Source organism: Poecile atricapillus, chromosome 2 (assembly GCF_030490865.1).
Source record: "Poecile atricapillus isolate bPoeAtr1 chromosome 2, bPoeAtr1.hap1, whole genome shotgun sequence".
Taxonomy (NCBI): Eukaryota; Metazoa; Chordata; class Aves; order Passeriformes; family Paridae; genus Poecile; species Poecile atricapillus.
Genome location: NC_081250.1, coordinates 49,789,882 through 49,848,279, shown reverse-complemented (window position 1 = coordinate 49,848,279; position 58,398 = coordinate 49,789,882). Strand labels below are relative to the sequence as shown.

The window sequence follows — 58,398 nt, the reverse complement described above, 5'->3', positions numbered from 1 at the left end:
GGAAAACCTTTGTGAGAGCGTCCATGGATAAGTTCTGTCCTTTGGTCATGAGCCCAGCTGTGGGCTACATCCCTTCCTTTATGGCCCAAGGTGCCCAAGGTGGGCCCACTGAGCTACAAATTGTTCAGACTTATGTTGCCAATCCAGATCCACCTGAGATACTTTAGTCTTAGCAGCCTGATCCATCTGCTGGTTATTCTGATTTTCTTCAGTGACCCAACTCTTGGACACTTGAGCATCTGCATGATGTATTTTCAAACCCAGGGTCTTCACCCAGGCATCAGTATCTTGCCACAGCAGTGTCAATGCCACAATGCCAGTGCTGTCAGTTGTTCTGCTTCTATCACTGCAACCACTCCCATAGGGCATTTGCCAATATCCATGAGTCAGTGTAGAGATAAAATGCTGGCCATTTCTCTCATTCAGCAATGTCTAAAGCCAGCTGGATAGCTTTCACATCTGCAAAGCTCTTCCCTCAGCAGTTTCTGTGACTTGTCATAGGGAACTCCGTACAAGCGTTCTCCGTCTCTGATGCTACCCTACAATATGACAGGACCCATCAGCAAACAGGACATTTTGCTTCTCTCTTTCTGAAAATTTATTATGCAGTGGGGCCTCTTCAACACATGTTACTTCCTCCTCTGGTGACAAGCTATCAGATTACACTCTGTTTCTTAAACTAGACTAATAGACAAAAATAAATCAAAATCTGAATGATTAATTCTGTATTTTATATTTGGCCTTATAATATTGCATGCAAAAAAGGAGAACCTCATAAATACTTTCATGCATGAGGTCACTAAAGATTATGGACTACCATCTGAAAGTTCTGCACTTTTCCACCTTCTTAGCCCATACTTCATGTAGCCTATTCAGAATTCTCCTCGTGCTCCCTCAGAGCGTGGAAGCTGAATGCGTAGGCTTTGCACATCGCAAACTCTCGCAGTCCCTCTTTCACAAAGTGCCTCTCACAGGTCAAGAAGTTCACATCACTGTGAAGATAGAGAGGATCAATAATAAAGAACTGCTGTCATTTGACAGCTGCTCGTTGACACATGTTATGAGTATCCAAATTTATTTCAGCTTTTGCTGCCATTCTCTGTGTATAGACTCAAGGGACAACAAAACTGCTACAGAAGCTGCATCATTAAAACCCGTTTGTACAATGCTGCAGGAATGTCCGGTGCGAACAGCTTCAGATTCATGGTTTTTTGCGTGTTCTCAGAGCTGCAGCTCAATTATTTATAGTATGTACAATGTTTTCCTGAGAAACTGAATGAAAGCAGGTAAAGAGAAACTTTAGTAATCCTGGATTTCAAGCTGTAGCCAAAGGACACTGGCAGTTCAGAAGGCTTTTCTAAACTGCACAGCTGAGAAACACTTATCCCTGTGTGCCTTACCCAGCACACAGAGAATACCACATCAAAAGCACTAAATCAGCTTCATTAGACTGCATAAACAGAACACTTTGTGTTTTTATTTGCTTTCCTTCTTATTTAAAAAAAATCAAACTTAGGAAATTACAGGCAAAAATAAATAAATGAAGACCTACATTCATACACACATACAGTTACCTAGTTAAAATGTAAGAAGTCAGGAAATGCAAAAGTTAATATTCTTATGTCAGCAATGCTGCACTGAATGGAGAGAGTTTTCTCCTCTTGTTTTCCTTGTTACATTTATTCAAGATTGTGGTCCCTCTCAAACTGCAGAAACATCACAGTTTTTGAGAAAAGATAGTAACATCTAGATCAAACCAAGTAGATTGCCCACACTTGTTTGTAAAAACATGATTAAGCCTTTGCTTAATAATAAAATAAAGCTCTAATAAAATTAATGGAATACATTAATTGCTATACTTCTGCTGTTTAATATATGCTGTAAAATAAAGCAGATGTACATTGTGACCAAATTAATATTGATGTAAAAGCTTGATATTTGCATTTTGTGGTTGCTAACATCCACAAAATTGAATTAGAGAACAATTCTGTGCTGTCAGATTTGGGCTTTTTAGTTACCTTCTATTCATTAGCCCAATGTGACCAATATCCAGCAAGTTACTAACAAAGAGAGAAATTCCAGCACCTCTCTGCTGAAGGAACTTCAAAATATATATCCTTCTAAGGACTACTGAAATATCTTTATTAATTAACGTGTTCTTAATTTAAAAATGTTAGGTATTTGGCAATTTATTATCTGAACAACTTTTCAAACACAATAATGTATAAAAAATGTTTGAGACCTGAGTTAACTGGTTAACAATCTTTCTGAAGCATATTTATAATATGATTGATCACCAATATTTTACAATGCTAAGTATACAAACAATTTCAACTGGTTTAGTCCATTATTAGTATATTGTATATTTATAAGTTACTGGGGGCAGGGGTCCTCCTGGGGGGAGTGTGGTCCCTGGTTTGGTTTATATTTTAAGGGAGGAAACCTCTGAACCATTGCTATTTACTATTATCTTGAATTTGATAGTGGGTATTTAATTTGACTGAAAGGACCAATAGAAATAGCATGTACAAAAATTCCCCAATCATATTAGGATAAACACTGCTCTGCTGATCCCAAAACCTACTTACAGTCCTGTCTTCTATTTGAAATCAAGTCTGCCAAGAATCACATAATTCTGACCTGTTTAGAAGAAAAAGTCATATGTTAGAGCTGGATTTGCAACCTAGCCTGCAAATAAGCCTACCTTGAAAATGTGAATGTTTCAAATTAGCAGCTAGTCCCAAGCTTCTTGTGTAAGTCTGCTGTGAGTGCCGAGAAAAGAAAAATGCAGCTTGCAGAAGCAAGTGGAGACCTTGAGTAGCTGTTGTGTGGCCATTCAGTATTCATTGCCCATAACCAATGGCTGTGAAAGTGTTTATGAGCCCTGACCATTTCCCATGGGATTAGAAACGTCAGAATTTGTAAAAGAGCACTTTATCTTCCATTTATGCATCATACTATAGTTTCTAAAGTTTTAATTACTTGTATGTTTCAAAACATGATGTGCGTGTAAAGGAGTCAGTTCCTTTTATAATGCATGTAAGCTATGGAATACACCAATTTACCAACAACAATAATTTTTTTCTGTTTAATTTCAGAAATCCAATCTTTTTAATCTTATCTTCCCTGAGGAAGAACACCTAGAATTCACATGAATTGAAAGAAAAGAAAACTAAGACCTATACTCTTGCTACCCACAGAGTAGTAGAAGAAGGGATCAGAAGAGGATTTAGTCCCAGTTATTGAGTAGCTGAAATTTAGATCATATCATCGGTAGAGGCTGCTTTGGTGGGTTGAAAAATGTTCAGACTTAGTCCCAGTATCATACAAAATCAATAATATATATATATACAATATCAAATATGAGTGTAAAAGTGGATAGTTGGATGTAAATGAAAAATTTTAGAGGGCTCTGTTGTGACTTCTTTATGAACCGTCTGCCACATTAGACTTATGTAATATATGCAATATAGAGATAGTGTAGGCCTGCAGAAAGTAGTCTGCAGTTTTGCACAATATTTTTCCATTTTTCAGCTATATTAAAAAGCTGTTTGTCATGAGTAAAAACTGGGGAGGACAGAGAACATCTGCCCTGCAAAATTTAACTCAAGACAAATTGTGTTCAGTTGGCCTTATTTTTTTTCCCCTCTCTATATGTAAAAAAAGCATAAACAAATTATTTTTTTCCTGGTGCTGCAATCTTTTAACAGAGGCTTCAGAAAGACTTTCAAACACTTAAAATTGTAATCTTATTTTCAGAAAAGCAGCAGTTGAACTGAGTATATTTTTTTGTGAAGCAGTGCTTCCCCAGCCATCACTTAGTCATCAGTTCACTGTGCTGTGATGTTTAGTGCCCTGCTCTGGCACAAAAACCTTCCACTGCAAAGTTCTTCATCCGAGGCCATCAACACACTTGAAACACTGGGAGAATTTATATTGGGTTGGTGTTTCAAATTGCGCTGGCCATTGTGGTTTTCATCCAGCGCTGGTCTAAGTGTTAAATTCAAGTTTACACTGTCTTAAAATCACATTCCAGCTTTAAATTCATTTAACATCGCGTGTGGCACTGAGATGTGATCCTACCTCATAAGCTGCTAGTGTCCTAATTTGGGGAATAATGTCTGCCAGAGATCTAAAATGGATTAGACCAAAATGTTAACACTGGGAATCACCAAAAATAATGCATGTTTCCTATCCTTAGGGTCAATAACATTTTTTGGAAGCATGCATATCTTGTAATAAAAGGGGCAGCTTATTTCTAATTAAAGAACCAATTATTTTTAAAAAAGAAAGCAGTATATTTGTTAGTCAAAGATACCAAGACAAATTCTGGAAAGGACTGTGTACCTCCTTATTACTGGAAAACAGTAATAGATGCAGCAGTTTAGTTCAGCCTCTTACAAAATTTAATTTAATTATTGGTATCTGCCTTGCTTCAATTAAGCCATAGTGTTGTGTAAATTGAACAATCCTAATAATTTTCTGGATTGTTTCCAAATGCCTCAGTTTTTGAAGGAGACCCACCAGCTGAAATGTCAAAATTTGTAAAATGACAGCTATACTGTGTCCAATATAAAATATTTGTCTTTCTTGATATGTCACAGGAATTTTTATATTGTAAGAATATTATATTTCACTTCATCCAAGTGCTTTGTGGGTTTATTGGCTAAGTGGTTTGTGCTAATCCCTACACCTGTTTTATAAGTATTAATTAATTTAAAAATTTTGGATAGCAAGCAGTGATATCTTCCAAGTTATGAATAACAGCATTTTTAGTAGGATTTACCATTTGACAATTTTGTTTTATATACTTAATCTCTTCAAGTGCTTTTTTCACTGCCATTTCCTGGCAGGCTTATTACACCTGTGCCAATCACACACACCCTGTTTTGTACGGGAGGAACAGCATTTATCATTAATAATAAAATTTACAAAACCAGTCTGGCCTGAAACTTAGAAAGCTATGACTTTGTCAGATTGTATGATGCTCTCATGAAGTATTTAATTCAACAGTTAAAAGAGGATGACAGATACAGTTTTAGAATTACTGATGCTTTTCACTCATTTCTTATTTTATTGAATTATTGTCCTTTTTAATCATTGGTTTCCAGTTACTTCTTCCCATTTTTATTTTCTGATATGTTTTACTTAAGCTTACCCAAGCATAGATAAATCCATTCTCTCCTGCCTGAGTATCCTCACAATCAGCTCTTGAGCACTGCAGGTCAGGCTTAGCAAGACCTTCAGGACCACAATGATGTGATTATTCCATGGTCTGAAACAAGGAACCAACATCTATTACTTGTTACTATATATTGCATACGCATTCAAAATATGCAATAAAACATATCATAGACCAGAAAGGGTTGAAGATGTTTGTAGCAGAGCTGGTCAACTTTGATATTTTACAAAGTGTATAAACTTTGTAAAGATTATTTGCGGTATAAAGCACATATTTGCTGTGCAGCAGATTTAAAACAGTTGTAGCCTGTCAGATTTTGTTGGAAAATAAAATAGGTATTTGCTTTCTAAGTTACAGGATCAAGGTTGTTTGCCTCCATCCCTTTTCTTGGAGAGGCCAGCCAGTTCCTTGCTCACATGCCCAGACTTTGGGCTCCAGAGAGCTGCTGAGATCCCTGCTAGTCCCAAACTGATCAGGGGAGCACAAGACAGTTACATACTTGTAGGGGATCAGGGAACAATAACAAAACCTGGGTCTCAACGTTAGAGAGAAGTTATTTTTAGCAGAAGCCATGCTTTTGTGTACCTGTATATATCAGTGAAGAATAATAAACAGAAAAGGACACTTAGTATAGGCCCCATTTTTATAGTTACCAGATAAACTAGCAATCCGGTTTCTAAATTAGTATGAATGCAAATAAATTCTAAATAAAGTCTGTCTTTAACTGATGGAATAAAACTCTACTTAGCAGTAAATTAATTCATTTAATAAGCCATAAGACTGTTCTGAGGTAAATGTGAGGTAACACCTACTTTGGTGAGCCCACGGATAGCTGAGACATCATTTCAACTGCACGGTGTGCAAGGAAAGCCAGCTGAAGTAAGTTTTGTCTACTACAAACACACATTTATTAATTAATTATGCAGCTGGGGATTTCCAGGGTTTTGGTTTGTTTCAGCATTTTTATGTGGCTCTGGTGCTCCTCAAATAGATTGAAGTGTTAAATGTTATGCAAAGCTTTCCCTGAAATGGAGCTGCCTTGGTGCAACCAAAAAGGGGTAAGGACAAAAGAGAGAAGTAAGCAGCAGGAGGAAGGGAGGGATTTCTCTACACCCCTGTCAGGAAGTCAGTGTGGAAAAGAAGAAAGAAACACAAATATCTGACTGTAAATCAGTGAAAACCTGAGAACAGGGAGTATGCACAAAACGGGGAAGGGAAGGCATTGATATGTTATGTAGCCTGTAAATAAGCAAAAGGAGAAAGAGTTATGGAGTCAGCTAGGGTTTAAATATCAATTACAGGACGTAGTGTTTGTGGTAGCCACTGTTAGACCTGATGAGCTAGAGAATACCTTGAAGGCTTCTGTCCTAAATATAGCATCTTAGTAGCACTTCAGTCTTGGGGGATTACTTCGCGGGCTATAGCACTACTTGATATTTTTCTCTTTGCTTTTGGTCTCATTTTCTCTAGCTGATAATGTATCTGTGCTGATGGGCTTTAGGAAAACCACCAGCTTATCTACCAAGAATAAAGAAAATAAGTTCCAACAAAATAAGTTTGCTATTACCTCCTGTTCAAATTCACTCATAGAAATGTAAAGCCTACATATCCTTTTCATCTCTCACTGGTGCTCTCTTTCATTGCTGACACAACAAAGGAGGCCAATGCAAGTCAAGAGGTTTTGGGTTTATTCTTCACTTTCCCAGATGTATTTGGCTTTTGGAGCAATTCATGGTTTTAACACCTATTTCTTTATTATTTTACCAGAGAAACCAATGAGATGCAGACTTTTACAAAACACTTCATAAACCTGGGCTGGCAGAACATCAGAAATATCATTAGTTTAAAATTCAGCTGAACTATTAGCTAAAAAATTATTTTAATTTTCCAGCATGATTTCTTAATAACAAATATTTCCTACAAAAATAGCAGTAGTAGTAGTAGAAGTAGTAGTAATAGCAATGATGATGAAAATTCACAGCTCACTGCACTGAATTTTTTTCCTACTGTTATTTTTATCTTTTTTTAATGAAAGTAAAATTTAGATATATATCAGAATGTAAATGCTCAGACTGGCTTCATATAAATTTTGGTTACTGGTTTATGCAGGAAAATTAAGCAAAATAATATAATCCATTCCTTCTATACTAAATAGAATTTTTAGCATATACAGTGAGTTACTGCAAGTTATGCAGTGGTAGTAATGACAAGGGAATAAATTAATAATAGTGTTATTTTCTGGTTTGAATTCTGTTAGTGCAGGCAAAAACACAGTGTTAAAAAATTTATTGGGAAGCAGTTTCCACCTAAAAAAAAGAGAATAGTTTTCAAAAAATGCAGTTAAAACGTTTGTATTTGCAACTAAAATACTAGTTTAAGAATGCTGTATTTACATATAGATATTTAGATAATAGAAAGGATTTCAAGCATTTGTTTTCAACGTATCGGAAAAAAATGTTATTTTACTACGTGAGTTATCTCACCTCTGCCTGAATTTTGCGTGCTTGTGCTGCAGACAGAACTAAACCCTTAGCCACTTGTTAGCACTTACAGAGCTGATGGAGAGCCAGCCGGGTTTTCCTGAGACTCCCGCCTCCCGGATGAAATTACCATTGATGCTGCGGTCCCTTCCCGTGCGGCTGTGCTCGGGGGGCAGGGGGAGCCGGGCTGGGGGGCGGCTCGGGCGGGGCCGTGCTCTGCCGGGGGCTGCCCGGGCTCTGGTGCCGCCGGGTCCCGCCCGGGGCGCGGCTGAGCTCCGAGCAGGGCTGCCAAAAAAAGGCCATCCAACATCCCGGGGTCGAGGGAATCCCAGCCGGATTCTCTTCTGACCGAGAGAAAGCCCCAGCCCTTGTCTTGATGAGGAAAATCTGGCTGTGGGTTCGGGGAAACTGAGAGCCGAGAGAATCCATGTTTATCACAGTGTGTTGCATGGGAGAACGCAGTCGTGCAAAATACAACCCCCTTCATACCCAAAACTGTAGATTTTTCTACAGTTCTTGCAATTCATATCTACTTATACATTCAAATGCTAATTATAAATGTCCACTGAGACCACTCACTTAACATCTTGATTTATATTCAGGCTTAACCGTCACTTCTAATTAATATTCTGTTTAAGCCTGTATAAATAATACATGCCATGATTTAAAGTAAAATAGTTAAAACAGTAATAAAATAAACAGGTAAAATTTCCATATGATGCTTGCCTTCTACATCCACAGCACAAACTCTTGTAAGCCAATGCATTTTGTGTTTTTTATTATCTTTCCCTGCTTCCTGCAGAGAAGGAATAAATAATTTGAAATACAAGAAGAATATATACTCTAGGATCCTATTTATTTTTTATTTGACATTTGTTGTTTCATTGTTTGGGGGTTTTTATTGTCCTTTTGTTATTTTGGTGTATTTAAGAGAATATATTCTCCCTCTTTGAGTCGCTGTTTCTTGTAATTATCCTTTCTAATATCTCTGCATCCATCTGCAAAGGAAATTGAGAACTGCCTTATTTTTTGCACGCTGAATGACCCAGAGAACCTATTCTGCATTATGGCTTAGCACTGGCAGATAATTTCTGCTTTACCGTACTCAAAAAAAAGCTTAAATTAAGATTTTTTTATTATTATTTAAAAATAAATAAATTCATAAATATAAATAAATAAATAGGGAGCATTTAGACTATGAATTTGTCTCAGATACCTCTTTTAGTATAATTGGTTTGGGGTTTTGAGGAAACGTCGTGTAATACCTCTCATAAAAATAAAAAATAGGCCATAAAAGGACACTAAAGTTAAGTGACAGGCATAACTGGAAATTAAAATCCCCAAAATATGGGAAGAGCATTTTCTCTTAGCACAGATGTACCTCAGCATTCTGCCCAGCAGCAGCAGATCATACTCTATATGCCTCACTGGCTAGGAAAAATGGGAAGATTAAATTTTATGTTAGGGACATATCCAAGATAGCTGAGGTTATGTGAGTAATCTTCATATCTCCTCTGTGTTTGTTTGATACACATGGCATAGTAACATCCTTCTTGTAAAGGCTAAAGAGCTGCTGTTTTACTTACTGTGAAGCCTGTAGATGATTTTACATAAATGCTTAAATATTCATTCTGAATACAGCTCCGAACAAGACAGGGTTGTACATAATTTCAATTAATTTATTTCACAGCCAGTAGAATTGCTTTACATCCATCACAATAGTGGCAGAAATTAGAGCTTTGCTTCTCTCTAAGTGTGAATAACATTACGGTGAAATTTTTAAGCAAATAACCTCCAAAGAATAAAAGATGTTATATGAAGTAATTAGATGGGATGCCAACAGGCTGGCCTCCAGGTTAGAGTCATGAAATAATTACTTTCATTTTCATTGACTGGTTTGTTCCAGAAATTGCTTTTCTGATGAGTTGCAACCAATATGTAGATATATGAATAGTAGGAGTCATTTTAAGAACTTTTTTTTTTTTTTTTTTTTAATTGTGGAAAGGAAAATGTCCACACTCTTGAGCTGAACTGTCAGTGAATTGAGCTGATGCCAGACAGACAGAAAAGACACATGGTTTTCTGTGTTGGAGTTTCTGGGACTGGGCTCTGCTTGGTTCCCTTCTGAAAGGCATTGAATTCTTCAGGACTATTCCAGATCAGCTTCTCTTCATCATAATATTTTTGCTTAAACTTCATTGTAAGTATCACACCTACTAGCTTTGAGACATGCAATGAAATTGGCTCCATACTCATAAACTTTACCTGCAGAACAGTTTCTGTTAGCATATCTTAGTCACCACTGTGTTGCAGGAGATAAGCGTTATCATCTAATGATTTTAATTAGTTCTATTTTGCACTGGAGTTGGCTGGCTGAGGCAAAAAATTCTGGATGTCATTTTAAAAAGAAAAATAAACGAACTATTTAGTTACTGTTCATTTGTTTGCTATTCATTTATTTTTTTGACCACTGATAAAAGAGAAAGACAAATCACTGTTCCTTAAAAAAGAAAAAAAAATTCTCAAGAAAGACAGTAGCCAAAACTGGTTTCAGTTCCAGGTATTAAGGCACTTTACTCAAACACTGGTAACTGATGGCATTCCCGAGAGAAGAAAGTCAAAGCAAACCCTGCAGCTGGGCCACAGGAACGCTGAAGAGAGGCAGGGACAGAAAATTAACTCCTCGTGGGTGCTTTTTAATGAGAGCTGCGATTAACAGTGAATCTCATCTGCCTATTATTTTTTTAAGCTCATTTCTTAGCCTCTTGGTTAAAATCAAGGGCAGATTCATTGGGGAGACACAAGGGAGCTTCAGCACTCTGCATTAGGTGCTGGCTGAGCTTTGCCAGCTCACAACAGTTTCCATCCTTAGCATAGATAAAATCATGGGGCCAAAGAGGTCAGAAAACTGCAGTATATACAGTTAACCCATTTCCTTCCTAACTTCTGATTTCAAGGCCATGCTGGTGCTTTTTTTGGAGACAGATTGGTGGTGGTTGTATTTCTGGGACTGGCCACAGGTACCCCTCTGTGGGGAATTTTGGCCACTGCTGTGCTGAAGGCAAATGCCTCCACGTGCAATGAGATCACAGTGGTGCTGTGAGATTTTCCAGGGTGTAAATCTTGGGCAGTTGAAAAGGCAGCTACAGAGTGGCTGAAATCCGAGCACACATATGCCTGTAAGTCACGATTCCTGACAACCCATGTCCAAGCCACCTTGCAGCTCATCACCTCTGGCAATACTGGCTCTCTCCTCTCCACAGCCAGGTCATGAGGGTGGCCACAATCCCCTTGTCACAGGTCACAGCTCAACACTTAAACGCAGAGCATCACTGATCTCAGGTTCGATAATATTTCAGCAGCAGCTGAAAATCAGATGCAGCACCATTCAGCTAGTTCTTCTAAATCTGTCTGTAACATAAAGCTGGGTCTTGCACTGCTCCAGTGCAAGCTGCGAGGTGGAGCCCAGACTTAAAGATCTGACAGAATACAGAATGAGCAGGGACAGTATGGAAAGTGGGAGTGGGAATGCCTTCGGACACCTCCCTGCTGAAGGTCTTCTGAGTGGCATCAAAAAGAGAATTTCTTTTTCTCCCTTCATTTTTAGTCAAATATTTATAAAAATTATGTCATAATCTCCCCAACACATGTCAATAATACTTAATGTTTCTCTGTAAGACTTGCCCTATTTTGCTGAAAATTATTACACTTTTCTGCAGGAAATATGTGATGAAATTCTGTAAATGACACCATTGAAGAGAGCTGTACTGGTCTTTTTCAAATAGGCATGAATCCATGAAGAGTACTGCTTTTTAAAAGCCATAAAAATTGAATTTATCTGCTTCACTCTTTTAATTGCTGGTCCAGGTGATCTAAAAATATTACTAAAATGAATTCAAGATGACATTCTTTTTCCAAGTAGGTGTGTCTTAATATCAGCAGCTCTTTCTTTTCAGGTTATTTATTTATAACGACAACTTCTCAGTGATGTTCTTTTGAACTTGTAAAGACATTCAGCTTTGGATCTTCCCATCTGATGCTCGATTTAAAACGCTTGCTGACAAAGAGACAAGAGCGAGCTGAAATCCAGAGCAGTAAAATGGAGACATTTAGCAGCTCTAGGGCCAGGCAGTCGGTGTGAGGAAGGGTGAAGTCTGTGTGCTCAGAGTAACCCTGACATAAGCCGAGGGCAGTGTTTCCTTTGTACATTGCTGCCATCTGCTGCATTTCATCAGCAGGCTCGTGGAGCCGGGCTTTTTCCTTCATCACACGCGGAAGAGCTCGGAAAGTAGAAGGAGCCCCACAGAATCCGTCTCTCCGCGGCAGTTTCGGAGCAGCCTGTATCCTTTTTACTTCGGTAACTAAAGCTCTCTCTCGATACTCGCCCAGCTCGAACGATGTTTCCGCAGCACAGACAGGAGAGTTTACGGCTCAGTCATTTGCTTATATTTCCCATCATGCAAATTTGTTGCCAGCCAAGAATTAATTCTGCTCTCCGAACTGCCAAAGAAATGCGGGGAAGGGACAGGGACGTGGTTTAGCGGTGCTCAGGACACAAAGTATATACTGTCCTCTAATCATCTTCTTTGCTTATAACAAGGTATATAGATCATCCTACGGAGAGAAGAATAGTGATTTGAGAGACTTATATAAATATCAGTACAACAACTCCTCCGGCTGGTCCGATGGTAGTGGGTACACAGAAATTATTACTGTTAGTTAAAGTAAGCTTTCTATATTCCACCCCACTACTAACCTTGACTGGTCTTTTCTAAGCCTTTTTTTTAAGCCTTCCCCAGCTCTTCCCAGCAGGCAGGAAGCTGCTGCTCACAGATTTATCAGTCTGTAGTTATATTGAGATTGTAGCTTTTTAGGTAAATTCAGTGCTGCCAGGGTGGATTCTCACTACCTAACGTGATATTTACAGAATGCAAAATTTCATTATGTGGTAATACATTTACCCCTGCAACAAAAATAAATAATAGTTCTATGTATGGAGTAAGCAGCACCGAATTTCGAAATTTCTACGTCTTTCCAGCAGAAGTAAGTACTCCATCATTGTAGGTACTTGGGCCATAATAGCCAATAAAGGAGACTACCTAAAAGTAGAGATGATAAATCCAGCTTTGTGACCAAAGTACAATCAGGGCTATTGTACTGATTGTATTGATACTGATCTGACATTTATGTGGGTCATTTTCTTGCACAGAAGATAATTTTTTTTATACAACAGAAAAAAAAAGCTGAGTATTGGGGGAAAAAAATATTTTACTGATTAGAGATACCTGCTTCTGTAGGAACTGGCCTCTAGATTATTTGCCTGGGTTATGAGTTATCACACTAGACAAATGTTCTCTGCAGATCTCTGAGAAAAGATTTGCTTGTTTCTCAATATTTTTGTTTTCTCAGGAACATTTTGATTTTTTCCAGTGATTTTTAGCTGAAAAAATTCCTCAAACTATAAGAATGGAAGAATGGAAGAATTCCTGACATTGTTCACCAGAAGTTGAGGAGATTCAGGGACTACAATGTAAAATTAATGAAAACTTTCAATTGTCTGTATAATGAGCTGTGTATATTTAGTTAATTAACCTGGTTGTCTTCACAGCAGTTGAGTGTCAGATATAATTTGCAAAGTAGGGGGGGAAAGGAAATACGAACACATAAAGGAAAATTATTTGTGGTTAGTAGTCTAAAACATATCTGATATCTCAAAGTTTTGGGGGCTTTTTTTTTCCCTCTTGCAGCAGTGTGCAAGACAGCAGAAATCACAATCCTGAAACTCAGAAGGAGCTTCAGTTTCTCATTCTATTTAATGTAACTGATTTGGAAAGAAATAATATTTACAATACAAAAGGAAAGAAAGTCTGGAAGGAAAACCTTTGGAATAAGAATCTCTGGATAAATTGGATAAACGTTACTGTAAAAGTAAACTGAAGCCAAATGAGGCCTCCTTAGGTAATTCCTGAGTGTTGTAGCAATATAAAGATTACTTTTGCTTGAATATATGCAGTGATGTGTGTGTTTGTGCTTGCTCAATGCCATTCAGTGCCTTATTAAAGTACATTCTCGACGGTCACATAACTTTATCTTTCTCAAGGACCTTCAACAAATGCTAAATTTCCTCATTAGCCTTGACTGACTCCTTAGAATAAAAACTTTTTAAATGAAGCTTTTATTTTTAAGGGTAACATACTGATTATTATTTTTCCCCTTGATACAAAAACACCTTAGTATTTTTCAAGAACTTGAATCCTTCCTTGCTAGTGCACTGAAGTCTGTCAAAATAAACTGCTTTCATATTCCATAGTGCATTCTTGAAGTGTAGAAAGTAGCTGTTATTTAGGTTTCTACAATACCAAATGTCTTATTTTTGATGTCAACAACTTAAGCTGCAAGGTGAGATAAGAGGAAAGGAGAAATAACAGTTATTTTTGTTTTGTTTACATTACAGCCACTCAGGAAATCATTGGGACACACTTTTGCAGAGACATTTAAGTGTACAAAATTTAGGAGGGACTCCACATCTGCCTCCTAAGGACTGAATTATCCTAATTTTCTTGTGTTTCTAAGCCTTGGCCTTTCCTAACACTATGGTTCTAAGGAGGGATGCTGTGAAAACAGCAGGAGGAGGACTGGTTTACACTTGAAGCACAAATATGCAACATGCCAAAGCCTTCACAGGAAAACATCTGTAACAGAGTCTAGACAGGCAGCACAGAGGAAACATTATTAGGCCTTGATTCAGGATTGAGCTCATGCACAATATTTTCAAAACTGAAAGGAATAGCTGCATGCTTACAGTACTGCCAATATTTAAATATTTTGCTGACTTCAGCTGACACTGCTGCTAAATGAGATTTGATTAAGCAATGTTTTGCCATACACCATTGAACGGTTTGCATTCAGTCATAAACTGCCTCTACAGTAAAAGGTGGCAACTTTAATGAGAACATGTACTGCAAAAAACAGTAAACAAACAAACACAAACAATAAATAATGCAAAGAGGCATCATTATTTTTTTTTTTACTTGAGAGACAGCTGAGTGCCAAGTCCTGATAGTGAAAATTATTTGAAACATTAAGTTAAAACCATTATATACTAAGCACTTCTCAAGGACAACCCTAAACCTTTATTAGTTGGACCAGAGATATTTTGAAACACTATTTTATTAGCATCCCTGCCAATCATTTATATTTTTGTATTTAAATTCCTATTCTCACCACAACAGAGCCTTATTCCCTGATCAGGCCCACCCAAAGCAATTCAGCAGAATGTTCCAAACGGCAAATGTAATTGATTTACCAGTTTATACAGGGCATAACATCACTACTGCATTAAGATTTCAGCATCTGTCAGTTCCTGAAATAAGATGACATGACACCATAAATTAGGAAATTGCAACATCAATTTAGCTTTGGAAGAACAAGATGGATTAGAAAGATGAAGTATGGAGACTATCAAGAGACTTCTTGGTAGGCGGTTTAAACAGCAATAAAAATTTCTGAGTGGCCTTGGCCAAGGCTGTCAGAAAAAAATAGAGCAAAATGATTTTCCTATTTGAAATCGATAGAAATCAATTTTCAAGTGACATTTCCTAAAGTTTTCTGGGAAGAACCAAATAAAATTAGATTTAATCCTTGAGAAGATCATTTTCAAGTAGCTAATAATTATGAACATCACAAGCTTTTAAATATTTTGCTTGTGATCTGTTGCCTATAGAGGTAGAAAAACTTGTTGCTCCATTTAACACCCTTAATAAATTGCAACATTTAGTTTACTCATCTTTCTAAATTATGCTGCACCTTTAAAACAGAAAGAGAGAAATTAGAAAATACTTTTTCCCCATGTCAGAAAAAGCTTGAAAAGTGGTATTCAAATTTCTAATTACATAAATGCCAATTAATATGCTTTTCCCTTAGGTGAAACAGCAAAGACTCCCTTCCCCCATATCTCATCATGCCCCTGTCTGATCATTCCTTCAATGTCTGCAATATCCTGCCATTTACTACTGCATTTATAGACACATTATAAACACAAAAGCAGAACAGCAGAGCAGTTGTTCTGCTGCTACATATGGCTTCTGATGATTCTGTGCTGTTATGGTCTTACTAAAACTCCGGGCAAGAAGGAGGAAGCAGTATATGCTAGCAAAATTAAGTTATCCAGTGAAACTCTTTGTCTTCAGTGGACACTTGCAAGTCTGCAGTGAATTAAAGAGCTTATGTTACAGAGAACACAAAGAAGTTATTTCAAAGGAAATGAGTGCTCTACTGTAATATTTAGTTGATTTCGACCAGGAAGCTCAGCCATCAATGAGAAATTTGTACCACCAAACACTCCTTTTACTACTGCTTCTTGGCTACACTTGTGATGCTATTTTAAAACTTTATGAACCCAGGGACATTCAGGAAAAAACAAACAAACAAAAACACCAGCCAAAAAACCAAACCATGTTTCTCTTAGAAATTATAAGGTACAAGAGAAAAGAAATGGTTTTGGGACCTTATCTCCATCCAGTGAAACCCTACTGGCAGATTAGTTCACTCGGAAAAATCCAGAATAAATCCATCAGCAGGGTCACTTGATTCCTTTATTTTCTTTATATAGATTGGAGCTGTATGGAAATCAAGGAAGTTTTACTTCTCAGTGCTTTGAATGGGTATCCTGATTAACAAAATTATTTTCTGAGATACCAGCTGTACTACTGTTTGCTAAAATCACCAATATTCATTAAGCATTCCTTCTCAAGCATCTACTTTTATTGAGGAAAATGCTTTGACTAATATAAGTTACCTTTCCCTTTTTACAGGAAGGAGACACCTCTCATTCTTTATATTGGCAGGTGTGAAGACAATGTGAAGGTGCTCATCAAATCCTGTGTCTTCTTGCACTCCTCAAACCCTCCTAGGAATGTTGCTTACAGTGTATGTTGAAGTGTCAAATTAAGTAATATTAGGGAATGCCTGTACCCCTGTCACTAATATTAGATTTTTAACTGTAGCACACTGTACTTGAAGCACATTGTAGAATCTTTGCCACCTTCTTTTCAGTCTGTAAAAATTAATTAAAAGTGACCTTACAGAAGTACTCCTAAAGGTTCTTGTAGCAGCATTAACCCTGACTTAACATCAAGTATTTTGACTGTGTGTTAAGTCTCTAGAGACACAGCTAAACACAGAGAGAGTGGGTCACAAGACAGAAAAAAGTCAGCATTAAACAGGGCTAGTCAGAAGAGCAGCTGTTCTCAGCAAGGAAATTAACACAAGCCACCTAAAGAAATCCTCTTGAGCTCTTATCAAAAAACCCCTGTCACGGTGGGTCTCCACTCCAGATGGGCTCTTCTGGAACACGTAGCTAAGCTCCAGCCTGTATTTTCAAATGTACATTCAAAGAGGTGCTATAGAAGATGACACATACCCCAAAATTTAGCCCTGAAGCCTAGCTCATATTGTTGGCTATCTAATTAGTGTGATAAAATAATACCAAATTTGAGACCTGGGGGATGTGGCTGGAAGGAGGACAAAGGTGAAGCCCTCCAAACAACCCTGTGGGCTGATTTAAGATTACCATTTTCTGCCAGGGTTTACAAATATTTGGGGTTTTTCCATGGTAAGGGATTATTAGATTCAAAGATTTAATCCCTTGTGAATCTCTGCAATAGGTAAAAGAAGTGTCTGTGAAGGTAAGTAGGGCCCTGTTGTAAAACAATACACATGGAAAAAGGGGTATGAAAACTCAAGGAAAACACACAGTCCTTCTTAAGAAGGAGAAGAGATAACTTCCAATGATATTCACTGGCTGGACCCACTGTAACAATGGCACACAAGCACTGAAAGACAGCTGAGAGTGGCCCAATTTTCCAACTGTTTGAAGAAAATAAATTCCATGAAAAACCTACAGAGATTTTGGAGTAGTAGCAATTGAAATGGATTTCAACTGTGATAAAGTCCAAAAACTTGTTGACAGATTAGGAACTTGTTTGAAGAAGCCTGGATACAATATTACTGATGTAAAACATGTGCAAACAGGCTGAGTTGCATAAACAAATCCCTAACCAAACATATTTGCAGCATTACCAAAGTATTTGACAAAAACGAGAGGTAGCAAATAATCTCAGGAATCGTTCCAAATTGTGTGTGCAACCCTTGCACTGCATTTTAACTAATTTTCTACACTGAAATGCTCTTTTTTTTTTCTTGCCTCCCTTTATGCTCAGTAGGCTTGTGCAGCCAAAAAAAAAAAACCAAAAAAACAAACCAAAAAAAAACCCAAAAAAGAAAATTAAAAAACACAGAAAACCAACCAAACAAAAAAACCCAAACAAACAAAAAACAATTTAAATAAAACCAGCACTTGATTTTCTGATAAATCAGGAAAAGTAATGATGTCTTCAGTTTAAGGAAGAAGGCCAAAGACAAGAGATTCAGCTGTTGTTGCTGGCTGGAAACATCATTCCCATGAAAGAGACACTGCTTTGGTGCCCCTAACTAGTTTTATTTTAAGCTTTCTTAGACCCAGGTAGGACCTGCTGAGTCTTAAGCACAACAGAATGTTATACCTTCAAAAAGAACAAATTGGATGAAGTTTTTATTCTTTACTTCCTGGTTTGGTTTCAGAACATAAATATTCTGGCACTCAATAGGTATTGGAATAAAATCGCAGCACTGCTCTGAAGAAATTCATCCATAAATCACAGTCCCATCAGGATACCAGTATACTACAAAAAACAAAACAAAACAAAACAAAAAAACCACACCAACCTAAAACTTCTTTTCTGGTTCAAAACTAACACTATAAATACAGAGGCAGAATAGCCCAAATTTTGAAATTCAGACATTATTTCAAATTTCTGAAAATAACTCCATTTTCTATTCTCCTTTTGGAGCAAGGAATGACTGTGTTTTTGCTTTTTATAGCCCAAAGAAAGGCTTCTGTGATAGATCACAGACATCAAGCTGAATTGAGTCTCTGGAATATTTGAAGCCAGTCTCTCTGAAATCACTAGAAATTATGTTTACTCTCTTTAGGATTATTAAACCTACTCATGAGACGAGACAGTGAGATACTGTGCACACAGCAATTTGAAGACAATCTAAAATCAGGCTCCTGAAGATTTTCCAGGGCAATTTCTTCTTTCCTCACCTCTGGTGTGCACTCTTGGGCTGAAAATGTAACATTTGAACTGCTATTTGCCTCTGTATCATTTTCCAAGCCTAGAGAGAGGGTGGGACTGCAGGTAGGAAATCCTGAGCCAAAGGTGTGACTTCAGGACCTTAGAGGCTGCAGAGCTGCTCCAAAGGTCTCCTTTGTGGGGTGAGCAGAAAGAGGACAGTGAGAAGAACTGCAGCACAGTGAAACAGCAGTGAGTGAAATGCTGATTTTGGGAGGTGGAAGAACTTCTGTCCCAGTGCTGTGGTTTAACCCCAGGTGCCAACTAAGTACCACACAGCCACTTGCTCATTTCTCACCCTTCCACCCCTCCCCTGGCGTGGGGAGAATGGGAAAAATAAAACACATAGGTTGAGGTAAGAACCACTTAATAATTTAAATAAAGTTAATGATAAGGAAAAGAAGAGAGACAGAGTTAAAAAAGCCCAAGAGGTCATGCACATTATTGCTCACTCACCACTGATTGATGCCCAGCCCATCCCCCAGCAGTGGTCAGTGGCTTCCTGTCAACTGCTCCCAGTTTATGTACTGAGCATGACGGTCTATGGTATGGAATAGCATATGGCTATTACTGGCCAATGCTTTGGGCAGTTCAGGTCAGCTGTCCTCTCCATTCTCCCTCCCAGTCTTGTGCACCTGCTCCCTGGCAGAGCCTGGGAAACTGAAAAGTCCTTGACTTAGGGTAAGCACTGGACAGCCTCAACGAAAGCATCAGTGTGATATCAGTGTTGTTCTCACACTAAATCAAAAACTTTGCATTGTACCAGCTGCTAGGAAGAAAACCAACCCTATCCCAATCAAAACCTTTACACTGAGTGCTGCAGTGCATTGCCCTCGCAGTTGTGCTCTTTTGCACTTTAAACTGCTTGGCTGAGCTGCTCTGCACTAACCAGGACCCCCCACATATCACATGGGGTTTTTGGTTTCCAAAACTGGGACAGCTTTCTTCCAGGGTGTGAGGGTTTGCTGCAGAAGAAGTTGCTGATGGGCAGGAGGAAGGGTCTTCTTCGGGTGATTTTGTTTGCAAGGAGAGCATTTCACTGAAACTCTACCTGTTAGGTTTACTTTTTCACTGATGCCCTTTGACTCTAATATTGCCAGAAAAGAAAAAAACAAACTAACAAACCAAACCAACCAACCGAAACAAAAAACCCACCATGACCTTTTGGGGGTTTTTTTTGTGTTTATTCTTCCCCTAATAGAATAAATAAATTAAATAATAATACTAAATATAATAATAATTAAATAAATAAATATAAAATAAAAATGAATAAAAATATAAAAAATTAAATTAAAGTAAATAAAAATAAAATAAATAAAAAAATAATAATAGAAGTCCAATTTTGCAACGACAGTTTCTTAGTAGAAATTAACTCATTTGCGACACTGATGTGGTGTGGAGCAGAGAGGCAAGGCTTCGGCATCCCCTCTGGAACAAAGGTGTGCGCTGCTCGTTACGAGCTACAGCACAAACAACTGAAAGAATATGCTGGAGATACATTTGTGAGACTGCCTGTTTGTCTCTGCCCAGGCAGCAAACTCACACGGTACCCTCTGCACGCTCGGCTTGTTAAAGATTACGGGCGAGCAGCCTTTTTTCCCGTACCAGAGACCATCTGGGCTGCCGGGGGGAAGAGCAGCGGCACAGCCGCCTCCCCCGGCAGCCTCCCGCTATTGCCGCGGCTCATCTGCATAGCGCTTACCCAGCAGGCAGCGGTGCCCGGGGATGCTGCCAGGACAAGTTCCCGCATGAAATTTAACACCCTAGGGGGCTTCAGAAGAGATACAGCGTGTTGTTTCCGAAAGAGAAATCCACAAGCGTTTGGTTTTGTCGGATCAGAGTATTAGCAGCACCGTCATAACGTAACAGTGTGCCTTTCCTGGAGCTATAAATAGCTATTCTACTGCGTTCTGTTTCGGCTGGTCCGATGGCAGTGGTATTTATAATTGATCACAGTCAGTTACAGATTTCTTTGTTCTTTCTCCACACCCACTGCTGCACTTGACTAGTCTTTTCTTGCTTGTAATAATTTATTTTTATTTTTAAATACCATCTAATTTTTTAGTTGACAGTCTCTTTTGTTAACCTCTGATTTTCTGGAATAATTGAGGATCAAGTCAAGCGTATGTATTTTAATCTTAATTCCTCATGGAACAGCCAGTATTTGGTATTTATTTGATTTTTGCCACTGTTCACAACACAGGCACTGTACCTCAAAGGCAATTTGTGCAACAGCAGTTGAGAGTGTTACTCACTCTTGAGGGCAGAGGAGGAAAGCAGTCACTTACCTGAGATTCTGCTTTAATTATATGGCTTTCATTTCTAATACACAGCACGCTTTTCATGGATTAATGAAAGAGTCAAAAGCATAAATCACAAAAGCACAGGATGACTACCTAAGCCTTTCACCTAAAAGACAAGAATTTCTGCTCTAGGTGCATCAGGCAAAAATGCTATTTGATTACCAGAGACTGAACAAGGTGGAGGTCCTTGTTTTGTGCAGAAACAACTGTACTTAATTTTCAGTTGTTGTGAGCCTGAAATATTTCTTTAATGATCACTCTCACAAATGGTGGCTCAAAGCTCATTTCCTTGAGCCATTTTAGGCCCCTTCTTCTAGACAGGGGGAAACGTGCAGGGGATTTTTATAAGTTGCCTGTGAGATGTTAATTGCTGAGAGGAATATATCCTCAGCCACCACAGATTAATTTTCCTGTAGGTTCTTTAATCAGCATTTATCATCTATTTGAAATTTACATTTATTGTTTAATTATTAAATCCTTCTGGGTAAACGCTATTGTTCCTGTTGACCTTTCTCTTCCATTCCCCTTTGGGTTTTTTCCTTTCAGCTACCTCATAAATGCCTTACAGCCCCACAAACACATAGCCTGTGAACAAAAGGCTCCTTTTGTGGACTGAGCTGCAGAGGAAAAGTTGTACAGTGTGCTCCTATCACCACCTCCACAACCTGCCTCCAACCATGCCCACAGGCTGAACATGCAAAGGCGGTGACAGCTCTCTTGTGCTCACACACTGCGACTGCAGACACAGCTCTGGAAATTGAGAGCCATCTACCCCTCCATAAACCCAAATGACATGAATATGCCACTAGAAACCTGCATGCTGTCATAGATTTAAATCCTAATTTTATTTTTTTTTAATTGTTATTGTTTTATTTCCCACCTTCAGGATTTTCTTTACCAGTTCCAAGTTTCCCTGTTACAGGTACACCACTAAACACTTCTCCAAAGGCACAGAAGCTTTTTCCTAACTCAGGCTAAAGACAACCTTCCAATAACACTCCTTTGTCACTTATTTTAATTTGTCAGTAATATTTAACTTAACACTGTTAATCACTGTGGTAATAATTGTGCTCCCTTTCCTTTCAGTGGGTGTGCCAGTTGCAAACACTCAGCTCTGAATGAATCACAGAATGAGCCCTCCCATCCCTACCACAGCAACAGAACCCTTCCAAATCTCATGGAAACGCACACCAGGGATAATGCTGAGAGCTGGGTTAAATGATGAGAATCAATATGTGAGGCACCCCTCTGCCAAGCCACTTGTCACAAATTCCCGCTGGATCCCAGCAGAGAGCCTCAGTGTTCCCTCAGCGTTGAGACACCCACCTTTGCCTAACAGGTGCCCTGGATGGCGTTTTGCCAAGCAGGCACAAGTTATGAAGCTGGTTCCAAACTCAGCATAGGAGGTTTTTGGGGAGGAAGGGCTGCAAATGCCTGGGGAAAGCCCCCCTCTGCCCTCACGCCAGGCCCCTTTAGCTGCCACTGCCGGCAGCCATGGCCAATGGCCAGGCCCATGTGTGGGCAGCCGGGAGCTGATGGGCCTCTCTGGGAGGTGCAGCAAGTGTCCATCTCTTCTTTTGGCATTGCCTTTTTTTGCCATCATGCCTCCTCCCTGCTTGTGCCACCAGCCCACCTGTCCTGCTGTCAGCCCCTATTGCTCTTGGGCAGCCAGGCCTCAGTGCCATTTTCTCTTCCTTGTCTCATCCCAGTTTTCAGCTTCCTTTTTGGCCCTGGCTGGAGCCTATCCCAAGCTGAGGTGCTGCCTGACTCCTCACAGTCCTGCATGAAAGACACCTCGGTTACTCATCACTTTACCCAGACACATTTATATTTTTCTATTATTTTACATTATCTGATTCTAGTCTGCTCTGCTTTCATGAGGAGTTTTCTCTTGGTTTTCCTGCTTTGGAAACCCAGTCTTGATTATCTTTTCTAACCACTCCTTCCTACCACTTGCTGCATTCTCTAGGCAAACACAGTCACGTTTAAAGAAAACTTTTAAATAAGCAAGATGCAGCAGACTTTCTGACTTGAAGTATTTGGGAGCCCAATAGGAATGTGTCAATCAGCTCTGCTGCTACATCTCCTGGCTGGCTTTGCAGTCATTAGATCAGTAGATAAATTCCTACTAAATACAGCTCTTATCTCTAGACATTTTAAAACATTGTACCTAATGTGAGGAAGTAAAAATGACACCAAGTACTTTTGTATATATGCGATGAGTTTTTTCCTAGAAAATTCCTTGTCTTCATACCATTTTGAATCTACAAAGTTTGTATACAGGTGCTAGGTTTTAAATGAAATTTTATAGGCTGGTTTTATTAATCATCCAGGGTATCAATTAATATAATATTAGTTACTAGAACATTGTAAAGCAAATTCCTGTGAACTTTTTATTACTATGATATAAACTGCAACAGCCAAGTCTCACATAAATGAATGTGACAGAAAGGTCAGTGACAGTGATAGCAACCACCCACTCTTAGTCTGATCACACAAGTGAAATTTTCATTAGGAATTTTTAATCTCGTCTCCCAGGCTCATTTTTCTTTCATATGGTCAGAGCAGCTTCTTTATGGAGTCACTGTTTTTCTACATCTCAGGCCCTCAGAGTTCAGCAGACCAAGAAAGAAAGGTTAAGGTAACTTAATACCAGTGAAATTTCCACTGGGAAAGCAAAATCCAGTCATCAGCAATTAGTCCCAGTGGTGCAAGTCAGAGAGCTCCTTCCCTCTGGAGAAGAGGACAGATGCTGCCTCTTGCAGCGCCAGGGAGTCACACCACACTGCGGCAGAGCCACTCTGCCTGATGGGACAGCAACTCACTGGGGGAAGCCCTTGTGTAGGGTGATGGGCTCCTCAGACCTACAGCTGATGCTTTCCATGCATCCCTGTCCCCCTACCTACACAGGTGTGGCACCTGCTGCACCTGGCACAATACCTTCACCTTCTGTCTGTGACAGAAACAGTGCTGTGCTTCTGCCAAAAGTTTGTTTACACTTGTGCAGTAGAGAAGAGGACTGTCCCCAAAACAAGCTGCAAAAGGAAGACTCTTGCCTTCCCAGCTCCCACATCAGCCTTTAGACACCAAACACCATCATTTTGGCCACATCCACACCATAAATATGCAAGAGTCAAATGTGATAAATGAAAACACATAAAAATAATCTTCCTTGCAACTCTACCAAATTTCTTGTGAAATTTGCTCAATTTCTTTTAGCTGAGTTTTACAAAAGTACTGTAAGGCTAACATATTACAACATTCTCTCATTAAAGCAAAACAAACATTCTGAAGAGAACACAGCTCAAAGTACAGTTAGAGAAAGTATCTTCTCTCTAGGCAAAGTTATCCTTTCACTAGAAGTTTGTTTTGTTGTTTAAACTGAATTCTGGATGTATTAACTTAGATGCTTAGTGTAAGAAATAATAATTGAAAATATGCAACATTGTTACCCCTGCTGAAAAAGCTGAGCTGTTTCTTTAGCAAGCATTCCCTAAGGAGAGATGTTAGAAGACTGAATATACTAATACCTATAGTCTGCAGAGATTAAATAAAGTCATTTTAATTAATTCCCAAGGGGGAGAGAGTCTTTCCAATCTCTAAATTGTATGGAAGCTCTGCAAGAAAAAAAAGGCATGGTGTGTAATTTCAGATACTCCACATTTTTTTTTCCACCCCAGAAAACACAAAACATTTTCACAGTGGTACAGGTTATCTCTCTTATGACTGATACCCTGAGAAGGGGAAAACCATGTCTCACTTTGCTTCAGAAGGAAGTGCTGCTAACAATGTTACATGAAATAATTTTCTCTGTTGTCTTGAAAACACAGATCTATAATTTGAGAAGTTGTTCCCCACTAATCTAAAACAACGTCAGGTTACACATCTAAAGGAGATGTGCTTTCAGAATGTGCTGCAATAACTGTGTATCATTCCCTGTCACTATCCTAGCCCTGTGAATACTCCAAGGACTGTAGCTGCTGTAAATCAGAATGCATTAATTCTATGCCTTAAGGAGCTTGCAGGGAAATGTCTCTTGCCTGGTGTTGGTACTGTCATCTGTCAGAGGGAGAGCTGGTTTTGCTAAGACATGTGGGTGCTCTTCCAATGTCAATAAGAGCTAACAGTAATTGATGTTAATAAAACAATACTCTTTTACACTTATTGAAGGCATGGACCTAATTATCAGCAAGAATAAAAATAAAATGAAATTTAAACTTATCATACATGTTCGCTAGAATAGAACAGCTACAGTACAGTACAGTAGAACATCTCCTTGAAAAAAATCCCTACATTTCAGAGAAGCCAAACTATGGATAAAATAAACCATTTTGCAAACAAATTTTTTTTCATGGAACTTTCTATAGCCACAATGAATGGCACCGTGGCCTCCAAATAATTTTCCATACTTCCTGCTGTTCTAGAATTCTCACCCTAAACAGGAGGACTAGGCCACAAGTCTGATCGTATTTGTGTTTCTGTAATTGGTTCCAAAAGAGAAAGCTGGCCAGATAAAAATCTGAGTCCATGATCTTCTAATGAAAAAATAGAAAGAATAAAAAATAGAAAAAAGAAAGAACAAATTGATATCAAAGTGCAGGAACTTAACATCTCAGTGATCATCTGTGACCCTATTTAATTGTCACCCATGCTTTGAAAATAGAAGGTAAAGAGCATAAAGAGCATCATGAAAATAAAAGTAAAGAGGTTTCGGATAACTAACAATGCTGCTATTCCTGCTTAAAAAAACCCCAACAATAAAACAAAAAAAAAAACCAAAAAACATTGCTACCAGCAATCCACCCAAACATTTAAACACCAATCCTTTGTTAATCCCAACCCTGTCACTACTTCTCCTCTTTACAGATGGGCATCTTCAGCATTACAAAAAATGAACATTCAGGAGAAAATGCAGGAAACCTCATATGATTCCATGTAAAATACAGCAAGTGCAGCCCTTGGAGGATTTCTCTCTGCTTTTACATATTCTGTATTTCAGGTTTTACTGCTGTTGAGACAGGTCATCTAGCTGATTTTTTTATGTGACACAGAACCCTTCTGAGAGCAGTCTTTGCAACAGAGTAATGAGTTTCCTTCCTGTTTCAGGCAGTTTTACCTAACTCAGGTTTCATAATCACATGTCACTGCAGATCCAAGGGAGCCACCAGGTTTTTTTCATAACCTATTTCACCACTCTCACTGGGGCTCCTCCCCATGGGTCAGGCTGTAGCAATTTTAGTGGCAGCTTGCAAGGCCACAGAAGGAAAAGACCACCTGATGCCATGTCTCTGGGAAGGGTTAAGAAGGAGACATAATGGAAACAGAGCAGTGGGTGAGAGACAGATAAACTCTTCCTGCATATGCACTGGAAACTCAAGAGCCAAATACTTGTGTCTTTTCTGTGGTATTAAAATTCCACGCAGCTAGGGCATGTTACATTTTGCTATACACTCACCAGAGCAGGACTATGGGGATAAAACTCTGTTCTCCTGCTAATTATTTAACCAGGTCAGATTTTCCCCAGCATGTATGCTGGCACCAAGGAAACTTCCCAGAGTCTGAAAAGAGACTGAGCTTCAAAACATTCCTCGAAGTCAGTTATGGAAACACTTCAATGAAGAATTACACCAACAGCCATGGAGACAAGAACCCACAGGCCTTGAGAGAAAACCCAAGAATTCCTCAAAGTTCAGGAAAACCTAACTACCTTCAGTAATGGCAAACCTTTGGGGAAGGAAAAAGGTAGCAATCAGAGAGGTTAACTACCAGTTCCTTCTGGTTATTACCTAAGGAGAGAATGCCACTGTGCCTGGGTCAGGGTTCCACTAGGCAGAAGAGACTACGAATCCATAACAAAAGCAGCCCTCTTGAGGAAGGAGAGAAGCCAAAAGGAAAATAAACCACATGAATCAGTGCTTATTGATGTCTGCATTCATGACATGCAGAAGAAGCTGAAAAATAGGCTGAAGAGAAACTCCCAGACATGAAGTTCCTTTCCACAGCTGAGCTTTCTTCTGGCAGGTGGGGATGCTCTCATTTCCTAACTTACCCTAAACATGTGCTGCCACTGCTCCCATTGGGCTGCCTCTAGTGCTCATTAAGTTTCTCAGTGAGCTGATACAAATTTTCAGCACAAACGCATAGAATCACTGAAGCTTGTCCACAGGCCATTCTTTGAAACGCCTCGGTTGGAAACTGCAGAGCTCCTCTCTGTATCAGGGTCCCTCCCTCCCCCCGCGTTGGAAATGGAATTAATTTTGCCATTCTACCGATTAAAGCCATGAAAACAATCCCAAGGAGGGAGATGCAAACGAGCAGTAATTGTATACATGGGAAGCTCGATTTTCTTCGGAAAACGCGGTAAAGAGAAGTAGAGGGGTGAAAGCCCGCTCTCAGGAGGCTCCCGGGGAAGCTCTCGGGAGCGGCGCCGCTCCCAGGGAAGGGCGGCGGGAGGCGGCGCTGGGAGCAGGGGCGGGACTGCTGATTTCCATACCGCTCTCCCAGAATGCGCCAGGGCCTCCGAGCAGCAAGGAAAGGCTTTTTCCCGTGCTTTAAGGCTTGTCTTTGCAACAGTGGCTTTCATCGCGCTGCCAGAAAATAGGAACCCAAATGCCAGGGCAGCGGAAAGCGTAGCCCGCAGTTCCAGGGCTAGCCATAACCGCGAAGGTCTGACTCTAAGGGAGGTATAAATACTCCTGGGGGGAAGAGAGCTTTTCGGCTGGTCCGAAGGTAGTGGGGTATCTCAATTGATTGTTCACAGTCAGTTACAGATTGATCTCCTCGTTCTCTCTTTCCCCCCTTCCCACTACTGCACTTGACTAGTCTTTTGCACCCTGAGCAGACCCTCCCACAGCATTTGCTCATCGCCACCACCAGGCTCTCAGTTTTAGTGCAAGGAAAAGCACACGCAAACAAAAACACCCCCCCCCCCCAAAAAAAAAACCCTACCCGAACAAACTGTCTCATAATTATGTATAATAGTGCATGCTATTGCAATATCCACACTTCCAGCCAAATTCTTGCTGGTTCAGCTTGCCAGGCGCTGCCTGCAGCCTCCAAAGCAGCAAAGATAACCTGGCTAATTTAGATTAACCTGGTGGCATGCCAGAAGCACAGCAGGGTGCTCTGAACAGAGGTGTCCCATAGAGATAGAATTGGCTACATGCATTTATAAATACATACCACTTAGCACAATTGAAAGTGTTGCCAAGTATTTTTGAGAAGTAGCATAGGAATCTCATCTTCAGAACTACACCTGCTCAGAGAGGTGAAGCAGAACAGAGGTGGCAGAAGGGACAGCCTGTCTCTGATGGGTAGAGAGCTAAAGCATTGTCTGAAAAGATGCACATCTGAGGATTTTTAGGAAGAGAGAGGCATTACCTTGGCCTTGGGCAGAAGGTCTAACCACTGTTGTAAAAGCATGGAGGGTCACATCTGCTGCTCAAAGATAAATTCTTTGATGGGGCATGTCAGGCACCTGCTTTCCAAGAGGGAGTTTTATGCTGACAATCACAACAGACTGCAAGCACAGTTCTGTGACCTCAAGATGGTCCTCACTGTGTTTAAGTCTGAAAAGGGATGGCTTTCAGGCCCTTTTCTGCTGGCTGGAGCTTCATTGGGCTTTACTCACCTCCCTGTTTGTTTTGGATCTTGTCTGATTCTCTCCCTGCAGGCAGACTTCTACCCTGTAGGTGCATTCCAGGTATCAAGCGTCAGGCTTTACGTTCCAGTGCAGGTGCCACACACCTAAATTTTTGATATTGAATCTTTTACTAGAATGAATAAATCATGGCTTGGGATGAGGAAAACATTGTTGCATCCACAGTGCTGGATGGATCTTGCTTATTCTGAAAGATTAACAGTGGACTCAATTTAGTAGAAGGAAGAAAAACTTACCTTGGAAAAAGGAAAAGTCATAGACAGCAGAGAACCACATAACCACTCCTTTCTTGTGGCAAACAAACAAGTGCAGCAAGATACTTATAAATGCATTTGATATTCTCTGAAGTCAAAGTGTCTGAAGAAACTAAATTTTGCTGTTAGACTCGAGTCAGAAAATGTTCATTCATTATTTTATCACTATTAAAGTGCATGGTCTAAATTGGTTATTGATTTCAGCCAGTCACCAGATGAAAGCAATGAATGTTTCAAACCAAAAGAGTTTTGATGCAATGTTATTTTTTTCCCCCTCCAAGCAGTATCCCAAGATCTACAATTCTCAGAACATTTTTGTACAGTTCTTATTTTATATCTGAGCTGATGCATGTCTCAGGCTAAATGTTTTCTCATGTTTTTTTTGCTTTCATATAGTTATTGATCTGTATTTACTACTGGCAAATACACATAATTGGCCTATTGCCTGGTACTGCCTGTGATTAATTTACATGTGTAGTAATCTTCACACATTGTCCTAATTTCCTCTTTCCATTCCAAGCAGTGTTTCCCACCAGTGACTTAGGTCTGGCCTTTCAAAGTGCAGTGCTTCATGCACAAGAGGATGAATTGCTCCTTATATATCCACAGTTCCTCTTCAGGCTGAAGTGTTCAAGTACTGCATGTTTTGTGACAATGAACTTTGACCATTCCTGTAATTCTCAGCAAAAACAGCTGCATTGTTAGAAAAATAACTCCAAACAAATGCTGATTTTATCCTACCACTAAAGCTGTTACCACAGCACTGTGATAAAAGGACTTTTTGATCCTTACCAGTTCCTTTGGACATTCTCCTGGATGAGCAAGCACTAGCCTTATACCCACTGCTGTGTAGCCATGGCAAACAACATGCTTCAAGGAGATCATTAACACTCATGGTGCACTTTGGAAGTGAAAGAATGAAAAAAAACCAAAGCCCACTGTGACCTTTTTTTTATTTAAAATGTGATTTTTCTATTTAAATATTGGCTGGTTTGTCCAAACGGAACATTAAGGGTGATCTCTGAGAAAAACAAAGAGGCAGGCAGATTTATAGTAAGGCCACTTACATTTCCATGGACTCATTAGTACACCAGTAAACAGCTCTCTTGTTTTGCATCTGCTGAAGTCAGGTGATCTATTACTGCTCCTTCAGGCTCAGGAAAAGGAGCTTGAATGAAGCTCAACCCTCTTGTCACTATCCTCTCTGTGAAAATCTGCTGTCTGGGAAAAGCTACAGCTTAATTCAACTAGTGGAATTTTACTTGCTATCTTTTAGTAGTTACCGTGAGACTGAAAAAGACGAAAACCAACTCAAAATCACAAAAGAAAAGCCAACCCCCACATGAAAATACATCACTGAAGCCCACTGTCCAAAGGCACCAGCAAAAGTTACATATGAAATATTTCACATGACAAGTGAATCCAAAGCTGCCTTCCTTACTCAAAGCAGTAGTACCAATTTCTAGTGGCATGTCCCATTTCCTGAATGCATTATGTGGTTCAGAAACCAGTGTTAGTGCAGCAGGAGCACTCAGCAGAGCTGTGGACTTCTGTTTGTATTGCATACTTTATTTGGAACAGGCCCATAGGTTAAATGCAAGTTATTAGGCTGAATATGGAAAGCAAACAGCTGAGAACTTGTGGTCTGATATGTAAACCAACGAGATTAGCTGAGTAAATGGGCCTGTCTAGCCTTGATTTCTCTAACTTAAGGGAAATTCATAATTTACCTTTTGTCCTCCCCTGAGATCACCTTCTGCTGTATTTTTTTACTTTGCTTTTATCATTCTGAGCAGTATTTTACCAGGCTGTATTGCAGAACAAATCTCTCGTATTGTAAGGCAAAACATACTAGATTTCAGGAAGGCCACTATAACTTAGACAAAGGCAAGGAGAAGGGTATTAATGCAGGCCAGGCTGTCAAGTGTCAGCTTTCACTATATAGAAACAACTGGCTGTTCAAAACCCCAGCCTGCAGAAATCCCTCAGAGGATTGGGTTACTGATTGTGATAAGGGTTTTATTTGCATGGTTGGATTAAATATAGCTTATCTCCTTTATGTTTCTGTTAACCAAGTCACACACAGCTTGAGATGTGAACAGAATTTCTGAAACTGAAACTTCCACCTTTCTAATGAAAGGATTTGGAGCAGATCACAGAGCAGTATTCCTTTCTCTCTGGATGCAAAAATGAAACTGGAGAGTGGTCATGTCCTTCCAGACCCAAGCAGCCTCATCTAGCCTCTACAAAGACATGCTAATTTAGTTTTCATGGTACATATAGAGCTTGTTCAGACAAATTACAGCACAACGGCTTCACATAAAACCAGCTGCTCCTGACACAGAAGATCCAGCACTAACATTAACACAACATCAGTCTGTGGCATGAGAGCAGGCAGAGCTCGGTCTAAAGGAACTGGCTTCAAGTTCAGAGCAACTTCCAAGGATGAAGAAAACATTGACTTGTGAGTGGGATTCTGGGCAGATATGAAGACAAGTTGTGCATGGAGGAAGAACATTTCTTCTGCCCAAGGTTGCATGGCTTCACGCAACCTACCATAGGTCCAGGCAGGAAAAGAAGGGGAACCCTTTGTAGTCAGCAACTGAGAGCCCTCCCCTGGTAAATGCACTGCAGAGAAGTGCAGTAATTCCTGTGACACTTCAAACTGTGCTGAAGTCTTAGAAATGCCTGGCAACTGATCCAAGATGCCACCACGTTTAATTTTTCTAGGGCTGCTCATAGATCCCTGATCTGCATTGACAAAGGGAGTTCAGCAACTCAAGCACAGCAAACCAAAGCCAAATTGCATAACAAATACAAGGTTCTATACCAGTTTGACTAAGCAAATTACACAGTTTGCAGAGGGCTTAACTTGCTGCCCACATCAAGGGCTGAGCATACAGACTGCAACACTCAGACTTCTAACCAGTAAAGGTAAAAGTAAAAGACCTGTCAGTAACAGGCCTTTCGGAGCACAAACAGTTTGCAGTGGCAAAAAAAGGACAGGAGTCTGATCACTACAGTAAATGCTACTTCCTGAGAAGCCTTTAACCTGTATCATTTATTCATGTTCTACTTTCCAGAAGCCTGTTTTCTCAGCACATAGCCTCACGTACAAGAGGGAAGATAAAACTTTGTGGCGCCAGCTCTGCAGTGCCTTTCTTGCTTGCCACCAGCCAAATCCTGGGCCACATCCAGGCACTACCATAATTAGAAGTTTGGCTATACAAAATTGCTGAGAGTAGGAACTAGGTAACAACCTTGATTGCAAACTCTCTACTGCTAACAAATATCTTCAGTACAAAAAACCCAAACCTATCACTTAATGCAGTATCAAGATCCCAGGCCAGTATTTACTGTCACAGAGACAGTATAGACAAACTCATTCCTGAAGAAGTAGCAGCTGTGCTACAGCTGTGCTGCCTACCTTAGTTCTTAACCCTTCAGAGAAAGGAGCTGACCCTGAAGAAGTCCCAAGTCTTACTACTTTAAGATGTACTACAGAAATAAGTTTGTTTTCTAGAGGATTCATGTGTGGGAGATGCACCAGGCCAGGCTCCATGGACTTCCATTATTACACAAATCAGTCCTGTGCTGAGGCATAAACTGCAGGATCTCTTCCACCTGGAACCATAATCAGAAATTATGCCATATGCTCATGCAGCCGTGGCTAAGAGCAAGTGAGGGGAGCTCCCTTATTCTCTTGCACTGTGCATTTTTTTCCCTTCTGTAAGAAGGGAATACCAAGGCTAACCAGCAGCATTTAGGTAACTCTTTAATAAAAGAACTTAGGATGTTTAGGAAAGCATCCTAATGCCTCAGGAAGTAAAAAGCAGGCACACATAATGCATTTAACAAATTCCAAAAGATTATATGACCTGTTCTCCTTAGAATATATCAATCACATTAATATCACTTTCTGTACAGAGATAACAGACCTCCTAATGTATCCACCTTGGTGAGTTTCACAGAGGGTCCATGCGATGTTGATGGTGCACACAGCACAGGATAGGATACTTGAACTAAGCAAAGCAATTAGCTTTCCACTATGACTCTGCACAAAGCTTAGAGACAACAGTATCCTCATCTTGCTGGGAAGTTATAAATGCATTTATTATGACATGCTGCTGACAAGGTGAGTGGCACAGCCAAGGACCAACAGGAAATGTGGTCAGGCAACACCAGTGTAAGGATGGAACAAATCCTCATTCCCTCTACTGCTCATAACCTAAACATGTAACCTACTTGGGGTAACACTGCCTGCTCTTGCAGCTCACTGTTGTCAAGAAACTATAAGCAGTACTACAGTTACTGTATTCCTATTCCTTATTCAGCTCTGACTTAAGCACTACTCCTAAACAAGAGTCAGGTGTTTCAACAGAGTACTGAAGTAACTGTTTATGTACCAGGCTGCCTCCACCTGTGAAGGCACAGAAAAAAGAGAGAGATGGCAGGAGCACTGAGCAAGCTCATCTAGGACACTCCCCTGGGCCTTGTGTCTTTTATTGCCACAGGATCTCCCCGGAGGCTGTAGAGGTTTCAACCCAGAGGTGTTGGCTCCTACTGAGAGGAAGCAGTATATAGAAACAGTACAGCATTGGCAATGACAATGTTAATAATTTAGCATCTGTTGGAAGAGAGGTGAGAAATGCTCCTGCTCAACTTTAACCCTTAACTGTCCCAAGGAGAATGGTGCTTCAGTCCTGACTGTAGTCCATCACCACCAATAAGGGACTCTTCACCCTCCCTTCTACATGTGCCGTACTTACCCATATCCCCCTGTTAGACAGCAGCTGTTTTGGAATAAAATGCTTTAAGTCTGCAACCAACTAACAAGGAGCAATTTAGTTCCCCATAGCATTATGTGAGGTACTTGCTTTGGCATAGAACCTGAACTATGTTTTAAGAACTGATTAAAACTGATTAAAAAAGTTCTTCTTTGAAGAACTGAATTGTTAACACTGACAGATAGGACAGAACTTGTTACTTGGCTTGTATGTATATTCTCTAAAGCTGAAAAAAATCACCTCTGGTGCTCAGCAAAGTCTGATCTCACTCCTGTTGCCTGCACAACACATTTAGAATAGATTATAGCTTTTGAAAGCTCTACAGAAGAGCTTCAAACAGAAATGACAGTAGATGGGAAGATAATGCACTTTACCTGGTAAGAGCCTTGTAGATGAAATACTGCCTAAGCTAAGCTTAACAGGCATCTGTCCACTTAAGGACAGTAGGAAAAAAAAAAAAACAAACTTCTAGTCCAAAAGGAGGAAATGGACAATGGTAGGGCCTGAGATAAATGATGACACTGCTTTAACACTTTTTCTTATGCTTAATAAGCATTACTGTTAATGTTAATATTCTTATTTAACACAAATGCTAATGCTTAGCATTTCCCACCTTTTGCTGATAAACAACAGGAGCTGAACAGCATTCAGGCCCACCCCAGCACTCCCAGATTCGATACTGTTCCTCTCACTCATAATCTGCTGGTGAGCTTTGTTCACTATCTTTGGCTAAACCATTACTTAGGGGAAAGCCTTCATGCAGTCCCATATACCTCTGCAAAAATAATTTCATAGTTATGCTTTGCTGTGTGGGTTGTTAACAGTGGGGGACAGTCCCCTGTTAAGGCAGAAGGGAAGCACATCCCTTCAATAGGGATGCCAGGTGCAGTAGGAAAGTATAAGGACTATGTACCCCCTTGCAGTCCCTTTTGGGTCCTCAGACTCTGCCTGAACAGCCACCTCCTGGACATGGGTTTATCCTTGCTACACAGAATGCCCTCCAGGAAAAAAAAAAAAAAAAGATAATGGTTTTAGATTTGCATACCCTCAAAAAATCTAAAAACTAATGCAACAAGCAATTACTGAAGGAAGACTGGTGATATTTTGATATATTTTCTGTCTTATTGCAAGACAGAAAACAGTGCTTCTAAGGGAAGAACTACCTGTAAAATGAGATGTGAATCAAAACTGCCTCAGGGACACTGAAGTCCCACACACCACAGCATCACAGCTCTGAGAGGAGGCCGACAGTGCTTCTATAGCACCTAAGTCTGCAACCTCAACATGGCCCATAAATTTATGGACATATCTAAACTGGGCCATACAAGATAAAAACCTGCTTTTAAATGCATCTATTCCCAAGGGGAACACAGAGAGGGTGTGATTATTCTTTGTGCCTGCAATACCTGCTAGAGGAATAAAGGCCATTAGAAGAAGGTCTCAGTCTGCTTATCCAAAGAAGAATCACTATCAAACTTTCTTCTCTGCAAAAGGAAATGTGACAGTAACACACAGATCTGACACCAGAATCCCAGCATTACCACCCACTAGATGCTCTTTTTCTGCCAAACTCCAGTTACTCCAGAACATATTTAGGAAGACTAAGATGTAAATGGGTCAGATGTAAATCAGTCAGTAAGGACTAGTAAAGAGAGGTACTTTAGAAAAACTTGCTATCTTAGTATCAGCCCCTCTACAGAGAGGCACAAAGCTAAAACAAGTCTATAGCATATTTAGTTGTCAAGTCCCTGTGACTTATCTCAGTAGGACCAAATAGCTCATCCACACTTTAGAAAACCTCCATTCTTATCCTCAGCTATGAATACACTGATAGAGTCACATGAATAGGTACACAGAAACATAACAGAAAAGATTAGCTGAAAAGACTGCTCCCGACAGTAACCATAACAACAAATAAGAGAAATCCATTTGTCTGAGGGATCTGCTTCTCTCTTTTTGGTAGTATCTTTTAACTTAAAAACAGCTGCATTGGATTCAAAGAATAAAGCTCAAGATAGTCACAAAAAATAAAGGATGTATTTTTCTCCAAAGATCAAAACTGTAACTAACATAAGACATTCATATTAGAGTATTAAGTTCAGTGTCCAGAAAGAAACTCATCTGTCATATAAAAAAAAAAAAAAAAAAGATACTGCAATTGCTTTACTGCTTAAGAATCTCTGCTCAAAACTGCTTAATTCTTCTCTCACAAAGTTTTGTCAGTAACTTGATTTTAACTACATTGTACAAACAATTTTTGTTCTCCTTATCTTATCTAAAGCTCTTCTTTTGTTCTGGAGAGTTTTGTTGCATGCTCCTCTATAAATTTGCTCAAATGCTCTAAATCTCTGTCCCCGCCTTCAAATTTAATAGGGTTGTTCTTCTTGTCCTTCGGAGCAAAGTAGATGGTGGGGAATCCCTCCACTTTGTAGTGGTCATTCGTCACGTCGTTGGCAGTAGCATCCATCTTGGCTATAATCAGATTTTTCTCATTCTTGTATTTTTTACCTAGCTCATTATACACTGGTTCTAGTTTCTTGCAGTGTCCACACCATGGGGCATAGAACTCTATGAGAACATCATTCTTTGGATCCATCACTATGGTATCAAAAGTTTTACCCACTACCACTTTCACAGGCCCTTTGTTATTTTTTGGCACTGGTTGGGACTTCACAATTGGCTTCAGTTTTCCTAGAAGGAAGCAAAACACACAACACTATTAGAATGTGGTAAGAGTAGCCTTTACAATCTCCCCTAAGAAAGGGCAGAAGTACATCCTCCTGCCAGGGAAAAACCACTGCACCAGCAAATGAACTTGCCTCAGCATGAAACACAGGCTAGTTAACTGGTGATCTTTTGGCCCAATAACCTCATGAAATATGGGCAACAGTTTGTTTTGCAATTCCCTAGAACCCTTCTCCTCCTTTTACGGCTGTCCATCCACAAAGTACTAAACCATGATTTAATATAGTAATCCCCAAATATGAATGACCAGTTCACTCTTTAAAGCCACAGGAACATTTTAGGCTTGTAAAACAGACTCTGCCTACTGGAGCCATTGCCCCAGGAAAGCACTCTTGGAAGGGTAAACAATATGGCTTAGCAAACCCCTATTTTAGAAACTGTACCTTTTTTGAATGCCAGCACAAACTGTCTGAGTACATCAGAGTCAAACTCTTCTGGCTCCATGGCATATTTCTTGCCACCTTCATCCAGAATGGCAGCATTGACATCCTCTCCACTCTCAAGCAGGCCCAAGTCTTTTATTTCGGAAGAATAATCTTCCTCATCAGAAACAGCAAACACGTATTCAGGGAAGTCTTTAGCCACTTCCAGGACTTTGCTTCTCCAGTACTGGGTAGCTGAAAAACCAGAACAGGACAGAATTGGTAATTTCTAGTTATTTAGTGCCTGCTTCTTCTCAAAGTGGAGGAAGGGTAATTGTAGCAAACCTACCAACACGGTAGTCGAAACTGAAGTCCACAGAATAGTAGACAACCACTAGAGGACGCTTGGAGTATCTCTTGGCATCGTTAGAAGGCTTGCGATGACCAACTAGAGGCAAAGCATGTTTTAGCACGTGCTCTTTAATCTCAGATCCATCTGTGGAGTCCTGTAAAGAAATCATGAAAAAAATTCAAGCAAATGGATTTAAGCAGCATTTCTGTTACACACTACTAAAAAACCAATATTGGTACACACATGAATACAAAAGAGGGAAGGGCACATCATAAAAACAAGGCTGTCACCACATTCTTCAAATTTTTGAGCACTGAATATTGTAATGATAAATTATTATTTGAAAACATAACATCTGGACTAATTTCATATTGTGCAAAGCAATATAGTTTCAGAGGACAAACAGGTTGACTCAAATATCTAGTGGAAGTATTTCCAACAGGAAGATGCCATGTGATCATAATTACAGAGAAAGAGAACCTTCAATCCCACACACAAACTTTTTAGCTCTGGACCATCTACTCACTTTAAGATTCAGAACATGCATCTTGGGCTCATGCTTTGACTGAAATTTTTCTGGCTGCATGACAACCAGTTTTCCTGGAGATGCTTTCAGTAGTTTTGCAATCTCGTTGCTGAAGGTGTGATGGAATTTATAATCTTCTCTCAAACCATTAGCTGAAAAGTTAAGGTATGGGCAAAGGAAAAGTCATTAGAAATGAATTGACAGCCTGTAACAGATCTTGATATTACAACTGCAAGGAAACTCTCTTCCTGTTCTCAAAGTGATGCAGAACAACCCAGTCTTAGACAACAGTTACCATCCAGGGGTGAATAGCATGTGAATATACATACAATTCCAGGAGCACTATTTAAATGCTGTTCAACAACCCATCCACTTGAAAAGTTGTTCTACACATTCAAACACCTTGAACAGCTCCCAAAACATATACAGCAAAACAGTTATTCTTTTATCAATCTCCTACCTCTTGGCTTCCCCCCATACAGGTCAGCTAGCCAAACTATTTGCTTTGGGGCAGCCTGAGAAACAGTTCTGTATCTTGCCATGCTGAGGCAAACAAATCACCTAATAATCCTAATCCAACTATGACAGCAGCCCCAGAATTAGACATAGAGAGGTTGCCAGGAACAGTCTAACTAAACTGACACAGAAGTGGATGATGATTGTTTCTCTGGGCCTCTCATCCCAAATGAGTTTGGTGAAGACTGACTGTGGACTACCAGTTATGAAACTAGAGTAAGAGACAGCAAACATATCTAGACTTTAAGCCAAGAAATTGTGGTTTGTTTCTCAGGATGGAATTTTCCCTCCTCTCTAGTGCATGTGTTTTTAGGGACACAACTACCAAGCAGAGGTATATTCTGTGACTGGCTGACACTTTAGTTACAGCCTCAAAATCTGTTGCGAACTTATTTTTTGAGTACAAGATTACCCTTCCTCCTACTTCTTCTCTCCAAAGTTCCCTACTCAACTAGGGGAAGAAATAAATGATCTCTCCATGCCCAAAGTCCCAGGCAGAATCCAAACAAAACATGTATTTCATTAATATTTGAAAACATTCTTTACCTGCTTCCTGATAGAGCTGATAGGCTTTATCATTTTCTCCACTAAAAATACCAATGATGATGACATCATCCCCATCCCGCAGAAATTCTTGTACCTGCTTGGTAGCCTGAATCTGTTTGGATGGAGGACCAGCCTGTTCAATCATGTAGTCGACAATACCTGTGAGACAAACCCGCCCCCAAAAAGTTGCTTAGAACATTTATTGAACTGCAAGATTTGGGAATTCCATCTACAACATTGTATAATATCACATTTCCCATGGACACCTTTCCTCCTGTGCAGCCCTCCCACAACAACCTAAAGACCAAATCAGCAAGACCTCAGTCCAAGTTTTTAAAGCTGCAGTTCTGAACATTCCCTTTCAGGTTGGTTTCAGAAGAGGTGACCAAGCACACAATCCATAGATACCAGTTGATCTTGTGAGCAATGCTCCTTTCTGAATTTCCAGACCCTTCACTGTCTCCTGACCCTGTTATGAGCCAAAGTGCTACCTGAATAGTCTTAAGTCCTCCCTCTTATTAAAACTTAATAGTGAGTACTTTGCCAGTCCTCAAGGTGCATTCCAGTACAATTAAAAACTGCCCATTTACTCATACTGCCACAGCTTCACCATGTGTATTTAACTAACTCGATATTGAAAGGAGCTGATGCTACCACCAAAAGATGTTATAAAGACTAGAGACAAATTTAAATAGCCTATGTAGGTATGAGAGCAGAGTTTTTCAGTTTTCCCCAGCTACTGCTGCGATGATATTAACAAGCCTGCAAGTCCTACAGATACATCAAATTATTTGTGGTTGAGCCCTCAGAAAACAAGAAAAAGTGTTAGCTGCAGTACCGTATTTTTCCCGTGGACCACTGTAGTCATAAGGCTTGCCCTTGCGGAAGATTTTGAGAGTTGGGTAGCCAGTAACATCAAACTTCTTGGCAAGCTCGGTTTCAGCCGTGGCATCGACTTTAGCCAGGGGGATGGGAGGCGTGCGCTTGCTGAGCTCCTTGGCAGCCTTCTCGTATTCTGGAGCAAGCCTCTTGCAGTGTCCACACCTAGGGAGGGAGAGCAGAGGGCACTTTTTACGAGCTGTTAAGCCTGCCAGGTACCTTTTACCTCTGAAGTGGAAGAATTAAGTCTTCCAGAATGCAGAAATGGGATCATTGAATCCACAGGAGACACTTCAGCCTAGGAAGACATGTCTCTGCAACCTGAAGCTGGCCCCTGTGCCTGGCCTCACACTACTATAGGCAGGCTTCATTTTTAGAGGCCATTTTTAAACTAAGGACCAATTCTCTTTGGTTTTCAGTATCTCACTGTGTTCCCAAATTAGTAAATATTGTGAATCTCCACTGAAGATTTGGACACCACCCCTTGCTGAGACATAGATCCAGTCTAGTCTGCAAGTGATTTGCAGTGTGTTCCTAGGTGCAGATTAGAACTGAGGTACACCACAGCTACACACACCTGCATGAGGCAAAGGTGTGTAAAGAGGCATAACAACACAGGTGACTGCCTTCTTGCTTACCATGGAGCATAGAACTCCACCAGGATTATGTCAGCATCATTCACAACTTCGTCAAAATTATCCTGGGTCAATACCAGAGTAGCTTCGGGTGGAGGGGTCCAGTTGGGGTCAGAAACCTCCTTGACTTTGGCCACAATAGCTGAAATACAGTTCAATAACCCAATTAGCAAGCATGCATTTTATCATACCAGTAGCATGTCAAATGCAAGAATTTAAAATCAGAGTGGCAAGCACGGTGTAGGACCAATGCTTACACATCAAGCTTACATGAGAACACTTTGTTAATCAAGCTTCTTTATGCCTTATTTCCTTGTTGGTATTGCCAAGAAGGTCTTCTCTTCACCCCATAGAGCAGGGCACAGATCTGTATTTTACAGCACTGAATTCCATCTCAAAAGAGCCAGGAAAGGTAGTTTTTCCCCCTCTGGCTGGAGATGGGCATATTAATTAAGCAAAAGTGGATTTCTATACAGTCAATATATAGATCAAATGTTTATTGGCTGATCCTTCAGAATTTTTGATCCTTTCAAAAATGAGACTGCCTCCTCTTCTAGTCAAGTCATATTTCTAGAAACCTTCTGTCAGTAACAGCACTACCCACTACCCGCAAAATTGTCCTCTAGCATGCAGCCCGTTGAGAAAACGGGACATTCAGCATTCGTAATACATATTATATATTCATAATATTACTTGGCTTAATAATAAGTTGAGATCAGAGTCCTTCAAAACGGCCAGAAATTAAGAAACAAGGCCATACGCTACTTTGCTTTCTTACAGAGAACTGCAAAGGACTGGTGCTTACCATCTTCCGTCCGAGACCCATCATAGTCAACAGCTTGGCCTTTTTTCAGGATTTTGATGGTTGGGTAGCCACTGACATCAAAACGACTTGACAGTGAAGTGGCTGCAGTAGCATCTATTTTGGCTACAGGAATAGGAGGGTCATTTTCCTTCAGAGTTTTGGCTATCTTTTCATACTCAGGAGCAAACTGCTTGCAGTGCCCACACCTGTCAGAGAAGACACAAGTAGGTACAGAGGTGCTCATGTTTGTCCTGCTACATGTTTGCATCACAGAGAGGTAGAGAGCAACTGTAGCTAATGTACTGTTCATATCAAAAACTTTTTTTTTCCTTACTTTTCACTCATTGTGGAATGTATTGCCATATACTTTATAAAAGCACTGTAAAAAATTCAACAACCACTTTTACAACAAAGCTGTAAACTTTGTATTACAAGGTTTATTGCTCCTTCCTACTTCCTTCCTTTCTTCCCCCACAAATATGGTCTCAATTCAACTTCAGCTTCTCCCTTAAGTTCATCTTCTTTCCCTAGCACCCTAAATAGAACTAAAGAGAAAATAAACCAGCAGTTAAGCTGGCCTAATGAAATCTCCCACCCACCATGGTAACACAACATCTGCTCCCTCTCTGGCCATACCAGAACTCTCCAGGAAGAACAAAGGCTCCTGCTGCAAAAGCAGGCATGACAAAGGATGCGAGCATAAGAAATGCTAAATATAGCCTGACAAACTAAAGATGAAACCAGGAAAATGTAGGAAAACAGAAAGAAGTGTGTGGCAACCTGTGCTCCTCAGCCTCTCAGCTGGCAAGAGGGGGAGTAGAAAAATAGGAGAGGTGTTTAGTCTATGATGACACACATCCTTCTGCTTAGATTAAATCAAACTTCATGCTTAGTTTCCATGTAGGCAAACTAAAGCTGCAGAATTAGTGCCTACAGCCAAGCAGGGATGGGATTCTCTGTGACAAGAATGGCACAAATTAAAATGCAACTCCACCTCAAGCAAGATCATATTCCCCCTCTATTCAAAGGCTGGAGAAGGACTAATGAGTAAGCCATTTTTGTATCATTGAACCACAAAGGAAAAGAGGTTCTGGCTGCAACACTAACTCAGCAACTCTACTGAAAATATCTTCTACTCTTGTTTTCCCCCACTACTACCCCTAACCTGGAAGAATCCAAGAGAAGACACATCCTGGCCTAAATCCTTTGTCTTGGTTATACGCAGGTAAGTCCATTGTAGCTCCCTGGTGCAGACCATTGGTGCTGTATACCCTGGGATGCCAGCAGAACTGCCATCATTAGGTAGATGTATGAGGCACTGCTTAAATTGATAATATAAACAAGCTATGCCCCTAATCACACCAAACCCTTCTGGCAAGGACAGAAATGTGAATTTGGAAAGGAAAACCTTCTGGCAATTCCCCTGCTAGGGAAGCCTTCATTACTCCATCTAGATGAGCAAGTACACACATTCTCAGTGGTCCAGCACTGGCACAGGATGATAGCAGGCTGCAGGACCACACTGCATGACTTTTCTGGGCCTCACTGGGACCATTTCTGTTCCCTGACAGGCATAAAACAAGGATAAAATCAGGCTTGTGCTCCCCTTGCCATGGGATCCCTTAGTATGACCCATGTCTGGGTCATTATTGCATGGTACAAGGGAGGGAAAAAAGGTTCTTCTCCACCACCAGAACCATCTCTTTTTCTGGACTATAGCACAGTCTAGAGCATCTCCTGCAGGCAAGTTACTCCTTTGTCATCTTTAAGGTGGCAACCCAAGCTTTTGAGGAGCTTGTCCTGGCAGAGAAGCCCTCTGAGGCTGCACCCAAGGAGGTACTGCTGTGAACTCACCACGGTGCGTAGAACTCCAGCAGCACAGTATCCTTGTCTGCAGTGAAGGTGTCAAAGTTTGCATCATTCAAGACTAATACACCATTTTCTTCTTTAACTACAGAATCGTCGTCATCTTCATCATCTTCTTCTTCATCATCGTCATCATCACCATCATCATCAGCTTCTTTTATAACAGAATCTGGAAAGGTAAGAATATGACACAGATTAGATTGTGTCAAGTTTAACATTATATATTGGTTGTATATATTTCAGTGTATATGTATATAAAACATAAGAATGTATTATATATTATATATGAATATATATGTTCAGTATATATATATATATTTTTCAGTAAAGTATCAACAGATATTTCACATTTCAGGATGAACTAACAAAATGGACACAAGAAGAATTAAAGCACACAAAGCTATGCAACAGTTGCCACCAAGGTTTGGCGGACATCTCATTGAAATGTGGGCAGCGAGACAAGTTTTGCTGGGCAAGAAGGGCACACAGATGATACCTGAACTTCAAACAGAACCCCTTCATCATGCAACAGAACAGCTGTCCTTTAAGTGTAGCCAATTTGAGGTTCGAAAAATTAGTCTTACACCAAAAAAGTAGGTGTTATCTGTCCCCAGTGCTTCTCTCATACCCCTACTCACAAGACCTGTAACACTACAATAGCTATGTGCTGCCTGTCTGAACATCTAATAAACAGACAACACTTGCTATAAACCCAAATGTTACAATTTCTCTACTGTCAAGGTGGTTTGGAGGCCACACTTCAAAACTGTGCTTCTTTCCTGACTGCTCCATCCACCTCTGCCACTCTTGCTTTCAGTCACAGCAATGTTTCAGGTCTGGTATTCATTGAGGAGTTTCCACTCACAGGAGCATCAATCGATCTTCTCTGGATCAGCACCACACTGCACTGAGTGTAAAATCAAGTAAGTGATTGCAGGAGTCCCATGAAAACCCACTCTTATGTACCTGAAAAATGCCAAGTATCCTTCTAAAAATAATAAAAAAATAAAAATAATAATAAAAAATAGGAGTAAAAGCTTCTTCTTTCAAAGAACTGTTTTAGGCCTTTGATTTAAGACCAAAACCACTGGTCTAGAACAGGCTTTTAAAAGAGAAAGCAGATTTGTTAAATTACCAAAGCAAAATTAGCATGTGAAAGCTGAAGCTAGGACATTTCTACTGGTTCATTATTTGTTATCTTGGAATTTGAGATTTTTTTTCAATATCTGACCTTTCATATGTTCCTTTAAACTTTTTTTTTAAAAAAAAACATGTTATCTTTCAAGGAAACCAGACCTTCCTGAAGGACTTTAAAAGAATTTCAGTTACAGAACAAGTAATGAAAATATCTCATCCCAAATCAAAACTGTGAAACAATGAAGTCACTTTCAACCAGTGGGAGTCCCAGGAGAAGGATGGGGAAAAAAAATTAAAGAACAGAAAAAAGGATTAAGGTTTCTTATTCAAAATTATTTTCTATTAAACTTTAACTGGCTTTTGACTAAGCTGGGAGGAGTTATTGCAGTAGTATTCTGAAAGTACTCCGATTTCATCAGGAACTTGAAAGCTAAAAATGACAAATGTGTGCTGTCCAGGTATGAAAAAGCAAACAAAACAAAACCCACTTTTCTCAGACCAACAGCAGACAACAGGAACAACATCACCATGGATAAAATTATGCCATTTAATTGCAATAGCTGGTTTTATTTTAGTAGAAAGTATACAAAAACAAGCCTACATGCTCTCAGGAAACAGTATGGGGTCTTTATGCAGCACAAAAATACTAAAGCTTCTGACCAGGGGAGAGATCACAGGAGATCATTTATCACACAAGAGTAGTCAGCTGGATTAGGTTTCTTTAACAAGTACTACTGTTTCACCTGATCTTTGAAGCAGCTAAAAGCACTATTTGCAAGCAGACAATGCCTCCTGTGTTGCAGCACTTGCTCACCCTTGAGTGAATCTAGCTGTCACGTACCTGCAGGACCGCCCAGGTGAAACAGCTGGACTTCAGGGGGCTTCAGCAGGCAAAACTTGTGCCTTACATGGGTGCCCAGCAGCTCTGAGGGCTGTGTTTCACTGCAGGCTGCTCCTGCTTGGCCTGTGCCTGAACTCCTGGCTATTGCATTCCTGGCAAATTGCTTCAGATATGACTTTTCCTGACACAAAGAAATGCGAGCAAAACCAGCCAGCCGGTTCTGCTCCTGCACCTCAAACTATCCACCAGGTTGTGACCCTTGTTCCTGCTCACTACCCACACTCAAGAGAGACAAAGACCACAGCAGCTACAGCGGCACCCGCTTTTTAGAAAACCAAGAACAAGGCATCACCTGCAAAAGCATCCAGCACCAGTGGAAAACTGTAACCATTAGATCCACCATCCCTCGCTGAAATAATTTTGTATCTTCCCCTGCAAGTGGCTGTACAGCCTTCGAAGGTAAAACTTCCCTGACAGTGACACATTGTCATGGGCATTACACACACCCACTTCTCCTCCCTGGAGATGGAGGCTGGACAATAGCACTGGAACAGCAGAACTCCACCTTTTCCCTAGTGGCTTAAAGGAGGGCGTGCATTAAAGAAAAAGTTAACCACACTTAGATATTGGTCCTTAAGAGTGCAGAGTTACTTTCTGTAGCTTCCAGCTTCACCAACACCCAGGGCTATCATAGCTACCTCTACCATCCCTTTACTGTTGGGATTGAAAGACCTGATTCAGGGACCCAACCATGGGAGAAGCAAGCAGGACTTTTTTTTCCCCCATTAAAACCAATAAACTTTCCTCTGCATTGAAAATTTACAATTTAAAGAGAATTAGTGTAACTGTGACACATGAAGTGGCAGAAGTAGCTAATAAATACTTGCATAAATCAGCTCACGAAAATAAAACAGCTGCCCCCAAACTGAAGTGTCTATTTCTTAAAGAGACTTGCAAAGCCAGTGGACAAACCAACAGTTGTGACAGCTGTGGCTAAAATCTGCCATCTGGTAAAATACAGAAAAACCCCTTTTACTCAGGGAAGAAGAAAAAAAAAATCCAGAAATTTCAACACTTTACTATACAAGTCAAAAAATGTGATCAAGAAGGTACTTTTTTTAAGACTTGAAGTACATGACTCTGGCTGGCAAGCCTTTGTTAGGATGACAACTACCGTGAAATTAATTCTTACAGTAACTTCACTGAACACTCAGCGTTTATCAGAAATATGGCCTAGTAACGTTTCCTTAAACAAAGCAGATCCCGGACAAAAAAAAGCTGCATCCAGATACCAATGACTTTGGGATTCTGCCTGAAAGTTTTATTTCGAGGAGCACACTGTTCCCTAACTGGATGAGCTCAGTTATCAGAAACCGAGAACTCAGGACTCATAATGTGTTGCTAGGGCATTCAAAAGATTTTCAATAATATCAGCCCCCCTCAATCTTTTCTGTGGTGGATCCTCTACATGATCCCTCCTTTCCCATCATCAGGATATTAAGGGAGTAGTGGTCAGGATCCAGGCTAACCTCACTTCCAGCATATCTGCCTCCCTGCCCTGCTCAAACCTCACTTCCCAAATCATGTAGTGCAATAAGCTGGGTTTGCTCGGAACTTTTCATCTCCCCAACAATCAATCTGCGTAAGATTACTTCCCTGTTGCAAAGTAAATTTATTCCACCTCATCCAAATCTGTATTCCAAGGGCAAAAATGGAAATCCCAAACTATGTGCACTTTTGAGGCAAAGGCTTTGTAAAGCCTAGTTCATGATCTATATACAAATTCAAGACACACAATAGAACCTGGAAAATGATTCATGTTGGGGAGTGGATTAGTGTTCAGCTCCACACAGCAGGAGATACTTTCATCAATGTGTACCTTTGATCCCGAGAACTCCTATAATGAGAAGTACAGCAAGCATGGGAAATACTGATGAGAGCCTGGCCCACAAGAAGCTGAGCCACTGCTGCCAGCCACAGGTAACACTGTAACATCACAGGCGTTACTCCACCCTTTGAAGGTGGCAGGGGACATCAGTACTAGGCTTTGTCACATGAAACATAGAAACACAAAGAAACCATAACCATGCTCTAAAAGCCGAGAAAGAGACACAATAATTGTATTACAGTTTACAGCAGAAGAAAAGTGATCCACAGGAAGATTCTGTATTTCCATCTCCTTATTGCAGCTGCTATATCATTAAGAACATATCTTCACCCTTATTTTACAGACTATACAGTTAGTCACACAAATAGGGTAAACGATTTAAATGCACTTCTGCAAGTTTTAGTGCCTGTTAGGCAAGCAAAAAGTTGCAGGACATGAGCTCAGAAGATCATCCATAATCCAGTCACTCTAAAAGCCCTCTAATACTTAAAATACAGCAGTGTTCATGCAGGAAATATGAAAGATGCATAATTTACCAAAATCCACGTGAAAGAAACTTAAAGCCAAAAAAAGAAACACCTTCAAATGTCTGCCTCCTACATATAGCCACTATACTCAATAAGCCTGAGCAGCTTTGTTTCAGCTAATTTTGGAAAGGAGACACACGTCAGTAAAATTCAAAGACAGTAGGAAGAAACACCAAGAAGATGGTAACAATAGGCCTTCCTTCTGTGCGGGAAAAAAAAAATAAAAATCAGCTTGAAACACGAAGAACGCACAGGGTCCCTGAACAAAGGAGAAAGGAAAAGCGTGCTCAATCACAGAATCATAGAACGCTAAGGGTTGGACAGGACCTTAAAGATCTCAGTCCCAAGTCCCCTAGTCCCCAGCCACGGGAAGGGACACCTCCCACTAGGCCAGTCCTGGGTGGTCAAACCCTACCGGGATTGAGGTATCCATAACCTCTCCGGGCAACCTGTTCCAGTGTCTCACCACCCTCAGAGTAAAGCATTTCTCCCTCATATCGAACCTAAATTTCTCCTTTTTCAATCTACACCCACTATAACTCATTTTATCACCACAGTTCCTGATGAAGAGTCCCTCTGCAGATAATGAAATCGCAATATGACCTGTTTGAGTGGGAATAAAGAAATCGCAAATTCCCTGGAGATCTAAAAGCCAGGGATTGATTGCCAACACGGCCAATTGTTAGCGAGCTGTTAACTCCGTGCCTGGGAGAGGTGAGGCAGAGCAGCCCCACGGCGCAGGACAGACGAGCAGCGCCGGGACAAGCTGCTCGCACAGACCTCAGCGCCTTCACGGGGCGGGCCCAGCGCCCTGCACAGAGGCCTGCGAGGAGCACCCCAGCCCCAGCGGCGCCCCGCCAGCCCGGGCTCCTCGCAGCGCCCGGCGCCGGGGCCACCGCCTCCCGCGGCGGGACCCAGCATGCGCTACCGGCCCGGCCCCTGCCCGCGCTCACCTCCGTCGTCATCCTCCTCCTGTGCCGCCGCGCCCCGCGCTAGAAGGGCGATCTGAGCCAGCCCCAGCAGCAGCACCAGCACCCACACCCCGCGCATCCTCATGCCGCCGCCGCTCCCGGCCTGGTCCGGCCCGTCCGCTCCCGACGCTGGGCTCCCGCCGCCCGCCCCGCCCCACACGGCACGCCGCGCCCGCTGATTGGCTGCCGCCGCAACACGTGCTTGGCGCAGTCACCAATCGACAATCGTCACGAGGGCCGATGGCGTGGGGTGCTCGGGTTTCGAGGGACCAGCGGCGCCCCTGGGGACCCCCGGCGGCAGCGGCCGCGGTGCTGCAGCGAGACACGGGCGCCATCGGCCGGAGCGGCGGCCTAAAAGCGGCGGCGACACCGCGCGTAGAAGCGCCCGGCCGCTCTGAGGTGCCGCCCCGCCATTGGCCGCCGCAGAGCCGCCAACCGCGGGCCGCCACGCGTGGAGTGCGTGGCCGCTCCAGGGGCGGGAGGCGGGAAGGACGGGGCGGGCCCGCCCCGAGCGGGTGCAGCCACATCGCCCTTCAGGATTGGCGGGCTGGCGCTGGGGGCGGGGCCAGCGGCCAGCGACAGCCTGTGAGGGCGCGCCGCGTGCGAGGGGCGGGGGGAGCTGAGGGCGGCCTGAGGGCGGCACTGCCGCTTTTTAAATTCTTGCACTGTGAGAGGGGGATTTGGGGAAATTGCTGCAGATGGGAAGGGTGGGATGGAGGCGTCGCCTCTGAGGGTTCCCACAGGGGCCAGGAAGGGTGTGGCGCAGCGAGCCCACCGGTAGCGCCGTGATTGCACGGGATGGCGTCACGGCACAATTTCTGTATGTGTTGTCCCGTGAACATCTAAGATGCGAGAAGACGGCGCTAAAACCTGGGCTTTTGGCGCTAGAATTGCCAATCTGTTCCCATGCTTGGGCAAATACAGCTGCTCATAGGCTCGCGGGACCCTTATTTTAGTTTCCACAAAACTACTGTCTCTTGAACTGGCAGGTTGTAAGAATGAAGCACTGCTAAGTTCGGTGTGCAGCGGTTACACTGTAAAAGAGCAGCAGTAGCTGATGATAAACAAATACCTTCAAGGTTTTGAAGTGCAAGCTTAAAATATAAACTCCACAATTTTAGAGGATTAAGACGTTGTGTTGCTCTGAAAGGCTGACGTTGCATCGGTAGGCATTTCGCATTTGTAAGTGGTCTATGGGTTGAAAAAAAAATCCACATTAAAAGGCCTGCTGTGTTCTACATTCTTAAAATTTTAGCCTGGAAGTCAGTGCCTTTTCTCAACTCAGCTACCACACAAATTATCTTGAAGGTACAGGGGCAGTTTATTTAGTGACTTGGCATATCATTAGAATGAAGAGGGATCTGATCCGAACCAAGTTAAAGCTGTCTGGATCCTGTCAAGATTGTGATCCCGATCCTGCCTGGTTTTGGTATTGATATAAATGTTAGTTTGATTAACACTGATATTCAGTAATTTGATGATAGCACATGATCAAATTGGACGCTTCATGTTCTCAGTGGGAAAAATTAAGAGTATGGAAAGCTTTTATTTAAAGTCTTGTTCACTGTTTAGCACAACCCTTCATTTGGCTATCATCTCAGTGTGTGAGATATTTGCTGTCTTTGTCCTCTGAGTTTATAAAAGAAATAGTGGCTATTGTAATCCATTATTTTTTTTTTTTTTAATTTATGTTGGAGACTTTCCGACTGACAGTGATCTGTCAAGGTAGAGGAATGCACAGTACTAATGGGCACTGCAAAACTGGTTAAAATAGCTTGCAGAAAAAGTGAGCATGTAAAATGGGGAAGTAGTGTCAGTATTGCTTTTGTCTGCTGGAGTGTGAAATACTGAATTAAATGCTTTTTCTTTCCTAATGAAACCCATAATGAGTTTTGTGGTTGTTATGGTTTCTGTCTATCCAGGTTAACCAACTGAAAAAGGAGATCAGTAAATTTGCTCAGCAATTGAAGGTGCCAAGTACCAACATCCTGCCAGACAGTGAAAAGGAAGTGCTAACAGTACAAATATAGGGAAGGTGGGTTTGTTGTTACTTATTTGAGCTGCAGGAGGAAAGGCTGGAAGGCAGAACCCCTGTGATCCCTGTTCAGCCAAGGACAGCCTGACTGAGAAATTTGCTGAATTGTCAGTTCATTATGTCGGTAGTTACAACACTGGTAGCCCACATGGATCTTAGGCACATCCCACTAGACAAACAGGGCCTTGGCAAAAGACCATAGTCTGATCTGCCTTCAAACCAGCAGGGCTGTGCCTGTCTTCCTAGGTTAGGGTTGCACAGGATGGCACAGCGAATATAGAGCTGCAAATGGCACACCAAGCAAATGTGTGATTCATCACAGACCAGCTGGGGTGCCAGCTCTATACAATTGTGAAATATACGGGACACTTGGAAGAGTGTGCCAGCTGTGCAGCTCTTCCAAAGAATTCCTTCCTGCTCTCTGAAGAGCTGGTTACCTGTAGGACTGACCATATGAAACTGAAAATCCTCTGGGCTAAGCTGGTAAGAGCACTGCTGCCTTTTGCTGAGTGCTTGTTCTTTATGCAAGTTAATAACAGGAATACTCTCCCCTTTGCCAGGGGGGTCTCTAGGCAGAAGGCAGGTGGAACACACTAGTATAGGGTCATCAATGGGTTAGATGCATAGAAAAGTGAATGGCACAGGTCTCTTGCAGCTTGTCTGATTGTGAGAAATTTGCCATACAAATCCCTCATCCTGAGACACACTGGAGGGCTTGGAAAGCATGAGGCCTCACAGAGCACCTATGCTGTAGTTTCTGGGTAAAAGGCATTTCTACCTGATAACATGGGCTGTGCTGCAGAAAAATGCAGGTATTAGTGCACTCTAGTTATTTGGAAGTGGACTGCATTTTGTGCATACTGTGTTTTCATATACTGATAAGGTGTTAGCATCACTGTGGGCAGACTTGCATCCCCAGAAACAAACAGATGATTGTGGTTCTTAAATATGTTTTTCCTCAGGAACATTCAATTAAGTGTCTTTCCTGTTTAAGTTGCCAGTGGCTACCTTAAAGTCTTCACAGGTTGCACCTATGTTCTCTAACATCATTAAATGGTGGACCGTAAAAATCTCTCCTTGCATCACACTGGGCTTTTCTCCTTCAGAAGGTAGCCTGGACACGAGTAATCCTGTACCTCATTCTGCACATTCTGTGGGGCACAGCTGCTGCTCTTAGAAGAGGCATATTCAGCAGCAAATATTGAAAAAAACAGTGTTCTTCCACAAAAATCATGAAAATGGTGAGGCATGTCAGACTAAGCTATATAGGTCTAACTTCTGCTATTAAAAAGTATTACAATCTCAAAAGTAAGTGTGGACTACTTGGCCTTTCACAGGCTGTGAGTCGACACAGGCAGGCAGCTGGGACAACCACAAACTCACAGCAAGGACTCAAAGAGTAAATGTGAAGTAAAAATGTAAGACTTAAAATGGCACAGTGTCACACAAGTGTTTTGAATGATTTTTCTGGTAGTTTTCTTGTCGACCTTGGTTATCTTGTTTGCATAATAGCTAAACTTTCACCTGATGCTGTGTTGCCTTGCACGTAATCTTCATGTAAATCACTTCAGTAAACCTCAAAACAATGCTTAAAATATCCATCCCAGTTTGCGTTTCAACTAAATCTAAAAACAATTTAGACAAGAGAGTCTTGTAGAACTCGTCATTTTCTGCTCAGTGGATGATTCATGTATTATGATGCTAATTTTAAAATACCTTTTAGTAATTTTCAGTCATCATTGTAGAAAGATGATAGAAAGTTTTATGTGAAAATGTTCCACTTCAATACTACTAAATTCTTGTAAGTTAATGAAATATTGTAAGTCACAGTAATATAAATACTATTGATTCCTGTATTGCTCTCTTGGTTTGCTGCAATGATTTTGAGTGTCTATCTGGATGACTTATTTTTTTGCCTTTTCTTTTGCTTTTTTTTTTTGTTTGTTTCAGGGACCTGCTTCTTAGTTCTTGGTTCTCTGTTACACTTTGTTTTGTCACGACCAGCCTGGGTAAAAATTCTCCATCTTTCTTAAAAGACCCCTTCATGTGTTAAAAGGCTGCAATGAGTGACCCTGGAGACTTCTCCAGGCTGAGAAATTTCCACGCTCTCAGCCTTTCTTCGAAGGAGAGATGTTTTAGTCCTGTCATCATTCCTGTTGTCCTCTTCTGGAGGTGCTGTGACAGGTGCATGTCCTTGTGCTCAAAGAAAGGAGGGGGATTCCAGAGCTGGACACAGTGTTTCAGGTGAAACCACCACAGCAAAGTAAGGGGATGCCTCTGGATAGCATCCCGTCCTTCTGGCATATGAAGTATATTTGGACACTCCCTGCTGGAAGGATTTGGGCAGCATTTGTGGTAGTAAGTTAACCAGAGCCCAGGCAGAGGAATGTGATTGCTTAGTAAACTCAGATGCTGGCGGGCACAATGCTGGCCTGTGCCAAGTGGAATATTTCCAAGGACTTCTGAACATTCTTCTGGAGCTGGCACATTCATGGAAGCTGTTTGTGTGCAGCCAGCCTGCTTGGAGAGAGAATTAATTAGTATAGGCACAAGCACCTCCACATTGGTTGGCCTCAGTGCCTAGGAATATTCCAGACATGCCTAATTTACTGGTATAGGTGTGGCAGTTCAGTGATGTGTAAACTGGTGCCAAGAATAGCAGAGAACATGTAGGAAAGTATGTACTCGCTGAGGTAAGCAGTCTGAATGCTGACCCTTACTATATTTTCCCTAGAGTTCTACATTGTAAGAACCAATAGATAATGAGATTACTTCAGATGTCTGTGAGGTTACATCCCAAATTTGGATGACCACCTATCCAATACAGCTCCGTAAGTGTCATATCTAAACCATAGTTTATATCTATTTTTTCTTTTCTTCGGATTAAATATATACCTATAGAACACTTTCATGGAGGTTATTGGTAAATGAACATGGAATAAGCTTCAGAACTTTCAGTAAAGTCACATTCTAGTGTTTTCTGTGTGCAAACCCAGTCTTACCAGTGTCAACCCTACAGGGTGCTGATAGCTTTCATGTAGCAGGGTGGATGTAACAGAACCTTGATAGTGACTGCTGGAGCTGCTTACTTTTTTAAAAATCGTTCTTCAGTTTTTGTAGAGGTGACAGAATGTCCTGCCTCCTGCAGAGGACAATTAAACATGGTGAAATTAAGTGCATTGCTGGCTCTAGTTGCTGGCTCTGAGGGGCAAGTATTGAAGGATGCATCTTAAGCAAGCAGCAGAGAAGAAGAGGAACTGTGTTTTTCTCAGCAAAGGTGGTGGTGAGGGATGTGTAGAGGAGCAGTAGTGCTAATGCTGCTGTGCACCAATCACTGGAAATACTGGTTTCATTCTGGGGTTGTTTTGGGGGGTTAGTGGAAACAGATGGAAACACAGATTTCCCAGCATTGTCTGTTTAGACTTAAATGCCTGAGTGGATTTGTCTCTGGTCTTAATTTATCTTTACTCTGATCCTTTGGCCTGTGAAGAGACCCACTGATCCAACAGCAAAAAAGAAGGTGATATAACATGGAGTGAGCTTCTCCTGGAAATGAGGGTCCCATCTCCATCAGAGTAAGTGAGTTGTCATATGTACAGTTGGTCACAAGATGTCGGTGTCAAAGAGCAAGTTGGAGTGGAGGGCCTGGGAAATTGAGATTTCCCAGTTCCCCGTTCTGGGAATGCTGCAGGAAACATTTGCTGCGTTGGCCCCTGGCATTGGTAACTGTTGCAGTTGTTGGGGCTTGAGGCCATAGTGCATGTCAGAAATCTTTCCAGCTCTTTGCAGGGTGGTTTTGGTTTGGTTTGTGCATAAGACCCAGCAGATAGCTGAGAGCTTTCTTGAGGCAAGGTGAGAGCAGGAAGCAGATAAGATTAGGAGCAGGAACAGATTCTGGCCAGAGGGGGAGGCTGTTGCCCTTTGGACATCTATCCTGTATGTTACAGTATTCCACTAGGCAACGGTAAGTATCTTGCATACAGCTTTCAGCTGACATGTAAAAGCACAGGCATTCCACGTTGTCACCTGTAAAGAGCTCATTTTTTTTTATCCAGGATCATGATACAAGGAGTTTAAGACTGACTGATCTGGCTTGCTATGGTCTGTTCCAGATTGCATTGGTGGAAAAACTTCCTAAGAAAAATGGCTGTGTGTAGCTGGCACAACATGGCACAGCTTTTCCATCTCACACTGCTGCATGGGAGTCAAGGGCAGTGGAGCTTGTGGGGCCATGGGAAGCCCATTCTTGTAATGCTTTCATTAAAATCATGATTTTGGCCCATCTTCCTTGGGATTTCCAGGAGTTTCAGGAAGTAGCTGTTTACCAGAAAGAAAAACATGTCAGGATAACTCATGGTTTCTACTGAAACATCATTTTCCAGAACTGTAGTTAGGACATGGTCTCCTTGAGATTCAGTTAGATGCTCAGTACTTCCTTCGTGAAAAACTTTCAAAAGGGTTACAAAGGAAGAGTACAAGTCCTAATTCTCTCTCTTCCACCACTGACTAAAGCTGAGTAACAAAACATGCAGTACTATAGGTAATAAATTCCTTCTATTTATAGCAAATCAGAACTAGACTCCTTGAACTATGATATATATTTGTTTTCTAATTAGCATTACATTTTTTCCAAGATGCTCTTGCTTTCTTATGCTCTAATGGCTCAACCTAATGTATTTTTCTCCTATTTGTGTTCCCAAGCATAGGCAGTTTGTTGTGCACTATATGTTTAAAAGCCATGTCATTCCTCTATTGCTTCTAGCTTTTTTAGGAGTAAAAGGACCATGAGACACTACTTCTTGGTCTTCTGCTTTCAAACAAAATCGAGGCATAAGCTGAAATCCTGAAAGCTTAAATTCTTAAATAATTACATTGGCTAGCTTACGTCCATTTTCCTCATATACATACAGTTTGCCAAAGTAGGATTCACATTATTGCCTTGAGAATTCCCTCCCTGCTATCCAGAGCTGCTGTCCCAGCCCATATGGGCAAAGCCAAGCTCGCCACTTTGGGTACCACCATTGACAAAGCTGTTGAGAAACTGCAAGCATGAAAACCTTGGCAAGGCTTCTACAGTTTGTCCTGATCCAGATTCAACACCATGCAGCATAAAGCTACTGGAAGTACAAGCGAGTGAATTTTCCCCTGCAAGCCTGCAGGACTGTACACTACATTTATGTAACTGTTGTTCCAGTGGTTTCCACTTCTCCCTTTTCAGAGCCTCTTACCAGAGCAGTACAGTAAGAGCAACCCTCTGTAATTCAACAGACTTCAGCCACACTTTGGCTGTATGTGAATACAGGTGGAAAAGCCATTTTTATGCTCATTTCCATAAGTAGGCGTATTGCTCTCTCACCTCGTTCTGTGAGTGGCAGCTGCTACCAAATTGTGGTCAATATTCTCAGGTGGATTGTGGGTGAGCATATCTAAAATAAGTCACATGTAGGCTTGGAAGTGTTAGGAATTTACACTTTAAAAAGAAAAGTGTCCTGCAGTTCATCTCCTTTCTTTTGGTCTTCCAACTCTGACTGTCTATTGAAAACAGTTCTTTCTAGAAAATCCTGCCTGCCTCCTGTTAGGAAGCCCCAGCCTCACCTCACCTGGCATCTGTGGGAGGAGCCCACTGTTTTGGTGGATGAGCCAGGAATGGAGGCTGTCAAACATCTGTGATAGTATTGGCATTGCATTACCTGCTGCTACATGGGCCTCATGATTGTAAGGCAGCTTTTAACTGGTGATTCATCAAAACTGAGTATTAGTCATGTGACTGCTTAAAGTCTGAGATGGTCCAGCTTGGGAACAAGTTTTATGTTATTCTTTGGCTGTTTGAGCAGGGCCTGTGTAGGAAGGGTCTGTAGGTGCCTGAAGGGACTGTGTGGAAATCCCATATTTTGAGCCTGATGGTGATGCCATGAGGAAATAAAAACCATACATAGGATCACAGAGATGAAGATGCAAATACAGTACCTGTGTCTAATTTGGCTTCGTGTTGGGCCATCAAATTGCCTTGCATTTCTTATAATTTTGTGCCTGTATTTCAGTCCTACAATGCTGTACATCACTAATACTTTTACTTCATCAATTTTAAGTATCCTCTTTTTGCAAATTAATATTTAAGTAGAACTTTCTATACGTGAAAACTGATGAAAATGAGGAGACAAGGTTGTTCTATAAGAAAGGCTACTACTTTTTCTTTCCAGTCCCTTCTTCTCATGCTCATGGAAGGTCCTTCCTGATCAAGCAACATCACTGCAGAGTGTGGCATTTTTAACCTAACTTGCTACTTTGTGCTGAAACTAACTTCCCTGCACGAAAAAATCAAGCAGAAAATTCAGGTCGAGACACGGAGACAACAATAAAAGATTGAACAATTACAGAGGTAAATTCCCGTTCACAGGTTTTTAAGTCAGCTTTGCAATACTTCTGGACCTCATTGTAAGGACACAAAAGGAGAGCGAAGCAGAGACCACTGAGGAACAGAACTGCTTGGGAAAAGAGGGGATACTTTCCAGACACAAAGGAGAAGTGGGATATCAGGCTGCAGTTTGCTAACCAGCTCCTCCAGCTCGGTCCTGGGGCGGGCGGCGCCAGGACCCCGCCGGGACCCCCGTGCCGGCCGCCGCTGTCCGCGGTGCTGAAGCCTCGAGGGAAGGAGGTGGACCGGGAGCGTCCGGCAGACTGGGAGTTTTTAGTCTTTCGCAGGCGAATGATGAGGAATTCCGTACGCTGGCATATGCTGAGGTGGTGGCGGCGGTAGGTCTGTGCGGACTGGTGGTGAAGCTTTGGTAGTCGGACAGCCTCGTTGACAGGGCTTGTAGCTGGGATATTGCTTCAATGCAGAAAAGCCTGGACAAGGAACTAGGGCGTAAATGCGGCTTTGACCATGTAAAGAGTTTGGACTGAAGTATCCAAGACTGCAACCTGTCCTGGAAGCGAGTCCAAGTAATGGCACTGTTGGGGGTCTCACATATTTCAACTTTTCATTGCCTGCAGCAATCCCTCCCCCCCGAAAAAAAGAAAGAAAAAGAAGTATCCTTTGCTTGTTTGAGAACAGTGCTTTTTTACAATAAAAGTCAGGCTATTTGTGCCCTGTTTCAAATCTGCTGAGTGGTGCCAACTGGAGTCATTGCAGCAGAAACATTACTTGCAATCAGCAAGGAACTTAATGAGGCTGTTAGCTGGGTTTTGTAAGATAAACAGGAATGAGCTCTCTGTATGTTTTGCAAGGTAGAAAAGGTGTGAAAGCAGAATGCTTTGTGTTTAAAAACCTCAGCTCTTCAGGCCACTTTTAACGTGTATCCTTAACCACGTGTAGTCACTGGAAAGCAGGAGTGTACACAGTTCATGGCCATGTTGCCTGTTGGCTAAGGCACAGAGTGGATGGATGGGAATAACTTGCTTCTGGGGCTGAGAATGTGCTCACCAGCCCAGTGCAGGTACTGCCCACCATCTCTCTCTCAGAGTGGGTCAATCCTTGATCTTACCAGATGTCTGTCTTCTGACCCTCTGCATTTCTCTGAGGAATTTAGTTCTTTTTTGGTTGTTGTTACTCAGGAATATTACATGACTGTTTCTGACTCCACAGCTTCTTCCTTTGGGTTTTGTTGGGGCTTTCATTTGCTTATCTTGCTCATTTTAGTTTGCTTCATTGGCAGGAAATTTTTCTGAGTAAATTTGAGCCAAAGACCCAGCCAAGCCTCAGGTTACATTCAGCTAAACCTTAAAAGAAATGGCTATGAGCTCCAGTTCCATTCTTTGAGGGTTTGATCTCTTTTGATCATTGATGCCATTGCTTTGTTGATAATTAGGTCTAGCATCAAGCTGAGTCTCCACTTACATCTCTGTTTAGTGGGCTGCAGAAGGGTTTGGAGTCTCAATGGCAGCTCTCAACCCAAAATCTGGTATCACAGTATAAACAAACACCAGC

General features: G+C 41.2%; 1 protein-coding gene and 1 long non-coding RNA gene across 3 annotated transcripts; both read right to left on the bottom strand.

Annotated features, from left to right (window-relative positions):
• Positions 1-356: 356 nt before the first annotated feature.
• On the bottom strand, positions 357-19,720 carry LOC131576732 (uncharacterized). 2 transcript variants are annotated; one of them, XR_009277060.1, is made up of 5 exons: positions 19,293-19,720; positions 5,538-5,767; positions 5,159-5,275; positions 2,589-2,640; positions 357-539 (listed from the first exon to the last, which is right to left on the bottom strand). It is a non-coding gene; the product is annotated as an uncharacterized LOC131576732 (long non-coding RNA). The 2 variants fall into 2 exon arrangements; XR_009277059.1 differs by lacking the exon at positions 357-539 and adding an exon at positions 621-992.
• Positions 19,721-35,855: 16,135 nt separating this feature from the next.
• On the bottom strand, positions 35,856-48,665 carry PDIA4 (protein disulfide isomerase family A member 4). The gene is made up of 10 exons (XM_058830777.1): positions 48,419-48,665; positions 43,061-43,241; positions 41,207-41,412; positions 40,405-40,543; positions 39,726-39,931; positions 38,888-39,046; positions 37,826-37,977; positions 37,297-37,453; positions 36,969-37,202; positions 35,856-36,531 (listed from the first exon to the last, which is right to left on the bottom strand). Exons 1-10 carry the CDS (start codon positions 48,519-48,521, stop codon positions 36,116-36,118), a joined length of 1,953 nt encoding a protein of 650 aa, XP_058686760.1. The 5' UTR covers positions 48,522-48,665; the 3' UTR covers positions 35,856-36,115.
• Positions 48,666-58,398: the final 9,733 nt, after the last annotated feature.

Excerpts from the sequence above, each read along its gene's own strand:
- PDIA4 (XM_058830777.1), bottom strand. The coding sequence starts at position 48,521 with ATGAGGATGCGCGGGGTGTGGGTGCTGGTGCTGCTGCTGGGGCTGGCT. Across the intron at positions 43,242-48,418 it reads GGAGGAGGATGACGACGGAG|ATTCTGTTATAAAAGAAGCT; the intron begins GTGAGCGCGGGC and ends TTACCTTTCCAG. Across the intron at positions 40,544-41,206 it reads TGGGTCTCGGACGGAAGATG|CTATTGTGGCCAAAGTCAAG; the intron begins GTAAGCACCAGT and ends ACTGTATTTCAG.